This window comes from Nicotiana tomentosiformis, chromosome 5 (assembly GCF_000390325.3).
Source record: "Nicotiana tomentosiformis chromosome 5, ASM39032v3, whole genome shotgun sequence".
NCBI lineage: Eukaryota > Viridiplantae > Streptophyta > Magnoliopsida > Solanales > Solanaceae > Nicotiana > Nicotiana tomentosiformis.
Window position 1 is genome coordinate 927,718 of NC_090816.1, and position 72,089 is coordinate 999,806.

The 72,089-nt window shown below is 37.5% G+C and overlaps 5 protein-coding genes and 1 pseudogene across 10 annotated transcripts; 5 read left to right on the forward strand and 1 right to left on the reverse strand.

The window, feature by feature from the left end:
* The first annotated feature begins 13,774 nt into the window (after positions 1–13,774).
* LOC104098388 (tRNA-specific adenosine deaminase TAD1) lies at positions 13,775–20,385 on the forward strand. Its single transcript, XM_009605107.4, has 10 exons — positions 13,775–14,042; positions 14,142–14,262; positions 15,556–15,728; positions 15,835–15,969; positions 17,899–18,012; positions 18,845–19,014; positions 19,100–19,176; positions 19,265–19,384; positions 19,661–19,748; positions 20,260–20,385. The coding sequence occupies exons 1-10, from the start codon at positions 13,874–13,876 to the stop codon at positions 20,371–20,373; spliced, it is 1,281 nt and encodes a 426-aa protein (XP_009603402.1). The 5' UTR covers positions 13,775–13,873; the 3' UTR covers positions 20,374–20,385.
* A 1,692-nt stretch (positions 20,386–22,077) lies between these two features.
* On the forward strand, positions 22,078–28,312 carry LOC104098389 (uncharacterized). Its single transcript, XM_033656693.2, has 6 exons — positions 22,078–22,593; positions 25,368–25,906; positions 26,504–26,696; positions 26,789–26,853; positions 26,949–27,159; positions 27,834–28,312. Exons 1-6 carry the CDS (start codon positions 22,402–22,404, stop codon positions 28,194–28,196), a joined length of 1,563 nt encoding a protein of 520 aa, XP_033512584.2. The 5' UTR covers positions 22,078–22,401; the 3' UTR covers positions 28,197–28,312.
* Positions 28,313–29,789: 1,477 nt separating this feature from the next.
* LOC104098394 (uncharacterized) lies at positions 29,790–31,899 on the forward strand (annotated as a pseudogene).
* A 2,101-nt stretch (positions 31,900–34,000) lies between these two features.
* Positions 34,001–34,970, forward strand: LOC104098395 (uncharacterized). The gene is made up of 3 exons (XM_070175460.1): positions 34,001–34,310; positions 34,357–34,601; positions 34,671–34,970. Exons 1-3 carry the CDS (start codon positions 34,001–34,003, stop codon positions 34,968–34,970), a joined length of 855 nt encoding a protein of 284 aa, XP_070031561.1.
* Positions 34,971–35,018: 48 nt separating this feature from the next.
* LOC138891707 (uncharacterized) lies at positions 35,019–37,010 on the forward strand. Its single transcript, XM_070175461.1, has 4 exons — positions 35,019–35,397; positions 35,920–36,053; positions 36,144–36,339; positions 36,925–37,010. Exons 1-4 carry the CDS (start codon positions 35,019–35,021, stop codon positions 37,008–37,010), a joined length of 795 nt encoding a protein of 264 aa, XP_070031562.1.
* Positions 37,011–45,166: 8,156 nt separating this feature from the next.
* On the reverse strand, positions 45,167–47,943 carry LOC104086029 (uncharacterized). 6 transcript variants are annotated; one of them, XM_070201900.1, is made up of 6 exons: positions 47,577–47,937; positions 46,685–46,788; positions 46,268–46,394; positions 45,935–46,195; positions 45,742–45,855; positions 45,167–45,647 (listed from the first exon to the last, which is right to left on the reverse strand). In XM_070201900.1, the coding sequence occupies exons 3-6, from the start codon at positions 46,370–46,372 to the stop codon at positions 45,573–45,575; spliced, it is 555 nt and encodes a 184-aa protein (XP_070058001.1). In that variant the 5' UTR covers positions 46,373–46,394; positions 46,685–46,788; positions 47,577–47,937; the 3' UTR covers positions 45,167–45,572. The 6 variants fall into 6 exon arrangements, 5 of the variants coding, with proteins under 5 accessions (XP_070058001.1, XP_070058000.1, XP_070057999.1 ...); XM_070201899.1 differs by having other exon boundaries at positions 46,685–47,161; XM_070201898.1 differs by having other exon boundaries at positions 46,462–47,161.
* Positions 47,944–72,089: the final 24,146 nt, after the last annotated feature.

Genomic DNA, 72,089 nt, shown 5'->3' on the forward strand with positions numbered 1-72,089 from the left:
AAAAAAGATTTTCATTTTTCTTGTCACTTTACGCATATCAAGAGAAGACAACATTTTTTTTCCTGTTATACTCACAATATTTATTACTTATTTCAAATCATTTTCTCAAATCCAATAAACAATACATCAATTAATATGATTATCATGGTAAATAATGCATTTCATTTATTATTTCTTAAGTAGCGTGAAAAGTCAAAACGTGCCAAGTAAAAATGAACGAAGGGAGTATTACCCATGTCGTTAGGAAAAAGTTTTGTTTTTTGCCCTTGACCTCTAATGAAGCTCCAACTAAGGATAATGTTAAACCCTAGTCAAAAGTTCATCGGGGCTAAATTTAATTAGACCTTTTTTCTTGAACAATTTGGACACGTGGAGTCTATCCATTTCACGTTGGAGCTTCGCCAATGAAAAGAGCAAGTACGAGATGATTTGCTAACAGCGAGGGTATTAATCAACCAAAAGTGTAACGGGAAGCAAAATTAAGCAATTTCGGATGGTACATGAAAATCTGGACCTTTACTCCACATATTAAATTTGAATGTTATAATTGCGTGCAAGAATACAGTTTCAATCATGCACGAGTACTTGTGTGAGTTGTATAAAACAATTCTCATTTTTCACATGAGACCATCCATCACCAACTGACCATACTTTGGCCCACGACTTTCGTACGCAGTATATAAGTCAAAAACGCATATTTTAGGTCATCTAACACATTTGAAAGCGGAGAAAAGCCAGAGTTTGGAGTTGAGTTCTTCTTTTTCCCTTCTTTTATTGATTTTTATATATTCTTGGGAATTAATTGAGATTGTTACCATGACTATGCGTGACTAAACTCGTTTATTTTAGGGTTATGGTTTCACATGAATGTTGATATTCAAATATTGATTTGACGAGTTAATTTATCATATTGGGTTGTTTATTCATATCTTGAGTTTAATTACTACCTAGCTAACAGTGAAATACTATATATGAATCTTGAGTTGAACTTGAAAGAGGTAATTCTTGATTGCAATTGGATTGAATAGAGCACGATCTTGAACCTAATCATTGGAGAATTGATTTGCAAATATGGATAGAAATATACCTATTTGACGCAATGAGTTCTTTTTATCTCTAATCTCATAGAAATATAGGGTTTAGAATAACTTAAATAGGCGAGTAGACGTTGGCAAATTTCTACGAGTATTATTGTCCTTGCAGGTTAATAACCTAGATAAATTAATAAGTCGAGTTGAATAAAAATCTCTGTGCTAAGTGTGCTAGTTAATTAATTCTTCTTTTAAATCACAGCTTTAGTTAGCAGAATTAATCAAACAAAAATCCCTTGAAATTGTTCTTCACTCGATAAATTAGAATTTGCTTGATTTAATTGATAATTGATCACAAGTTCTCGTGGAAACGATACTCTACTCACTCTTTATTACTTGATTGACCACGTATACTTGTGTATGCGTGTGAGAGAAACATCAAACGATCTATATTATACCCCTAGGGGTGCGACCTTTCCCCAAACCCAGCATGAATGCGGGGAACTTTATGCACCGTACTGCTCCTTTTTAAGTAGTCTTCAGGATCTTTCTTATAGATGCCACACATTAATGCTTTGACCTACTAAGGTGGAGTGAATCCTCATAGCTTGATTGTCACTTGATGATCACCATAAAGAGTTAGTCAAAGTAACTTAATTGTCCACGATATTCCATGTTGGCAAGTTCTTGAATCATTATCAGTCAAACATATCCTATAACTGTTGAGATTTTAAGTTTGTGTAGCTTAAATGGGGTGAATGAGAAATGGAGGGAAAATAAAATATTTGAGTTTCTCTCCTTGGCAAAGGGACATTGTCCCATATTGGAGAAAGAAAAGGCTTTTGATGGGTATATATATAATTGCTCTTCTTCTAGCTCTTAAAAAGTTAAAAGGAAGGCAAGACCCGCGCAGTCGTCGTTGTCACTCGCTTGGTTCGGATTCGAATTTGGATTTGGTCAAAGATCGATTGATTGATTAGTCTTAAGAAGAAGGCAAGCCTCACGCCGTCGTCGTCGTCGCTCGCTCGGATTTGGATTTGGATTTGGATTTGGTCAAAGATTGATTGATTAATCTTTTTGGTTAAAATTCCTTTCAATTATTTAATTAATTCCAGCACCTCAGGTACTTGAAGAAAATTTTCCTTAAGGACACACTGTATATTCAGTGGGCTCGATTTATTCCTATACTGTTTTTCCAGAATTTATTTCATTAAACAAGTATTACTAACTTTTTGTTTTGTTTATATATTTCAGAAAGTTTAATTGTTTAATTATTTATTACAACAATCCAGATTTATAACAATCTTAAGGATTTTATTATATTCTATATTTTGTTTGTGAAGATTAAAACCTTGATGGTTTTCTACTCCTTCTGAATTTTACTATTATGATTTGAAGAAAAACTTCATCAAAGTATTGAAATTCAGAAAACCATTTGAAGAACATAAAAACTTCATCGTTTTTTGTGAAACAGTATATAAAAACTTCGGTTTTATTTATTATACATACTGTTTGTTGTTAATAACAGTATTGTTTACTGTTTTGGTTTTGCCATTAATTGAACTTTTCTGTTGTTTACAGTGAGAAATAGCAATTGATAACGGAAATTCTTCTACGAATGTTGCGGCAACGACTATAGCCTCGTCAAGCCGGACTGTTTTTCCACCGGCAGAGAAACCGGGGAAATTTTCCGAAGCCAACTTCAAAGAATGGAAGCAAAGGGTGTTCTTCTGGCTTACCACACTTGGTATGCAGAAATTCACTAGTGAAGAACCTCTAGTTCCTAATGCAGACATGTCGGACAACGAGAAATTCATTATTGTTGAGGCGTGGAAGCAGGCAGATTTTTTTTGCAAAGGCTATATCTTAAGCGCTTTAGAGGATGACTTGTACAATGTCTACAGTACGATGAATACTTCGAAATAATTATGGGACGCACTTGAGAAGAAGTACAAGACTGAAGATGCATGTTTGAAGAAGTTCGTGGTTGCCAAATTTCTAGACTATAAAATGATAGACAACAAAACTGTTGGAACCCAAGTTCAAGAGCTTCAACTTATTTTTCACGACCTTATTGCTAAAGGTATGGCCGTGAGTGAAGCATTTCAAGTGGCTGCAATAATTGAAAAAATGCCTCCTTCGTGGAGAGATTTAAAGAACTATCTTAAGCACCATCGCAAAGAAATGAAGTTGGAAGATCTTGTGATTCGTCTCAAGATTGAGGAAGATAACAAAACAGCCGAGAAGAAGTCTCATGGAAATTCAACGATCATGGGAGCTAATATCGTTGAGGAGACTGCTCCAAAAAGTAATAAGAGAAAGAGGTCTTCTAGACAGACTAAGGAACAGAACAAAAAGAAATTCAAGGGCAGCTACTACAATTTTGGAAAAACCGGTCACAAAGCCCCTGATTGTCGTCTCCCGAAAAAGTATAAGAAGAAGGAACAGGCCAACATAGTGGAGAAGAATGATGACATTGATGATCTGTGTGCAATACTTTCGGAATGCAACCTAGTTGGAAATCTGAAGGAGTGGTGGATTGACTCTAGAGCCACTCGACATATTTGTGCTATCAAGGAAGTATTTGCGACTTACTCTACTCCTGGTCCCGAAGAAGAGCTTTCCATGGGAAATACTGCAACAACCAAGATTGAAGGTTATGAGAAGATATTCCTGAAGATGACTTCCGGCAAGGTGTTAGCGCTCAACAACGTTCTTCATGTTCCTACTATTAGGAAGAATTTAGTTTCTACTTCTTTACTTGTTAAGAATAGATTCAAGTGTGTATTTGTTTCTGATAAAGTTGTAGTAAGCAAGAATGAAATATATGTTGGAGAGGGCTACCTCACAGAGGGTCTCTTCAAACTAAATGTAATGGTTGTTGACAGTATGAATAAAATTTCAGCTTCTTCTTATTTATTGGAGTCAAATGATTTATGGCATATTCATTTAGGACATGTCAATTACAAAACCTTGCGGAAGTTAATTAATTTAGAAGTATTACCTAAATTCGAGTGTAATAAATCAAAATGTCAAATATGTGTTGAGTCTAAGTTTGTAAAACATCCTTATAAGTCTATTGAAAGGAATTCAAATCCTTTAGACTTAATTCATACCGACATTTTTGATATGAAGTCGACATTATCCCGAGGTGGGAAAAAATATTTTATTACTTTTATTGACGATTGCACTCGATATTATTATGTTTATTTGCTTAATAGTAAGGATGAAGCAATTGAAGCATTTAAGCAATACAAGACTGAAGTGGAGAATCAATTGAATAAAAAGATCAAAATGATTAGAAGTGATAGGGGTGGAGAATATGAATCTCCATTTGCAGAAATATGTTCGGAATATAGAATTATCCATCAAACTACTGTACCTTACACACCTCAATCCAATAGAATTGCGGAAAGAAAAAATCGGACATTAAAGAAAATAATGAATTCTTTATTAATAAGTTTCGGATTACCGCAGAGTTTGTGGGGCGAATCTATCCTTACAGCTAACCGAATACTCAACAGAGTAACCCACAACAAAACGCAATCTATTCCATATGAAAAATGGAAATGAAGAAAACCCAACTTGAAATATTTTAAAGTGTGGGGGTGTCTAGCAAAGGTACAAGTTCCTTTACCTAAAAGGGTTAAAATCGAACCAAAAACTATTGATTGCGTTTTCATTGGATATGCTACAAACAGTAAAGCATGTCGGTTTTTGGTTCAAAAATCCCATAATCCCGAAATTTGCGTTAATACGGTAATGGAATCAGATAATGCTGAATTCTTTGAAAACATCTATCCGTATAAAACTGAATGTGAGTCGTTAAGTGAAAAACCTAAACGGCCTCGGGAAGAACCAAAGGAAAATACTCCAAGTATAGAAGATCCAAGGCGTAGCAAACGTCAAAGAACATCTACTTCCTTTGGACCATATTTTGTGACATTCTTCCTTGAAAATGAGTCTCAAACTTTTAAAGCATCTATGTCATCTTCTGATTCAGCATTTTGGAAAGAGAGTCAATTGTAAGATTCAATCAATTTTGGATAACCATACATGGGAATTGGTAGATCTTCCTCCGGAAAATAAGCCTTTAGGTTCGAAATGGATCTTTAAACGGAAAGTGAAAGCGGATGGCACTATTGACAAATATAAGGTAAGACTTGTTGTCAAAGGTTATAGACAAAAGGAAAGCCTTGATTACTTTGACACTTACTCGCCAGTAACGAGGATAACATCTATTAGGGTGTTAGTGGCACTGGCGGCCGTGTATGGTCTTGAAATCCATCAAATGGATGTTAAAATAACTTTCTTAAATGGAGAATTAGAGGAAGAGATTTACATGGAACAACTTGAGGGTTTTGTGGTTCCTGGTAAAGAAAAGAAAGTGTGCAAACTTGTTAAGTCACTTTATGGACTTAAACAAGCACACAAACAATGGCATGCCAAATTTGACCAAATAATGTTGGCAAGTGGGTTTAAAATCAACGAGTGCGACAAATGTGTTTATATTAAAAACACTCCAGGTCATGAAGTCATTGTTTATTTATATGTTGATGACATGTTGATAATTAGCAAAAACATGGCAGATATAAATGCTACTAAGCGCATGTTGGCTAGCAAATTCGATATGAAAGACTTAGAAGTTGCTGATGTGATCTTAGGAATCAGAATTCACAAGACTCCACAAGGTCTAGCATTATCACAGTCTCACTACATTGAAAATGTACTTGACAAATTCAAGTATTTGGATTTCAAAATTGCCAAGACTCCAATCGACGTGAGTTATGCACTTCAAAAGAATGAAGGTGAAAGTAACTCACAATTGGACTATGCAAGAGTATTGTGAAGTTTGATGTTTATCATGAATTGTACGCGACCAAATATAGCTCGTTCTATTAGTAAACTGAGTCGGTTTACAAGTAATCCCAATCACATACATTGGATGGCAATGAAATGAGTTTTCAGGTATCTCAAACATACCCAAAATTACGCTTTGCATTATAACAAATATCCCTCAGTGATCGAGGGATATAGTGATACAAATTGGATCACTGGATCATCTGAAGTTAAATCCACGAGTGGATATGTTTTCACAATTGGGGGTGGAGCAGTGTCTTGGAAATCATCCAAACAAACATTCATCGCCCGTTCTATAATGGAATCTGAATTCATAGCTTTAGATTAGGCCGGTGAAGAAGCTGAATAACTCCGGAATATCTTGGAATATATTCCATTTTGGTCCAAACCTTTGGTACCTATTTGTATACATTGTGATAGTCAAGCGGCAATAGACAGGGCAGGGAGCGTTGTCTATAACCGAAAATCTCGTCATACATGACGGAGACACAATACCGTTAGACAACTACTCTCTAGTGTTGTTATCACAATTGACTACGTAAAGTCAAGAGATAATGTGTCGGATCCACTTACAAAAGTCCTATCTAGAGAGGCAGTTGAAAGATCATCAAAGGGAATAGGGTTAAGGTCTAGGACAAGTCATCATGGCGGTAACTCTACCTAGCAGACTAGAGATCCCACGAGATAGATTCAAAGAGATCAAATAAAGTTATGAATGACGATTCAACATTGTCAAATAACTCAACACATTCTCGTGACGAAGACAATGTTCAGAAATCGAGGTAAAGCATTAAGGCTTTTTGATGAGTTAACAAAGCTTAAAGGTTTTTTAATGATTTTCTAAGTCTGGCAGGATATGACCAGATAGTGTGTCTATAGGATTACACGTTTAGAAATCACCTATGTGAGTGTGAAGTGTAAGTCGTTTCAAGGGGAATGAAAGTAAAGGCCCATTCTCTAACCACTCATGAAATTAGGCGGTGTTCATGGCTGAAACGAACACAACCGTGAGAACCATAGATGGTTAAGGAATGATTGTGTGACTTATGTTGTCTAGGTATACAACAAAGCTCGACGATTCAAAAAAGTCAAATCTACCGATTGACCGAGTATATCCGATATAAGTTCACTACGAAAAGTTTAAAAGGAAACCTACTTATCCAGATGCAATTAATTCTTGCATGTAAAACACACACGCATCCGTACATTCCTTTATTTTATAGCCATTCCTCGTTCATGTGGGGGATTGTTGGGATTTTAAGCTTGTGTAGCTTAAAGAGGGTGAATGAGAAATGGAGGGAAAATAAAATATTTGAGTTTCCTTCCTTGGCAAAGGGACATTGTCCCATATTGGAGGAAGAAAAAGTTTTTGATGGGTATATATATATATATAATTTCTCTTCTTCTAACTCTTAAAGAGTTAAGAAGAAGGCAAGTCTTGCGCCGCCGTCATCGCTCGGCTCGGGTTCAGCTTCGGATTTGGATTTGGTCAAAGATTGATTGATTAATCTTTTTGGACAAAATTCCTTTCAATTATTTAATTAATTAATTAACGAAAAATTCGATCCGGAATAACCCATGACCCGCGACCCGGTCCGGTCAGGCCCGTTTTCTTTCCCGAATTGTTTTAAATGCGTTTTCCCACAATATTTCAAACAATCTGTTCCAACAACCATGGCTATTTCTAAAATATTACAAACCTTTTCAGAAACAATGCCAGCAACTCTATAAATATACTTTGAATCCCATAATCTTTCCTTACGAAATTTTCTAATCTTCTTCTTCTTCTGCACAATAATTCCAGTGTGTTTTACAGCCTTCGAGTGGCTCGCTGTTCACCGACGTTTTTGGTACCAACACTCCGGTGAGTTAAATCGTTCTATCCTGTGAGGATATATTCCAGCATCTCGGGTACTTGAGGAGAATAATTTCCTTAAGCATACACTGTGCATTCACTGGGCTCGATTTATTCCTATACTGTGTTTCCATAATTTATTTCGTTAAACAAGTATTACGAACTTTCTGTTTTGTTTATATATTTCAGAAAGTTTAATGGTTTAATTATTTATTACAGCAATCCAGATTTATAACAGTAACAACCTCATGGTTTCCATGGACCAAATCACTATCCCTATCACAGCTGGATGTGCAAGAAGCTAAGCTTCTTGCATATCCAGGCAAAATCAGAGATGTTGGATGATACTTCATACTTTCTTCCAGTTTTTATTGTTGCCAAACCTTGAAATTATATAAGCATTTTTAGAGACTGCTCTTTTCATTCATGCGGGGTAGAAGAGAAGTCCAAGAAGCATGCTAAAATGACACAATATTGTCATGACCTAACAAATCTCAAACAAAATTTTTACAATCGACAACCCAATAAACTAATTTCAAACTCAATATTGAATAAATGAAAAGTTCATAACACATTAAAAAGAACCAAACTCGATTAGTAGACATAACAATAGATATTTAAATAGGATAAGGTGAGCGACTCTAATATCTTACAGATATTTATTTTGTGTGTCAGGTCAAGAAATAAAACAAAAACCTAGGAACTATTTTGCCATATATATATATGTGTGTGCGCATTTACGTTAATCATCAAATTTAGTTCTCATCATTGTTCCCACCAAAATTATGACAATGCAGGATTAACATCATCTAAAGTGTTTTTGAATTTAAGTGCAAACTAAACTACCTATGAACCTGTATACGGTCGAATTGGATTTGGCATGTCCGATATGGTTCGAAGGGTGATATATCGAAGTAAGATCCCAAAGGAGGGGGGGCACGAAATAATCTAGAGCCTGGGAAGGCCGGTCCGTGTTGAGATCGATATCATAATCAAACTCGAACAAGAATCGAACCATGGCGCGGGTAGATCTATCGTGCAGATAATCCAAAAACTAACCTACATCGACCAGGAATCCGCTCGAGGGCTCGAACCGGGATCGAGCTCGAGTCAAGATCACAAGTTCGAGCCGAAATCAAGCTCGAACCAAAATCGAGGGTTCTAAGCAAGATCGGGCTCGCAGACAAAAGCCGTTGTAATGCCACTAGAGGGAATTTTGGCAGAAATTATGGAAAAACTGATTTATCATGGGTTTCCCACTGAATGTCTATTTTATTATGCTTGGAGCCGAACCCCTTCACTATAAAAGGACTTGTTTATCATTTTTGTAAGGGATCTATTTTGGAGGACTTACACTATCACAAATTGTATTATCCCCTCTACAAGCAAGAGTGATCTTTCTAGTTTCTTAGATTGATTCTATTTTTGTTAAATCCTAAGTTTCACTGTTCATAATTGATTGGCTTAGATTATGTTTTTCTCCTATCTATATTCATACTTTTATTTATCCTAGCATTCTGTATTAAGTTGTACCACGTATCTTCGGAACCGCGCATAAATTCAACTCTATCCCTTTTTTCGGGTAAACAGAACCAAACCAGTTTTGATATCATTCTCGAGTTATATTATTCCCTTTTAGAATTTGGCTATCTTGTTGTTTATTGACCTTGCTAAATTGCTGGCCTTGATAATTTTCTGATGAAACTGTTTAATTGAGGTAGGCCAGTCAAGGGAATTGAGTTTAACAACACACATATATCATGATAGTAGTTAGAGTTAGCTCACCAATGAAGAAATGAGCCAAGTAATAAACGATATATATATATTCAAGTGTCATCAACAATAATAATAGCTTGTTTGGCCAAACTTCTCCCCGAGCCAAAAGTATTTTTTTTTCTTCAAAAAAGTGTTTCTTCAATTTGAGGTATTTGGCCAAGCTTTTTTGGAAAAAAAAATGTTGTTGGCTAGAAGTAAAAACAGTTTTTAAGAGCAGTTTTTAAGAAGCAGAAAAAACTAGTTTCTCCCCACAAGCAGAAATAAAAGCAGTTTTGACTTTTCTTCCTACCAAAAATAGCCTTAGCAAAATATTATATATACCAAACTAACCTTACTTAATTTAAACTATTAAGTAATATATAATGACTTTTGGGATGAACTTTCATATTTATTGAATGATTTTTTTATACATTTAAATTATCCTGAAAGAATGAAGTAATTTTCAATTATACTTTTACATTTTACTTAAATAAAATAAAAAAAACTCAATTATTATCTTTAATAATAAATATTTGTGATTATTTATCTAGTTATACAACATTAATTATTAAACAAATCGCTTCATGTCCTTATTCGTATTTTAACACTTAAAAGTACTTTTAAAAAATTTGACAAAATATAAATTATTGTTCAAAAGTGTTTTTTAAATTGATTAGTCAAACATAAATTATTTTCTCCAAAAATACTTTTTTGTAAAACAGTTTTGAAAAAAATATTTTTCAAAATAAGTTAATTATTCTAGCTTGGCCAAACAGTCATTAAATCATCTGTCCTTTTGAATGGCTGCTTATAACTGTGGACGAGCGCGATTGGCAAATCGAAGCATAGCATCAGCTAAATGGTAGCCTACTTTGCCAGGATGGTTCAGTTATGTGCCACTTCAATTCGTTTTCGAAAACAATGAGCTTGAACCTGACATTGTGCCAAGTTATATAGGCTACATGCATTGATCAGAAATTTAAGGTTTTTGGTAAAAATGAAAAAGTACTTTAAGCCGCAGCAGTTTGCTCATGTTAGAACGGGATCCAAATTTCAACTAAAAAATGTTAATGAAATGTCTAACTTTTGTGGACTAATTATATGAATGTGCATAATTGATAGATTACTAGAATAGTTGATGTTTACCCTTAAAATCGGATAAAAATTAAATTTATAAGTGATTTTAAGGATACACGGATTTATTTGATACAAAGCAGTAAATAAAGATAAATTAAATAAATAAGGATGAAGTAATCTCAAACCACACGAGAAAGACGATTTAAGCCTTAGTGAAATATTTGCCCTCGATCCGGGCTCGTAACAACAAGCACTAATAAACGAAAGCAAAAGAACTGATAACGGAAAAAATAATGATATATTGTCTTGGAATGTGTGTTACAATGTGTCAAATAAATTATCAGACCCCCTTTATATAGTAGGAGAGTCCTACTTTCAGACGCGGAGCTATAATTTGAAATGTGTAGGTTCTAAATATATAGTAGGAGAGTCCTACTTTCAGAAGCGGAGCTAGAATTTGAAATGTGTGGGTTCTAAATTTTAAAATGCTTTCAGCGGGAATCGGACCCCCATCTTTCACAGCGAACCCACAGCCCTTACCGCTGAACCAAGACCTCTTTTGTTATTGGGTTCGATAGTATATATTTATATAGATTTAGTAAATATTTCAATACAAATACAGAGTTCCGAAAAAAGTTACTGGGTTTGCCCGAATCCGCACCCACTATTGTAGCTCCGCCCCTGCCTACTTTAGGTACAATTCTATAAAAGGTAAAAGATCTCTTGATTCACTACGTGTCGAGATCTCCGCCGTAATATCCGGCCGGTCACGCATACTTCAGTCTCCTGTTGAGTGTTGACTATGCTGGCAACGCTTCTTCGAAGTCGTTTGAGGCTAGGATCGATTCTGGAACCATGGCTTCGACATTCTCGAAGACATGTGTTCTGCTCCGGGTTCTAGCCCGGTGAGACTTGAGGTCGATCTACAGTCCTTTGTTGCCATGTCTCGAGCCTGGCTCACCATGTCGGAGGTTAGGATGCACCACGAGCTTGATTTCACCCGCATATAGTTGTAATGGGGAAAATTATGTACATATCACAACTTCAAAGGGAAACTTTCACAAATTGACATTTTCAGTCCCAGCATATAAAGACAGTCGCTGTCATAAAAAAATCAAGTTACAAAATTTAGTATTTCAGTGGTTGGGTACAAAGTACAAACTGTTATTTGCTCATATATTAACGACAAACCCGAATAAAGGATTTTTTACCCCATAAATTTGCACTTTTGGCTCAATTTTAATGGTGTATTGCTTTTGTTAGAATATAATAAATGTGCAAAACACATATACAGAATGTGACACAAAGATAAAGCATAACGGAAAGAATAGATAGAATACGATTTGTAAATCACATTTTCCAAATATAATATACAATTATCATATTTGTCGAATATAATTTACAAGTCAAATTTATCGAATGCGATTTATGTTCGCTAATAAACACACCTTATTTTTTCCCATTCTCAATTTTGCTTGGATCCTTTTTCATTACATATAAAAGAAATTCAAAATTTTAGCTTTTAATTTATAATTCTCCAATAGAGAACATATTTTTTTTCTTTTAAAGAAAAAGAGAGGCTCCAATGTAGAGTAATGAGTTATTCTACAATGTAGCATAACATATATTTACGAATGGCCTAAATATATTCAACTAATAAAGCAATATTGAGTATATATATGCATCAGTGAATATTTACTTTAATTTTATCAAAGAAAACATATAAGAGGTTATCATTAGAGAATAAACTCTTTTTCTTTTGTTATAATTAAGTAGTCATTCTCAATTAGAAAATTATAAATGAAAAGTTAAACTTTTTGAAAATAAATTTATATGTAACTAATAAGGAAGTTCTAATCGAGAATCGAAAATGGGGGAATGGAATAATGTTTAGCAGTCCGAAATTGGTCCCACAAATTGGACTCATAATTGCAATTATGAATTATCATATAGCACGCAGTTGAATGTTATTTATAAATCCCTATATTTGAGTGCGATATTATATAGTATTTACTACGTTCCAATTTACGTGAACCTATTTGATTGGGCACGAAGTTTAAAAAAAAAATAAAGATTTTTAGAATTAGTGATCCTAAACAATTTAAAAAGGGGCCAGAGTATTTGTGTGGTTATAAAAGCTTCTCATTAAGGGTAGAATTATAAATTTAAGCAAAATTATTTCCAAATTTAGAAAGTAATCATTCTTTTTTGAATGGTACAAAAAGGAAATAGGTTCACATAAACTGGAACGGAGATAGTAGTTGGTAATGTGTTTAATAAAAATACTACTAATAAATCGTAATCCAAGTTATGCACCTTGTAAATCATAATCACTAAGTGATCGTTTGGTAGGAGGTGATAGAAGAATTAATGCAAGCATTGGTTTTATGAATTACTAATACCTTGTTTGGTACAGTTTTTCAACCTGTGTACATCATACTTGGTATTATCCTATGTATAAGTAATGCATAGAAAACTATGGCATTAGTAAAACCAAGACTATTAATGCATGCATTAGTATGGTTAAAGATAAAATTATCCTTAAAGTCTCTTAAATGTTGAGAATATGGAGGGCATTTTTGTAAATAACTATTTTTCTCAAAGATTATGGAATGCATTAGTATGCCATACCAAACAGTAGATAAGAAATAATATCTGCATAACTAATGCTTGTATAACTAACTCATGCATTACTAAATACCTCTGTTTTAAAAGGCGTTTCTGGGGTGAGCTCCGGGGCGATGGTGTGGGGCGAAAGTTTCAAGAGGCGTACGCCCGGGCGTTCGGGGCGTATTTTTTTAGTAAGAAGTAAGCCCTAGAGACTTTTTCAAATTAAAACAAAATTTATTGAATTAGTCCTTCATATAATACCCAAATTCTCAAAAGTCAGTTTGGTAATTACTCAAAAGGTTTAAAAAGGAACTCAAAAGTATTAAATTTAAAAGTAAGGACCTTTTTATTGATTTAAACACTAATTCATGGTTTTCTCAATTTTTTATCTTGTCCGCTAGTCTGCTAATATCTCCCAAAAATAATGAATATTTAATTATCACGTCTCGGGGCTTATGCCCCACTGAATCATATATAAAACGCCCAACTTACACGCAAGTCTTTTAAAACACTGCTAGCTAAATGCTACTACTTATCAATTGTACTAACAATCGTATTCTTTGAATGAGTTATGAATCATCAAATGAGACATATTCGTGCAACTTTTAAAGCCTTCGTCTATTCCGAATAAGGGCCTAGGGAAAAACTCTCAGTCTACTACTCTACTTCACACTTTACTGAAAATATGGACGCCACCGGAGAAAGGACGGCTGCTCCGGCACCGGAGAAACCGTGGGGGGAGAAAGTATCAGAAGCAGTTCTCTCAATATACCGGCGTTTACCGAAGAAAGGAAAACCTCAGGGCCGTGAAGTCACTGTTTTGGCTTCTTTTCTTCTCTCTTCACCTTCCCAAGGTCTCAGAAAAGTTGGAAACTTCATTTAACAATTGATTTTTTTTCCGAATTTCTATTACTGTTTTTGCTGTAGTAAACATAATTGTTTATTATCTGCAGAACTAAAAGTGATATCAGTGGGAACGGGGACGAAATGCATAGGGCGTTCGCGACGGAGCTCGAAAGGCGATGTTGTGAATGATTCTCATGCTGAAATTATCGCTAGAAGAGCTCTACTTAGGTTTTTGTTTTTGTGCTCATTTTTCCATTTGCTGAATTAGAGGAAATAAATGATACATCTTTGAAGTAGGAAGATCAAAGCATCTTATTGAATTGGACTTTTTGGAATTTCAAAAAAGTCCGTGTACTATCTGAAATTGATCAACTTTAGCCTTTGTTAAACTTTTGGTTTAATATTACCCATGTCGTCAGGAAAAAGAGTTTTTTTTTTGCCCTTGACGCCTAATGAAGGTCCAACTAAGGATAATGTTGAACCATAGTCAAAAGTTCAGGGCTAAATTTGGACCTTTTATTCTTGAACAATTTGGACACTTGGAATCTATCCATTTCGACAAGAGTGGATTGTGTAGTGGTAAGTACCCTCCACTTCCAACGAAGAGGTTGTGAGTTCGAGTCACCCCAAGAGCAAGGTGGGAAGTTCTCGGAGGGAAGAAGCCGAGGGTCTATTGGAAACAGTCTCTCTACCCAGGGTAGGGGTAAGGTCTGCGTACACACTAATCTCCCCAGACGTCACTAGTGGGATTATACTGGGTTGTTGTTGTTGTTGAATCTATCCATTTCATGCTGGAGCTTCGTCAGTGGAAAGAGCAAGTACGAGATGGTTTGCTAACAGCTAGGGTATTAGTCGACCAAATGTGTAACTGGAAGCAAAATTAAGCAATTTCGGATGGTACATGGAAATTTGGACCTTTACTCCACATATTAAATTTGAATGTTATAATTGTGTGCAGGAATACAATTTCAATCATGCACGAGTACTTGTGTGAGTTGTATCAAACAATTCTCATTTTTCACATGAGACCATCCATCACCAACTGACCATACTTTGGCATATCAGCATAATAACTTGACGGACTATATTACTAGGTATTGTATTTAACAACTAAAAGGGAGTGGATTTTATCTTGTTCTTGAAAGGGACTGGAAATAATATGTTTCCCCTCATGTTGTCTGGTAATATTGGAAGGGGCCTTCTGAACAATTTCGAATGAACCTTGGTCCTCCTACCAGTCCATTCTTCACCTTTAGCAGAAGCTGGTCTTTGATTCTATTCACAGGAAGTGATAGACCTATCATTTAAACTCAAAGAAATGATATTTCTGGAGTGAAGACGGAAGCCTTAATTCTAAGATTTCACGACTTTGTGCATGTGCTGCAGTGCTAGTGTCTTTTATGTGAGTGTTATATATTGAGTGATCAAGGATTTGAGTACATGGATGAGATATGTCCTAACTTTTGTTAAAGGAAAAGGACTTTTATCAGTGACCTTAAAGATTTTCTTTGATCACACCAGGTACTTGTATTCAGAGATTCAACATTTTTACAGTACTCATGATAGCAATGGAAGTGTATTATGTGATGATGCGGCAAACTTCATGTTCCATTTGGAGAATGATGGTTTAGGACCAAAGAGATTGAAAATGAAACACGGGTGGCAGTTACATTTGTACATATCACAATTACCTTGTAGGTACTGATAGCCTGTTATCTGTTTTAAAGCACATTCTTCATTTTCATGTAAGACTAGAACTCTCTGTTTTTCGATTTAGTTATTGTGCTAGCTTCTTTGCAGGTGGAGTTGCCCCACCTAATTCAGAACGCTCTTCATTGCGTGATAGTCCTTCAAAGGAAGGGGACATGATGTGCTCATCTATGCAACTTAGTTATTCAAAAGGGGAGTCATTGGGATATACTACAGTGAATGATGGTATGACCATATTGGTAACATTGGGTATAGCCAGTTCCTGTAATGCCTATAGAATCTGTTGAGTCATTTGTTACTCAGATTTGTTGACTAAGTTACTGTTTAAAGTAATCCCAAGTGGGGGTAGAATCTTCACTTATTTAGATCTTTTCTGCTAGAGTGCTTAATGCTAGCTTTGTTCACCGGTCAGGCTGAGTTGGTTCCTGAATGGGCATGCATATTAAGGCAAGATCAGCAAGGTGGATTCTTAGATCAAAACTCCAAGCCTGGTCGCAAGCCTATTGCCCACTTCCACTCTGACCACCTTCAAGCACTTAGTTCATATATTTTGCTCTTTCTTTCTACATTTTTTGTCAGTTCTAGCTCAATCCATTGGCTCAATATCCAGTCCAAACCTATGTTACTCGGACTTTCCGAAAATATCGATGGGTGCGTGTCGGATCCTCCAAAACTAGTGCATTTTTGGAGGATCCAACACGGGTACGGCAACTACTTTGGAGAGTCCGCGCAACATAGGTCCAAACCCGTCTTTTGTGGGCTGTCTTGATGGGTTAGTGGTCCTTTTTACCCGTATGAACTGGTATCACCCACTCTTTGAACTTATTTTCTTCCTTGTAAGGTACTATGTGACAAGAGGGGGTTGCTCTAGTGGTGAGCACCCTCCACTTCCAACCAAGAGGTTGTGAGTTCAAGTCACCCCAAGAGTAAGGTGGAGAGTTCTTGGATGGAGGGAGACGAGGGTCTATCGGAAACAACCTTTCTACCCCAGGGTAGGGGTAAGGTGTGCGTACACACTACCCTCCCCAGACCCCACTAGTGGGATTATACTGGGTTGTTGTTATTGTTGTTGTGAGGTACTATGTAAGAAATTACTTATAAAAAAAAGTACTATGCTAGAAATTCACATAGTAGTCCTGTTCCAGTAGACGTGCTTGTCTTGATTTTTCACGTATATTAATAGACAAAATAAAAATGTATATTGTTCAATATTTATTAAAAAATTAGTTATCAAGCCCACTTTATTGATGCTAGCGGTTGATGCTTTCTTCTTCTTTTGGAAAAGGAAATATCCTGCTTTTATCCGAAGAGCGTGATCTCATATCCTATCTCCTCGTAGAATAATGGAAACTGTTGTATTGAAAAGTTTATAATTTCGACTTAGGATAGTATTTTTGGGAAAACCCCTAAAGGAGGATTGATATTTTTTTGGGACAAACACTAAACCTTGTAGACTAAAGATTTAAAAGCAAAAGGGTCAAGGTGATCTTTTAGTTGTATCTGAAGAGCTGAGGTAGTATCTGGCTTGTGACTGTTTAGTATTCATAACTAATCTTTACTTCTGGTGTAAACTTTAATATATATTAACGGTAAACACGTCACACCAGCAGTTAATTGACTTGAGGAACCAAATTATAGCCCAAAGGGAAGAAAATAAAAAGGACTGATCATGATGTCTATGCTATGTATCCTAAGAAATTGGGCGCGCCAGTCTTTCTGCATTTTCTACATTATCATGTCCTCTGGAGGTGTTCCCTGAGTTATGGTTTTTGAGATTAACCAAACAGCAGTTCACTGTGCAAAAGGCAGATCTAATCATATGGATTTTGGATATTAATGTATAGCAGTCCTTATGAACACATGCTCAGAGGAAAACGATCTAACCATAATTTATTAAAGTACCAAAATTGACAATTGACATTGTCTCACTTTAAGACTTTTCGCCAGGTCCTAAATAATGGTTCATGTGTTGTATGAGAATAGATTTAGGAAACCCAAAGTGCTATCTCCCCCTCATAACTTAAAAGCAAGTAAAAAACTAAAAAAGAGGAGGGAGGGAGAGAGAGAGAGAGAGAATGAATGATAAGTAAATCGCCATGCTCTCATATCTGTTTATTCTTTTCTTAAGAATAATTTCAAATCTTATCCTTTCAGGTTGTTTTCCCGTGGCCTTTGGCACAGTCGTGCGAAAACCTGGTCGTGGAGATACAACTTTGTCAGTCAGCTGCTCTGATAAGATTGCCCGTTGGAACGTGGTCGGTGTACAAGGTTCCTTATATTTCTTTTTGTTAGATATGCTTTCAGTAATTAAACATCCAAAGCGAATAAAGGAAACCTTTAGAAATAACTAATGAGGACTGACGTATATAGAAACTGTTACCTTTCTCAGAATTTTTGAATAGTATAGAAGCTGTTATAGCACAAGTTCTTTATCGTGTTCAAATTTTTTTGTTTTATATTGTACACCGATAATTGTTTCTCTAGATCGACTAAACTGATGCGTTAAATCATCTTTCGTTTCATTTAATTATTTGAGATTAGCAGCTATATGAAAGTATCGGATGTTTTAGTAGATTTTTAAATCTGTAAATCCCCATCTTTCGTGGAGTTTGGATTATTACGATTTCCCATTAAAGACCTGCACGTTACTAACACATACAGTCTTTTCAATAAAACACATGGGTACATCTGACTATTCAATATGCAATGGCATGGATGGTCTGTTGTCTGCTTCATCTTTCATGGGATTGAAAGTAGTTTTTGATGTATAATCATATGCCTTTTGGAAGGGAAAAAAGTCCTGGTGCTTAGACTTTTAAATTTCTGAGGACACTGTCTCATGAAATGGACCTGTGAGCACTGCTCTTGTAGCTGTTGTATTGTCAACTTTGTGATGACTTTCTCTTTAGTGTGCTTTGAATATTTCATGTAACGAAAAGTTTCTATTTTCTGGTGATTGTCAGTGTTTTAACTCTAAGCCAGTCATTATATTATTATTATTACAGGAGCTTTGCTTTCTTACTTATTGGAGTGATTATTTAGTATTTTCCGGAAGTTCTATGTTGTTTCTGCTTTCAGTCAAGTACCACTCTTGTTGCAGGAGCTCTACTTTCTTACTTCTTGGATCCAATTTATATCTCTTCTGTGACCATTGGACAGTCCCATATAGCTTCTAAAACCTCCATTCTTGAAGATGAAATTATGAGAGCTGTATATGAGCGGATCTTACCATTGTCCAACAAGTTAATCGATCCATTCCAAGTGAACAAGGTTTCTGCACAATTTAATTTAGTCGTGTTTCTTCATCTTATCATCACTGTATATATGTTACATTTCTTCCCTTTGCCTTTGGTAGCCACTTGTCTTTGTAGCGCCAATTCCACCCGAGGAGTTTCAACATTCTGAAACTGCTCTCACCACTTTAACTTGTGGGTAGGTTTCACAGTATTCCTTATTCCAGGTGAATAATCTGTTACTGCTTTTCTTTTTTTCTTCTCAAAGAGCGTATTCTGCTTTCAAGGTATTCCATATGCTGGATCAAGTCTGGGTTGCATGAAGTCATACTTGGAACCACTGGCAGGAAGCAGGGTACTTCTGCAAAAGGCGCATTGTCTCCTTCCACTGAGTCTTCTCTATGCAAGTAAGCTCATCAAGGAATAGATTTTAGAAAATTTTGTAGCATTGTTAATGCTATGACCCTTCATTTTCGTGGGGTAAAATTTTAGAAAATTCAGTCTGATGCTTAATAAGGAGTCACACAATTTGTTATTTTTACTAAATTAATGTGATCGTTATGTAAAAAGGTGCTTTTAGTATTTTGTCCTTTCTGACGTTTAAAAGTTTGCATAGGCTTATCCATGGTATGCGGAAGTATCTTGTAAATTGTTGGAAATAACATCTACTATAATCATTTCAGGAAGCGCTTTTTGGAGTCCTTCTTATCACTATCACGTAATTGCTTAAGTGAACATGCTTTTGTTGAGAACTCTTATCGAGAACTAAAGGTGACATGTTATTCTTTCTGTACAAATATCTGCATATATTACCCAAAAAATATTGATATTTACATTCTTATGTGATAACTTTCTTATGTTCACTTTAGGTGAACTAAAGAGACTAATATTTTCATATCCAGAGGCGGAGTCAAGATTTGAAGTTTATGGGTTCGGGATTGTAGTTCGTTTAAGTTACTGGGTTCTTAATTAATTAGTTTGTCATATTTTAATAGATTTTTTAAGACAAATACAAAATTTGAACCTAAGTTATTGGGTTCGGCCGAACCCCCTCCCGCATGCTAGCTCCGCCCTTGTTCTTAGCAATAAAGGTGGCATGCAGTTGTTTGGATACAAATACATGCATATTTTTCCTTCTAAAAAAAAAACAAAAAAGCATATTTTCTTATGTGATAACTTATACTGCTCACTTTATGTGAATTGAAGAGACTAATATTTTCGTAGCAATAGAGCTAAATCTGCGGAAAAAGAGTGTTTCACCGCTTTCTATTATCGTTTGCAGGATAATTCGCAAGAATATAATTTAGCTTCAAAAACCTTTAAAGGCAGTTCAAATTTCAATAACTGGTTTCTGAAGCCTCAAGATTTTGAGATCTTCTCATTCATGGCTACGTGAAGTGAGTTGCTGCCCAAGATACATTGCATGGCTGAAAAATGAGGTATAACATCGTTAATGTGTAAATTGGTTAAGTTTGTTGCAAGTGATTTAGAAGATATAGTGTGAAAAGAAATTGAAAAAAGCAAGATAGTGCCTTGCAGGTACAATGGTGGATCTGTGAACATATTTGACGGTTGAAGAGTTGAACTTGAACATGGGTCGTGGCTCATTTTGGAGCTGAGGCCGATAGTATGACCCCAACTCCGGGTGAACAACTTCATTGAATTGACAGGGGAATAGGCCAAATTACGTGATTTACCTTCTTCTCTGTGAAGTTGTTTGACAGGGGAATTAGTTAAGTTTCTTGCAAGTGATTTCAAGTTTCTTCCTCTGTTATTGAAGGGATCACCGGAAAAAATGAAAATCTGAGCCTTAGTGCATTATGCATGTGAAAGGATTCTGTCACCGCGATTTGCTTTATGACTACTTTGGACAGTGCTTAGTTAAAGCCACTCAAATGCTTTATTTTTTTCTTGGGGTTCAGTCACATGTTACTCTCTAGTTTCATGCTAATTAACACTTTGTTGTATTCTCACTTAAGACACAAAGCTAATGTGATTTTACTCTAATTATCTTCTTAGAGCATTCACAAGATTCTACACCCTACGTTTAGTTGATTAGTCCAGCCCCAAGTCAAGTCACGTTAGTCACCTTTGCAGTGAAGCATGGCTTCATACTTGTTAATCTCACAAGATAATCATGGGCATTTAGAAAAGTAAATGATTCAAACAACTTTATATAGCTAGGTAATATTTCATCTGTTCACCTCCCTTTTTGCCTCACTCTTTTAGAATAGTTTCTGTGTTCGTGAAGTGTAATTTGTGGTAGCTTTGCATGTGGATGAAGGATTAATTAGTCTATAATATCAGCTTATTTAAATGATGTTATTGCTTTGACTCTATGCTTTGCTACCGCATACTCTGGATTTCTCTAAGTTGGGTATTTGAATAAGGTCAGTTTTTCTTTGTCAATAGAAATTTCATCACCAAGCCTTGATTAATAAAATCTGAAGCAAGAAAGTTCGAACAATAGTGTGTCATAAGTTTGATTGTCGGCCAATCAGTTTTTTTACTCCATCTTAATTATGTGAAAGGGGAAAAAAAGCCTTAAACTATAAGGTGATCCTACTTCCTAATCTCATACAACCACCACTGCGCGCAGTATTATGAGTCTAGGCTCTCGTTCTCCGGTCATATAAGTCCAATCAAATTACATTTTCCAAATTATGATATTTGTTTGTTATAAGGAGGTGAATGCAGAATGAATAGTCAATCCTGACAGTATATATTCTACTATCTTACCTTATCTCAAAAAATTAAAAATAAAAATAAAAATAAAAATGAAAATCCTGGCAGTATATATACTTTCGAGTAAATTACTTATGAATATTTAGAAGTAGATTGAATTAGTTTAGCATGGACTTTTATTGGACAAGAATTATTACGTACATAAAGAGCCGAGAGTGCATCAGATTGGAGATCAACTTAGAATTGGAATGTATTGATATTTCCACAAAAAAAAACAAGCATGAATTCTCAATCAGTTTCAACTTCGATTTACTTGACAAAATCTCAGCCTAAACAAGAGAGAGAAAGATACTACTACTATTCACGTTTAAACTATTTAATTCTCTTCAATATTCCAGTTCTTAATACATTAGCGCCATCAATTGGAGTATGTTACTTTTTTACTACAATAAACACAGTACTTCTCGTTAATACAGCTCTTTCCTCCCCTTTCCCAACACACACACACACACACCAAAAAGACTATCTGTTTCCATATTTCATGGGATGTGAAAAGTGAGATTTCCTTTGAAATTTTTTGTGTGAAGAAAATAAATTAGCAGAAAACGGATACTTCTCCAAGTTTGTTAGAAAACGGATACTTCCAAGTTTGTTATTAAACTCAAGTGTGATTTTTCTAGGTTAGTTTATAACATTAAGTATAAATTGGCAATTGGATTTTTGAGGAGGAGGAGGAAACATGAAAGAGATCAGGAAGGAGAAGTTGATGAATGTTTTCTGGCTAAGGACTTATGAGTTGCAGAAGAATTCAGCAAGATGGAAATTTCTGATGAAGAGATCAGCAACAGCAACTACCTTTGTCACAGCGTTCCTAATTTTCTTCCTTCTCGTCATTGCTTCAGCATTGTCGTTTGCAGGTTGGATTGATCTTGTAAGTCAATATTCTTACTCTCATTTACGTTTAAACTCTTTCAGTGTCATCATTAGGGTGGCAAACGGCCGTGTCGGGTCGGGTCGGATATGGACGGGTCGAAAATGTGTAATGCAAAAAACGGATAAATTATCGATCCTACTCATATTTAATACGGATAAAAAACGGGTTAACCAGCGGCAGGGGCGGATGCACATGGGTGGAAGCGGTATCATCCGCTTCGCCGGAAAAAAATATTAAATATTTATATTAATATTCTGCAAAAATAATATAGTAATGACACCGCTTACTAGTAGAGAGTACTTCTTGGTCAGAAGGTTGTATTTGGACTTATAAAGGTTGTAGGTTAGAATCTGGACCTAGACATCCTATTTTTTGAAAATCTTTGAGCGAGCATTTTTGTTAAAAATTTGAGGCAAGGAGAACTAAACTTACACCTCCCTTTCCAGTAATATTCAACTAACTCATTAGGCCAAGGCTTTCAACTTGTGAGAAAATGATATTAAATAATATATTTTTATTTATGTAAATACGGCACCACTTACAAAAAGTTTTTTGCGTATGCCCCTAAAGCTTGAGTAACCCCCAATTTGGGGTTTTATAAATATAAAAGTAAAACTCATTAGTTATCCATTGATTATCCATTTTCTAAGTGAAAAATATGGTCCTTATCCATATTTGACTTGTTTTTAAAAGTTCATTATCCAACCAATTTTTTAATGGATAATACGGATAAATAATTATTTTTTTTTAACCATTTTGCCACCCCTAGTCATCACTTTCCCATGCATTTACGGTTTACCATAAAATTAATACATCGGCTAATTAAAACATAATATCGTACGTAAAAGAGTTTAATAGCGTAAAAATATTATATAGTCATGTCATTTATAAGGTAGCTACAAGTACTAGCTAGCTAGGTGTTGTCACCTGGATAAAATTCACTTCTAAGTAAATGGTTCTTAGGCAAATATTTTATCGCAAAACACGATGGACACAAACACATAGAGTATCGATCTCTTCTAAGATGGTTTTTGGTAAAAAAGAAAATAATGTAGTCCATGAAAATTTTTCAAACACATAATACTCTCTCAACGAGTATTACTTTCCTGGAATTTAATAATTTTAATATTGTAACATCTCTGTCCGAATTTGCTCTAGTTGCAAGTAACTTAAATTGCAGCTTGTTCTTGGGGGATTATCTCAAGTCATTTTAATTTAGTTTTACCATCCATGAATTTTAGAGTCATTTACTAATCTCTTGTAAACTACGAGCATTCTGACACTCGACCATTATTGCTGTCACCTCACCGTTCACTTTTAATTGTCTACTTTTGACTTTGCATCCTCTTTAGGGAAAAAACAAATGAAGTATATATTTTACAATTTTACCCATAATAATGGTATAATTTCCAAAAATCTTGGAAAATGATTTGGGGAATAAGTAGTTAATAATAAGGGTAAAACAGGAAAAAGATTGTCTTTCTCTTGATTTAGTATAGTGGACAAGTAAAAGTAAAAATATATGTTTAGTATAGTAGACAAGTAAAAGTGAAAATATATTTTTAGTATATATAGTGGACAAGTAAAAATGAACGGAGGGAATTGCTCTAGAAAAGAGAATACTCCACTTACATCGCAATAAATGATAAATGTATATTACTCCTACATTTGACTACAAAGTAGTAGAAATTAAGAAGAAAAATTTATAACAGTTTTAATAAGTACTCTTTGTAATATTGGTTGGTAGTTGGTACATTTTTCTGCACAATTTATGTAATAGCTCCATACGTGACTAAATATTTGTGAATTAAATTTTTCTTCTTTTAGTGAACGGCTTGGTTGCAATTGTACACTAGAAAATTTACTTATATATTTTGAGGTTTTTGTTTTTAAGATGAAATAATCTTAAAATGAGGGTGGATGAGAAATGGAGGAAAAATGAAATTTTTGAGTAAAATTTTAAGTTTTTCCCTCTTGACAATGAGACATTGTCCCATATTGGAAGAGGAAAAGATTTTTGGTGGGTATATATATAATTGCTCTTCTTGTAGCTCTTAAAGAGTTAAGAAGAAAGCAAGCCTCGCGCCGTCGTCGTCGCTCGCTCGGCTTCGGATTGATTATCCGCATTTGTAACGGATATTTTCCAATCCGTGTATTGACCACAAGGCAGCCGCCTAATGCTCTTCCAACCATGAATGTGCTTGCTCCACCATGGAGGGTGGACGATTGTTCTTCTTCAACACTGGCTGCTATATATATGTGCTTCAGCTGCATTGCACTCCTTCCTCTCAGCATTTCCATACGATTTTCTGAGTTTCTACTCCTTCGTTCTGCATTGTTTTTTAACTTCAAACAAAGCAACTGTAAGTGTGATTTGCTACCGAACTTTGTGTTCGCTGAAACACTGGGGTTTGAAGTACCGCTACACCAGTGTGTGATTCGTTCTATCCTGGGAGGAAATAATCCATTACCTTGGGTACTAGGAGGGATTAAATTCCTTAAGGAAACACTGTGAATTCAGTGGGCTCGAATTAATTACTGTTTCATTATGATAACTTATATTTTGCAGAATTATTATTTACATATACAGCAATATTGGTGGGACTAACAATATAAACCGAAAGAACTTGCTAACATATGAAGATAACTGCCTTATTTTTCAAATCACTCTTTGATTCTCCTACTTGAATTGGTTGACTTGTTAGTAATTTACCATTTGATTCTCATACTTAGAATAATTAATTGACATTTTCTTCTTTAAATTTTCACAGGCAAAGTACTCAGGTCATTTCCATAGAAAAGTAGCAAACTCAAGTATCAAGCCTCAGATTTTCGAATATCCTCTGGATTGCAATGCATGGAACAAGACCAATACATGTCCAAGAACCTATCCTACGTCCTATAAACCCTTAAATCCTAACAACTTAACATGTCCTGAATATTTTAGATGGATTTATGAAGATTTAAGGCATTGGAAAAACACAGGAATTACTAGGGAAATGTTGGAGAAAGCCAGAAAACATGCTAATTTTAGATTAGTAATATTAGATGGGAAAATTTATATTGAACGATATGAAAAATACTCTATTCAAACTAGACATTTATTCACAATGTATGGTATTGTACAACTTCTAAGGTGGTACCCTGGGAAATTGCCTAATTTGGAGATCATGTTTGACACTAATGATCGGCCGGTCATCGCCGCCAAAGACTTCCGGCAACCTAACTCCGGTCCACCACCGTTGTTCCGGTACTGTTCAGATTGGCGGAGTATGGATATTGTTTTCCCTGATTGGTCATTTTGGGGATGGTAATTAACTTTCTTTCATATCCTTAATGTTTTTTTGGTACTAACATGCATTTCATAACATTTTATTTCTTCCATTTATTCACCGAAAGTTGACGAAATATTGTGTGCGAGCAAATATTTTCTACTATTGCTCTTTAAATGGTCTGAAATTTTAGGAATTATATTATTTTATCTTTGCAAAAGAAAGAAAAAGAGAGTTTACTATGACTTAGGTCAAAAGTTTATTTTTGAGTTCCATCCGGTCGTACTCCCTCCTAACAATAACAAATCCAGTGTAATCTCACAAGTGGAGTCTAGGTAAAATAGTGTGTACGCAACTTTATCCTTACTTTGTGAAGATAGAAAGGCTGTTTCCTATAGACCCTCGGCTCAGACCGTACTCCCTCCGAGGGTCAATAAATTTTGCTCAAACAATGTATTTGTGTTAAGAAATTCATTAAGTACGTACACAGAAAATTTAGAACTAATTATTAGCACTTGAAGTCATCGTTCTAGAATCTAGAACCATAAAGTTAAAATTCTGACTCCGATTCTGCTTCCTCCACCTCCAAATTAACTAGTTATAAAAGATGATTGTGTTTGATTTATTGTTTATAGGGCAGAGACAAATATAAGGCCATGGAGAAGTATGGTGAAGAACATAAAAGAAGGGAATAAGAGAAGCAGTTGGAAGGAGAGGATACCTTTTGCTTATTGGAGGGGAAATCCTAATGTTTCTCCAATTAGGAAAGACCTTATGAAGTGTAATGTTACTCCAAAACAGAATTGGGATACTCTCCTATATATCCAGGTATTTTTTTTCCTACTATTACTGCAATCGTCAACACACATTTACATAATAACATGATCTTTAATGTGTCTTCAAATGCTAATTAATCTCAGGATTGGGTTGATCAATCCAAAAAGGGGTACAAGGAATCAAATATTGAAGACCAATGCACACACAGGTTAATGATATTACAGAGACTTAATCTTTTTGTTTAGCTAATTAAATATGCTTTTGGGGAGGATTGAAATTTGAAAATTGGTGCAAAATTGTCAGATTCAAGATATATGTAGAAGGATGGGCATGGTCTGTGAGTGAGAAGTACATATTTGCCTGTGATTCTCCGACATTATACATAACACCACGTTACTATGATTTCTTCATGAGAGGGATGATCCCACAGCAGCATTACTGGCCCATTAGAGATACTGATAAATGCAAGTCTTTGAAGTTTGCTGTTCAATGGGGAAACAATCACACCGATAAGGTATACCTTCAATTTCCCTCACACTTATTTTCCACGTCCGTCATATATATATACTTATTTTCTCTATCAGAGTCTATTGGAAACAGCCTCTCTACCTTCACTAGGTAGGGTAAGGTCCGCGTACACATTACCCTCCCCAGACCCCAAGTATGAGAATATACTGGGAAAGTTGTTGTTGTTGTATAGTTTTTCTCTATCACATATCAAAAAGTAATTTGTCCTTTCTCCCCTTTCATCACAAGACATGGTCTGATTCTGAGAAATTCAAGTGTTTAGGTAAACGCTAAGCAGAATTCATAAACTATGCAAACGCTATCTGAATATGTTTTACAAAGTTTTTACAAAAATAAAACAAGAGAAAAAGATATTCTATATTTGGAGTATGAAAGTGATAATGAAACCGATTCGGCGACTGAATTTAAAAATACATATTATAACAAACTGATTAGATATAACTCTTGAAGAGATATACAAGGGGTGTATCTGAAACTGAGATAACTTCAAGGCCTATGACTTAATAGAGTAGAATCTGTATTGAATGCGTAAAGTTTTCAAGAAACTACTCGAGCTTTAGCAGAAGAGAGCTGAGTCTAATAGTCAGGCAACATTAGTATGCTTTTCCAATTCAGTTTGTTTATTTACAACTTTTTTGTTTTTTGATTTGAGAATATCAGGCACAAGCCATAGGGAAAGCAGGAAGTGATTTTATTCACGAAGACATGAAGATGGAACGAGTTTTTGATTACATATACCATCTGCTGAATGAATACGCGAAACTGCAGAAGTTTGATCCAATCGTTCCTCCAAATGCAATTGAAATATGTTCAGAATCATTGGCATGTCCTTCCGATGGTATATGGAGGAAGTTTATGGAAGAAGCATTAGAGAAGTCTCCAAGTTATACTGAACCATGTACACTTCCACCACCTTATAACCCTCAACAACTTAAGGCCTTTATTGAACAGAAAGTTAAGGCCACAAAGCAAGTGGAGGCAATGGAGGAAGAGTACTGGTCCCGGCTAAACAAGAAGCACTAGCTAGGGACTTTTCTTAAATTTCCTTATTGCTAATTGTATCCTAATGTATAATACCTTAGTACTCTTCACATAGAACTTCAACCTTATTCCTCATGGAATAATCACTGGCAATCTTGTTTCTTAGTGTACTTGTTTATAAATGCTATATATCTTCAAGAGTTTCTTCTTTTTAAGGCATTCAGTATCCGAAAATCACTGCCCTATTAATCCGGATTTGTGCCCAATATCTCCACTAAAGAAGGTAAAGTACCTCGTACCAAGTAGTTCTTCATTTTCAGGACTCAAATCGAAGGCTTCTGGTTAATGGTGGAGGGATCCTAATTATCCCACGATACAACTTAACCACCGATCATAGGACCACACATAAAAATGTTTATGAAAGATAAAGAAGGCTTAAACGTTCCACCATCATCACTCATCAGTGTTCCATTTATGTGGATATATCTGGCTAGCTTCAGTTTTGACATTATCTCTTCCTTGGTTGGCCTTTTTGTCAAAGCCAGTCTTTAGTTGAAATCTCTGCTTAGGACCATAAGTAGACTTTCTGCTAGTTGAACCAGCAATGATTTACTATGTTTAGTTTAACTATGTTTCTTTGCTTATATTTTGAGGGCCATTTGCTGCATCTCTAGTTTAACAGTTTCTCATTGTCAGTTCCTATACATATAAAAAAGCTCGTTTAGTTCGTTATATTTCTTCGATCAATTACTTGCCTGAAGTTGATGGATGAAACGAATAGGATTACTTGTAAGCTGGAAAGTAATCCTGCTATTTTCTTTTCTTTTCTTAATCTTGGGGAAAAATCAAGTAAGAACTTTGGATTTTGGAGAATGAAAAACCAGAGTACATGGAAAAAAAAAAAATATATATACTTTCATGACCAATAATGACCAGTTTAGCATGGTATTCATTTTGCAAGAAATTAATCACTTACCTAAGGGCATTTGGATATACTTGCAAATTAATTTCTTCTAGCAGTAGTATACTCTAAATAGAAAGATAGTTAACAGAATTTAAACACTTACCTAAAGGTGCAGAAAAAGCATCAGATTGTGGAGATCAACTTGGAATGTCTAAGGACTTGAACAAGATTAATATATATAGTTTCAAAATACTTGCATTGTTTCTGAATCAATTTCAACTTGTACTAAGAAAACCTATGATTGCCAAGCTTACCACTTTCTCTGCTTAGACATAAATTTCTTAGTTGGATTTTATAGGAGGTGGAGGAAACATGAAAGAAAGGAACGAGAAGTTGAAATTGATGATCAATGTTTTGCCGCAAAAGAATGCAGTGAAATATCTGAAGAAGAGAGCCACATCGACAGCCTTCGTTACAGTTTTGCTAATTATCTTGTTTGCCATCGTTATAGTTTCAGCCTTGTCGTTTTCTGGATGGATTGATCTTGTAAGTCAATGCATATATTTGATAGTGTAAAAAGTCTTTACTGTCATTCCAGAATGGTCACTGCTTTAGTGATTCTAATTATTACAGACTGTTACATGTAACTCTACTAGTAATTTACCATTTCATTCTCCTACTCGAGTAATTAATTGACAATTTGTTCTTTAAATTTGCGCAGGCAAAGTACTCAGGTAATTTCTATCGAACAGTAGCAGACTCGAGTGTCAGGCCTCAGGTTCTTGAATACCCTTTGGATTGCAATGCATGGAACAAGACCAATACATGTCCAAGAACCTATCCTACATCCTATAAACCCTTAAATCCTAACAACTCAACATGCCCTGAGTATTTTAGATGGATTCATGAAGATTTAAGGCATTGGGAAAAGACTGGAATCACTAGGGAAATGTTAGAGAAAGCCAAAACACATGCTCACTTCAGATTAATAATATTGGATGGGAAAATTTTCGTTGAACGCTATCCAAAGAAATCTATTGAAACTAGACATTTATTCACCATTTATGGGATTGTACAACTCCTAAGGTGGTACCCTTGAAAACTGCCTAATTTGGAGATCATGTTTAATACCGATGACCGGCCGGTCATCGCCGCCAAGGACTTCCAGCAGCCTAACTCCGGCCCACCCCCATTGTTCCGGTATTGTTCGGATTGGGAGAGTCTGGATATTGTTTTCCCAGATTGGTCGTATTGGGGCTGGTACTTAACCTTCTTTTCACCCTAAATATTTTTGGTATATAGGATTTATATTAGTGAAGGGAAGCCTTGGAGCTACAGTAAAGTTGTCTCCGTGTGACTTATAAGCCACGGGTTCGAGCTGTGGAAGCAACTATTAATGCTTGCATTATGGTAGGCTGTCTACATCACACCCCTAGGGGTGCGTCCCTTCCCCGGACCCTGCGTGAATGGGGGATGTTTTGTGCACCGGACTGCCCTTTTTTAGGATTTACACAAGTATTGATAGATGACTGTATTTTGGTTTTATTGTATATAGGGGAGACAAATATAAGACCATGGAGAAGTATGATGAAGAAGATACAACAAGGGAATAAGAAAAGCAGTTGGAAAGAGAGAATACCCTTTGCTTATTGGAGGGGAAATCCTAATGTTTCTCCAGTCAGGAAAGACCTTATGAAGTGTAATGTCACTCATAATCAGAATTGGGATACTCTCTTATATATCCAGGTTTCTCTTCTACTATTACTGCCATTATCAACACATATTTACATAATAACATGACCTTTAATTTGTCTTCAAATGATAATGTCAGGATTGGAGTGATCAATCCAAAAAGGGGTACAAGGAATCAAATATTGAAGACCAATGCACCCACAGGTTAATGATAATTAAATATGCTTTTGGGGAGGATTGAAATTTGAAAATTGGTGCAAAATTGTTAGATTCAAGATATATGTAGAAGGATGGGCATGGTCTGTGAGTGAGAAATACATATTTGCCTGTGATTCTCCGACATTATACATAACGCCATGTTACTATGATTTCTTCATGAGAGGGATGATCCCACAGCAGCATTACTGGCCTATTAGAGACACTGATAAGTGTAGGTCTCTCAAATTTGCCGTTCAATGGGGAAACAATCACACCGACAAAGTAAACTTAATATAGTATAGTTGTACCATATATGAATAGTTTCCAAAAAATTCCTCGAGATTTAGCAGAAATATCAAAGCTTTTCGAGTCTAATAACCATACAGGCTAATGAACGTTGTAACATGCTAACATCAGGCAACATTAGTATGCTTTTTCAATTCACTTTGTTTATAAATGCTTCTTTAGTCATAATCTCATTTTTTTGAATTTGAAACTTTCAGGCACAAGCCATAGGGAATGCAGGGAGTCATTTCATTCATGAAGACATGAAGATGGAATATGTGTTTGATTACATATACCATCTGCTGAATGAATATGTAAAGCTGCAGAAGTTTGATCCAATTGTTCCTCCAAATGCAATTGAAATATGTTCAGAATCATTGGCATGTTCTTCATATGGTATTTGGAGGAAGTTTATGGAAGAAGCCTTAGAGAAGTCTCCAAGTTATACTGAACCATGTACACTTCCACCACCTTATAACTTTCAACAACTTAAGGCCTTTGTTGAACAAAAAGTTAATGCCACAAAGCAAGTGGAGGAAATGGAGGATGAGTACTGGTCCAGTCTAAACAAGAGCACTAGCTTGGCCTTTTCTTAAATTTCCTTATTGCTAATTGTATTCTCATGTACAATATACCTTAGTGCATGCTCTTTACATACAACTTCAACCACAATTGTCAAACTTTAGTGTTCTTCTTTCATGTTAGAGAACTTTTTGGATATTAGCAGATAGTGTTTATGGAAGATAAAAGGCTTGAGTTCCACCATCATGGTCTCTCTCTTTCTTTCTCTGTATTCTGAATTAGAAAAATACTTTGATTTTTGATAGCCGAGAGCTGGTTAGTCTATAGAATGTTTGGCCATAAAACTCCAAGGTTGTGTTCTAGTACTAACTATGAAATCCGACTCCTTAAATATCAAAAACACCTCTAGATGTAGGAAACAAATATAACATCTCCAAGAGCAATCTGTAAAGTAGAAAATGACGAAAGTTCACCTACCAGTTTGTGTTAAACAACAATTCAACATATTTGAACTCTCTCCTTCTGGTTCATTTCCTTCAATGGGAAAGATAAGTTACAAATAAAGAAATTGACTTTGACACTTTCAAAACATGTGTGAAGATCAAGGAGTATGAAGTTTCCGTTGTTGTGATCATCTTCCTGAGTCGAATTATAATTAGGTGCATCACCAAGACATCATTCAAAATAGCCAAAAATAGGAACCAAAGCCTTATGCCGCACTCTGTAGGTGGAACCTATTTTTGTATGACAAATTGAAAAAATAGGCGGAAAGCGGAGTTATCATATACAGATGCCGCAATGATACAAGAATGGCCGGAAAGCGGTCTAAATGCTGCAAATGTGGTGGGTAAAATGGTCAGAGTTAATCCAGATGCAAACAACAACAGCTCAGGCTTCCTTTCAAACTGCTTGATTGGGACCTTTAACGACCCATTCAGTGCATCGCCAAAATCAGAAGTGATTCAAAGCCGGTTCTCAAAAAGATGGCAAGTGACAGCCGGTCTCAGAGTTACACATCTTTCTCACAACCAATTCCTCTTCCATCTTCCTTCAAAACAAGAGGCCACAAGGGTTAAAGAAGGCGAATGGTTCTGGAGTGGGAGAAGACTTTCACTGGGATGGTGGTCACCGGTGTCCGGCACGCAGATGAACAAGGTGAACTTAGAACATGTATGGATTAGAGCCTTGGGTGTTCCTCTTCATGCATGGTCAGAAGGTACTTTCAAAGCCATCAGAGATCTTTGTGGTGGATTCGTTGGACTGGATATTGAAACAAAAAACAAATCGAATCTGTTTTGGGCTAGAATATGCGTTAAAGTCTCTCTCAGAACCTCCTTCTAGGGTGGAGGTAGAAGCTGGATATTGGAAATATTGGGTCTCAATTGTGCCAGATGATTATTGTCAAATTAGCAGAAATGGGGTCGTCGCAGTTCCAAAGACGGTGGATACAGAGGTGGGTACCTCGATGTCCAAAGAGCCAGTTGTAGTTGATGATAGACACGTGAGAGGTCACGTGGGTGTCACTCAAAACCTAAATTTTGAATTAGGTCAGAGAACCGGTCCTTTAGTTCAATCAACTACGGTCCACTTGCAAATTAAAAATGATAGTTCTGGACCCTCCAAAACAAAGAACTTGGATTGGGCCTATTACTCTAAAAAGCCCAAATGTTTTAAGAGGGAGCAAAGGAATAACAAACAGGCCCAAATTAAACAAGGTACGCAAATCTGGAAGGCAAAGGGCCCCTATATTAATAAACCCATCACTGTTATGCCTTCCCTGAACACTAATACAAGGCCTGACCAGACAACAACCTCCACCCATGATTCTAAAGCGGACGATGAAGGTGAGCACAATACTTTCTCTCTATGCATGCCAAGATCCATCTCTGGTCTTACTCCTTCTTCTCTTACCGATTCAGATTCAAAATTTTCAGTACAATCAACTGGTGATTATCTCTCTCTTCCCTGGTATGATTCTAGTGATCAACTTCAGAACCCCACAATAATTGAGACATCAAAATGGACTAAATTAGTCATGGGAAAAGCATGCAAGGCATTCAGAGTTAATTTCAAAGGGTTTGAACATAAAATCTTAGAGACGGTTCTAAGGATGGAGGAAAAGTGACAACTTCAATTGAAAAACCAGAAGTCCAAAGAAGGAGAAAGAAAGTCAAAAAAGAAAGGGAAAACAGAAGTCAAAAGGTTGGTATCCTTGGTGAATTATGATAGGGGAAAAGAAGAAAAAATGGAGAAAATACCAAACTTTTTCTGGATGAAAACAAAAAACTTAAGTTGGAATGTGAATGGGTTGAAAGGCAACAGGAAATGGGATATCATCAAATCATTAATAAGAGATTGGAAGCCGGATATTCTTTGTTTGCAAGAAACAAAGATTGAAGATTGGAATGGAATTCTAGCAAGGCAATTTTGGGGCAACAGATGGGTTGAATGGGCAGAACTCAAAGCCAGTGACACTAGGGGAGGGATAGTTACGATGTGGGACAAAAGACATTGGAACTGCATTGAAATCCAACATGGAATTCACTCTATTTCAGGTATGCTTGAGAACACACATAAGAGTTTCAGATTTTGTTTCACAAGGGGTGTATGGTCCACACACAAACTTGGAAAGGGAAGAAATATGGCATGAATTGGGAGCTGTTAGAGGATTATCGGATGAACAATGGGTGATTGGAGGTGATTTCAGCGTTTGTAGATTTGAAAGTGAAAGGCACAATTATGTAAGAAGATCACGAGCCATGAGGGGATTCACTGATGTCATCCAGGATCTATGCTTAGTAGATTTACCATTACAGGGAGCTTACTTCACCTGGTCTAGAGGGGAGGTTAATATCCAAGCCTAAAGAATAGACAGGTTCCTTATATCATATGAGTGGAATGATACCTTTCGAAAGATTAAGCAAATTGCTCTTCCTAAAGTTATTTCAGATCACAACCCTATCATGATGGAGAGTGGGGATTGGGACTCTAACCCATCCTACTTTAAATTTGAAAACAGGTGGCTGAATACAGAAGGTTTTCTAGAAAAGATCAAGATATGGTGGCAGAGTTATGATGTCAATGGCACTCCTGACTTTATTTTGGTGCAAAAATTGAAGCTCCTTAAGAAAGACCTTACTATCTGGAATAGAGAAGAATTTGGCAACATTGCAGTGAAAAGGGGAATAACATTAGAGGAGCTTTCTCTTTTGTAACAACAAACGGAAGGAAGAGCTCAATCCCACGAAGAAAAAGCCAATATTATGAAACTCCAAGTGGAAATTCAGCAACTAGCTAAAGCAGAAGAAGTATCTTGGAGACAAAAATCTCGATGCTTGTGGCTCAAAGAAGGGGATAGAAATACCAAATTCTTTCATAAGGTGGCCAATTCCAACAGAAGAACTAATTGTATTGATAGACTCAAAGTTGGGGATGACATCACTGAAGATCAAGATCTAATTAGGGGTGAGATTTTAGAATTTTATCAACAACTCTACACTGAGAATGAAAGCTGGAGACCTACTACAAGACTGGAAGATGTAGCAACATTAAATGGGGAAGAGAAAGTATGGCTGGAAAGGCCATTTGAAGAGGCAGAGGTTTTGGCTGTAATTAAGAATTGTGCACCTGATAAAGCTCCAGGTTCGGACGGATACACTATGGCATTCTATCAGAAAACATGGGAGGTGATCAAGGACGATATCATGGGAGCCCTTCAGTAGTTTCACCAGAATGGCAACCCAGTTAGATCATGTAATGCCACTTTTATAGCACTGATCCCGAAGAAGAAAGGAGCCACTGAGCTGAGAGATTACAGGACAATCAGTTTGATTGGTAGTGTTTACAAAATTGTCTCCAAACTCTTAGCAGAAAGGTTAAAAGGGGTGATAGGAAAATTGGTATCTAGTCATCAAAATGCTTTCATAAAAAATAGGCAGATCACAAATGCAACTCTTATAACTAATGAGATATTGGATTGGAAGATAAAGTCTGGGCAACCTGGTCTACTTTTCAAACTTGTCATAGAAAAGGCATTTGATCAACTTAATTGGACCTATTTGATAAATACACTAAGAAGGATGTGATTTGGTGAATGTTTGATTAGATGGATCAGATTCTGTATTACTACAGTAAAGTAATCAATCCTGATCAATGGTGGATCAGTTGGATTCTTTTCTCCCCAAAAAGGTGTTAGACATGGAGATCCTCTATCTCCTTTTTTATTCATCTTTGCTATGGAAGGGCTTAGCAAAATGTTAGATAAAGCAAATCAGCTTCACTGGCTAGAGGATTTCAAGGTGGGAAGTACAAATGGTACCTCTGTTACAATCTCCCATATGCTCTATGCAGATGATACTTTGATTTTTTGTGGAGCTGCAATATAACAGGTCTTGTACCTCAATCTTACACTCATGATCTTTGAAGCTATCTCGGGCCTACATATGAACATGTTGAAGAGCATCATCTACCCAGTCAATTCATTTCCAAACTTGGAAGAACTTGTGGAAGTAATGTGTTGTAAGGTGAGCTCTTTCCCTACAACATATCTGGGTCTTCCTCTGGGAGCTAGATACAAAGCTCTAGGTATCTGGAATGGGGTAATTGAAAATTTTTAAAAAAAGTTGGCTTCTTGGAAAATGCAGTATCTTTCTTTGGGTGGCAGAATTACACTCATCAATAGTGTGTTGGATAGCATTCCTACCTACTTCTTGTCCCTATTTCCAATCCCAGCTAAGGTCCAGAGGAGACTTGATCAATTAAGGAGAGATTTTCTATGGGAAGGAAATAGTCAAACTCATAAATTTCATTTGGTTAAATGGCCAAGAGTATTCTCCCCAAAAGGCATGGAGGGCTAGGAATAAAAGATCTCACTTTACACAACAAGAGTTTGTTAATAAAATGGCACTGGCGGTACAACATAGAGTACCCTAGGCTGTGGAAAGCTGTAATACAAGCAAAATATGGTGTGGCTAACAACTGGTGTACTAGACAGAGTAGACTACCACATGGTTCTGGGCCATGGAAACACATTTCAAAGTTATGGGGTGACTTTCAACTCAAGTCATCACTCAAGCTTGGGAACGGAACTCATATTTCTTTCTGGAAAGATAGATGGTTAGGGTCATAGATTCTGAAAGACGAACATCTAAGTCTATTTCTATTGGCCAGCAACAAGGATTCCACTATTGGGCACTATTGGCAAGATAACTCATGGGCACTGCAGTTCAGAAGAGATATCCAAGACTGGAAACTAAATGACCTGCTGAGATTGCTTTCAAAATTATCAGATTTTAAGGTCAACCCTCAGGTGAAGGACACGCTGGAATGGGGAGATTCCAAAGATAGAACCTATACTGTCAAAAGAGGATACGACAATCTATGCTCCAATAAAGAGCTGATTGACAAATGGCCATGAAAGCTTATATGGAGAACCAAGCTCCCTATAAAAGTAATTGGTTTTATCTGGACAAGCATGTATGAATCCTGCCTTACTCAAGACAACCTCAGTAGAAGAAGTATTCCTACAGTGAACAGCTATTTTATGTTCCAGGAGGAATCTGAGAGTGTGAGACATTTGTTTCTTCAGTGCACAGTAGCAGCTGACATATGGAACATGTTTTAATCAGTTTTTGGACTTGCCTGGGTCATGCCTTACAGTATCAAGGATGCTTATGAGAGCTGGTGCTCATGGAGAGTTAGGAATTCCATAAAACAAACTTGGCAAATGGTGCCTGCTACTATTTTTTGGTGCATTTGGAATGAGAGAAATCGCAGATGTTTTGATGGGATTTCAACTCCTAATCACTCTCTTAAAGCAACTTGTCTAAGCAATCTATTTACTTAGTTCAACGAGGCCCCTGTAACTTGCTTTGAATCTTTTTTGGATTGTGTATGCTCCTTAGTTATCCAGTAAGTTTTGGTATATGAGCATCCACACTTTTGTTGTATATTTTTGCTATGCATCTTTTTGATGTCATTCAATGAAATTATCTTACTTCATAAAAAATAAAAAAATAAAAAAATCCTGTGGAGGGGGTTTATTAACATACAAGAAACTGCTAATTTAGAGCTGTAATTGGATCACTAATTATTATCATAAGCATTACAAATATTCAACAAAATAACCCACCCACCCACCCACCCCGCTTTCTACAGAAAACATAATCATTAAGAATAGTTCTCTGTACTTTCAACAAAAATTATAATCCAGATTCCACAACTGTAACATAATATTGCAATAAAGGCAGTAATTATATATGCATGATGCCTTATCACATCCACATATGTATATTCTAAATAAATTTGACATACCGTCTAAATATTTTTGGGATTCATTTTTAGCCTCACCACGTGGTCTGACCCTTCCCCGAAAAAGAAAAAGAAGCAGGCCTAATTGAAAAGCCATATTCAGGCAAAGCTGCTGGAGGCTGAAATGGCCGGGAATCTTGGGAAACAACTGTTGAGTAAAAAGTGTAAGACAGTTATTTCCATCATGGTATCTCGCGACAAGAGAGCAGATGCACACATTGATCCTACCATTTTTTGGAACTTTTCTGGATAGGGATGAGCTGTTTTTCTCTTAGGCCGTGGGGTAGGTACATGTGCACTTGTTCCACTCTTCTGGACTTTTAAAAAGTGCTTCTGTTCATGGCTACTATCTGAAAAGGTTACTCCCTAATATCTTCATCCATATTATTAGGATCGGGAACCCGAGTAGTGCGGAATTTAGCTAAACAACGGTATAATGACAATAACAAAGACAATGGAAGTTGATAATAACGGAAATTAAAGAATATAAAGAAGACACAAATTTAATGTGGTTTGGTCAAGGTGACCTACGTCCACAAGCGGAGAGGAGCAATTTCACTATACCAACAAGAGTACAAAATTAGAGTAAATACTCTAATTAATCCCAAATACCCCAAGAGAATAACCTCACAAGATCACTTCAAAGAAAGGGTTCACACAAGTATTTCCCAACACTCACTCTCTTACAAAATACTCTATAATGAAATAAAGGAGGAGAAAGAAAGACAAGAGTGAAAAGCTCTTGAATTGGTGTGTTTTCAAATGAGGAGAAACTCCTCTATTTATAGCAAGAAATCCTTGGCCTAATTATGGATATTATGTCATGGCAAATGTCATGATTCACAAATTTGTTATAATGGATATTATGTCATGGAAAATGTTATGAACCACAAATTTGTTATAATGGATATTATGTCATGGCAAATGTCATAAAAATTTGGCCATATTACAAATCTCCACCTTGGCCTAATTTCGGCTTATATATAGTAAATTTGCTCCACCTTCTCCGCAAAAACCCCAATGGGAAAAATCATTCTTCATAAATGTCAATCAAGTTCAGGCAAAGCTTGAACTTGGACACTGGAAGAGGTTTTGTGAACATGTCGGCGGGATTGTCTCTAGTGTTAATCTTCTTAACAAAGACTTTTCTTTCAACAATGGTTTCTCGGATGAAATGATACTTTATATCAATGTGCTTCGTCCTCTCATGATACATTTGATCTTTAGTCAAGTGAATGGCACTTTGACTATCACAGAAAATGATAATACCACTTTGGTGCAAACTGAATTCCACAAATAGACCCTTCAACCATAAAGCTTCTTTGATCGCCTCGGTCACTACCATATATTCTGCTTCGGTAGTAGATAAAGCTACTACATGTTATAATGTAGCTTTCCAACTAATAGCGCAACCACCGATGCAAAATACATAGCCTGTCAGTGATCTTCTTTTGTCAGGATCACCTGCATAATCTGAGTCTACAAAACCAACCAAAGTGTTAGTATTTCTCCCAAACTCCAAACATGTATTTGAAGTACCTCGCAAGTATCTGAGAATCCATTTCACAGCATGCTAATGTACTTTACCAGGGCAAGCCATATACCGGCTTACCACGCTCACTACTTGTGAAATGTCTGGACGTGTACAAACCATTGCATACATAATACTGCCGACTGCACTGGAATAAGGAACCTGTGCCATGTACCTCTCTTCTTCCTCTGACTGCGGGGACTGAGCAGCTGATAACTTAAAATGAGCAGCAAGAGGGGTACTAATTGGTTTAGCATCTTTCATGCCAAACCTCTCCAAGACTTTCTCCAAGTACTTCTTCTAGCTCAGAAATAACCTGTTGGCTTTTCGATCTCTTTTGATCTCCATGCCAAGGATTTTCTTAGCTGCTCCTAAATCTTTCATCTCGAATTCACTTTTCAGTTGACTTTTCAAATTGTGAATTTCTGTTAAATCCTTAGCAGCAATGAGCATGTCATCAACATATAATAATAGGTACACAAATGAACCATCATTTAACTTCCGGAAGTAAACACAACTATTATACATGCTCCTCGAATTACTATGACCCAACATAAAGGAATCAAACTTTTTATACCATTGTCTTGGAGACTGCTTTAATCCGTACAAGGATTTCTTCAACAAGTAAACATGATCTTCTTTTCCATCAATTTCAAATCCTTCGGGTTGATGTATGTATATTTGTTCCTCAAGTTCGCCATGTAAGAAAGCTGTCTTAACATCAAGTTGTTCTAATTCCAAATCATACATGGAAACGAAGACAAGCAAGACACTAATAGAGCTATGTTTAACAACAGGTGAGAAAATATCATTAAAATCAACTCCTTGTACCTGACTATAGCCCTTTGCAACTAATCGTTCCTTATACCTCGCATCTTCAACCCCTGGAATGCCATCTTTTTTCTTGAAGACCCATTTGCAACCAACAATTCTTTTCCTGATGGTGGCTTCACAAGAGACCAAGTACCATTATTGTGGAGAGACTCAATTTCTTCATTCATTGCAATCAGCCACTTGGCTGAGTCAGCACCAGAAACTGCTTCTGAATATTTTTATGGTTCTCCAATTTCTTTAGTTTTCTGTACAACTGAAAAAGCAAATGCATCATAATTTCCAAACCTTAATGGTTGTTTACCTTCTCTTCTTGGTCTATGTTTGGCTATAGAATACTCCTCTTCTTTTGGTTCAACTTCAGGAGTCTCAACTTCAGGAATTTCAGCTTTTGTCTCAACTTCAGGAGTTTCAATTGTATTTTACTCCAAAGTTGATGAGCTTGGCTCAGAAGGAATGCCAACCTCAATCTTCACCTGGTTCTGTGTACACTTTCCTTTATCTGTATCACAAGAACTAGAAGACTCTTTTCTAGAATATAACATAGAGGATTCATCAAAGGTTACATCTCTGCTAATTATAAATTTTGGTGCCATGGGATCAGGATACCATAGTCGGTATCCTTTCACCCCAGATGCATACCCAAGGAAAATGCACTTTTTAGCCCTTGGCTCTAATTTTTCATCATTTACATGCATGTATGCAGGGCAACCAAATATCTTTAAATCAGAATAATTAGCAGGAGTACCTGACCACATTTCCTCTGGAGTCTTAAAGTTCAAAGGTGCAGAAGGAGCTCGGTTGACAATATAGCAAGCTGTAGAGATAGCTTCTGCCCAAAAGACATTTGTCAACCCAGCATTTGAAATCATGCAACGAACCCTTTCCAAAAGAGTTCTATTCATCCTTTTTGCCACACTATTTTGCGGAGGTGTCATTCTCATAATACGATGTCGAGCAATTCCTTCATTCTTTAAAAATTCGTTGAATTCATTATTACAAAATTCTAAGCCATTATCTGTTCTAAGCCGCTTAACCTGTTTTCCTGTTTGCTTCTCAATCAAAATTTTTGATTGTTTGAAATTTAAGAAAACATCACTTTTATTTTTCAGGAAATAAACCTAAACTTTCCTTGAATAATTATCAATGAACGTTAACATATACCTGGCACCACCTTTTGATGGGGAACGTGAAGAACCCCAAAGATTTGAATGAATGTAATCCAAAGTACCTTTTGTTCTATGAATTGCTTGAGATTTGAAGCTAACTCTTTTCTGTTTTCCGAACACACAATGTTCACATAACTCCATATTTTCGGTACTTTGGCCACATAAGAGACCTCTTTTGCTGAGGATGGAAAGACCGTTTTCGCTCATATGCCCTAATCGCATATGCCACAATTTGGTGATGTCAGAATCTGATTTATCTGATATTAAAACTGCTGCAGCACCTGTAATAGTAGATCCCAAAAGAGTATACAACGTACCAGATTTGTGTGCTTTCATGATCACAAGAGCACTATGAGAAATTTTCAGAACTCCACCTTCACCTGTGTACTTGCACCCAAGAGATTCTAGAGTGCCCAAAGAGATGAGATTTTTCTTCAAGTCAGGAACATGTCTAACATCAGTGAGAGTTCTCACCACACCATCGTGCATTTTGATTCGGACTGTACCTTTTCCAATAACTTTGCAGGCAGCATTATTGCCCATCAAGACAACTCCACCTCCAATAGATTCATATGTGGTAAATAAATCCCGACTGAGACACATATGATAAGAACAACCCGAATCTAAAATTCACTCATTGTTAGATTTGAAACTATTATTAGTTGCTAAAAAAATAGTTCCCTCAGTCTCATCAGCAGCTACACTTGCTTCGGCAGTGTCAGTATTTTTGTGCTCATTTTTCTTTTCTGTATGTTTTTCTTTATTTTTCAATTTAAAGCATTCAGAAATAATGTGACCTTTCTTATGACAATATTTGCATATGACATTTCTGTATCTGGATTTTGACCTTGATTTAGGTTTCTCACTACTTGAATCTTTCTTATTGGATCTACCTCTTATGAATAAGCTTTCCCCTTGGTTCCCACTAGTTTTCCCAGTAATATCTCTATCTATTTGGTCTTTTGATATCAAAATTGATTTGATATCTTTATAAGAGATATGATCCTTTTCATAAAGCATAGTATCTCTTATATGTTTAAACGACTGGGGTAAGGAAACAAGCAATAATACAGCTTGATCCTCATCTTTGATTTCAATATCTATATTACTTAAATCCAAAAGAACATAATCAAAAGTATCAAGATGAGTAAGTATAGAGGTACCTTCAGCCATACGAAAAGTGTAGAGTTTTTGCTTTAGGTAAAATCTGTTTTCTACTGTTTTTTTCATATATAAGATTTTAAGCTTTTTTCATATGCCTTTGACTGTGCTTTCTGTTGCAATTTCACGCAAAACCTCATTTGAAAGATTTAAAATAATACATACTTTTGCCTTTTTGTCTATGACGGCAAACTCCTCGTCCGTCATTTTATCCGGCATCTTCTCCTTTCCTTGCAGTGCCAAATCTAAGCCATCCTGAATTAGGATAGCTTCCATCTTTAATTGCCACATTCCGAAGTTTGCACTTCGGTCAAATTTCTCAACGACTTTGTTAAAGTCATTTTGGCTATTTAAACTAACCCGGTTAGATATGGCTCTAATACCAATTTGTTAGGATCGAAAACCCGGGTAGTGCGGAATTTAGCCAAACAACGGTATAATGACAATAACAAAGACAATGGAAGTTGATAATAACGGCAATTAAAGAATATAAAGAAGACACAAATTTAACATGGTTCGGTCAAGGTGACCTACGTCCACAAGCGGAGAGGAGCAATTTCAGTATACCAACAAGAGTACAAAATTAGAGTAAATACTCTAATTAATCCCAAATACCCCAAGAGAATAACCTCACAAGATCACTCCAAAGAAAGGGTTCACACAAGTGTTTCCCAACACTCACTCTCTTACAAAATACTCTATAATGAAATAAAGGAAAAGAAAGAAAGACAAGAGTGAAAAGCTCTTGAATTGGTATGTTTTCAAATGAGGAGAAACTCCTCTATTTATAGCAAGTAATCCTTGGCCTAATAATGGATATTATGTCATGGCAAATGTCATGATCCATAAATTTGTTATAATGGATATTATGTCATGGCAAATGTCATGAACTACAAATTTGTTATAATAGATATTATATCATGGCAAATGTCATAAAAATTTGGCCATATTACACATATAAATCATAAACCATATGTATGAAGGTGTGACTTGTCACTTGCTGCACAACTCTTGCCTAAAACTAAGGGCCAGACAAATTCTATTACTTACACCCTAGCAAAGTAAAAACTACGCAGAAAAGTATAACAATGGAGGAAATTATAAGAATCATATAATGCATCGGACAGAGAACTGTGAAGTTGAATACATTGTTCTTAACATCGGCAGATGTTTCTTGTATATTTGGGCTATAAAAGACAAACACTGGGCGCAGGCTATGATCAAGAAAACAGTGGTATTATCTTTCCTCCTCAACTTCAAATTTGCATGCATTTATAACTTCAACGGGAAGTACTTAAAACTTACAACATTTACCAACATTGGACGCGAAGCCCCAACTAAGCACAATTCTATGCAACTCATCTCAGGCAAGAGCAAGTCGATTCATTCCAAGTGACGGATTCACACATGAGGACACTGACACAAGCAAAAAACATGCAGTGTTGTAAATTGAAGCGACATAACACAAATGGACGCAACATTATATACACAATGCATGGTGTCCCCGTTTTTAACACTGCAAACAATAGATCCACTTTATTTTTATTCTTGGACTTCTGGATGTTCTTTATGAACTTGAATTAAAAGTCCTCCTTGAATTATGAGTTGAGAATAAAATCTAAGAACTTGAGAACACAATGTCCTACATGCCAACTTGAGGGATGTTCTACAAGTCTGACGTCTACGGAGTTAATAAGATGAGGTAGCAGCAAAAAATGATTCTCTGTTCCCTTAAGAGACATTTATGTCTCATTCGAGACAGTGAATTCGATTCTAAGGACAAAAACAAAGAAAAGAAACTGAAAACGAGACAACATTAAACCACCAGAACCCCAGTTGGTATTCAACAACAAAAAAAAGAGATCCCAAGACAATATTCATACCTAAAATCTACACCTAGTTTTGCATTGAAGGATAGTTTATTACAAACTATTGGTCAATCACCTACCAGTTGATAGTATCTCCCCCTCCTTCTGCTTCTCTTTTACAATCAACAATTTCTATCATGCATCAACATGATTAATGTATATACAAAGCATGAAAAGGAAAAAAGGAATAAAAGAATAAATCCCTCTGTATAACAAAAAGGTCCAAAGTTATCGAAAAGCCAGAACACACAAGGATGTAAGCTTCCGTGAATATTACACAACTTCCAAATCGTTGACCATATTATTATTAATGAATCGGCAAAAATCTTATGACTGCACCAACTACAAGAAAAGACCAAATGGAAGTTTTCTTGCCTACAGAAAATTCTAATGTCAGATGATCTCTTCAAACTAAATGACACCATCTTCGTTATGAAAATTACCTGGATAACAGTCTTCATTCGACAAATGCTTCAATCTTTTTCCAATCTCGGTCAAAGCTGCAAGAAAATCAACAAAATGCATCCTCCACTATTTAAAAATATGGCAAAACAAATATCTATAACTTGCGATTGAGTCTTACAGCTACTAATTTATAGATCCAAATACAACCCTAAACATTCAAACACCATTCAAGTAACATCCTAACCAAATCAAACAAAATGTTCCAAACATCACAACTACAACAACTAATTTTCATCATCAGAGTTAGACTGTGGATCAGATTGACAATAGTCCATGAAGTTATGCGCTAGCTTCTCCAGTCCTTAAAGTTTTAAATGGTCTGCTTTGTGCTTTCCCAACATAATGCATCTATATATTCCTGATTGCGCGAACTAGAAGAAGCACCAGACTATTTTGACACCGAACGGCCTAAGCAATGGTGTGATCCAAGGTTGTAGGCTCTACTTTTCTCTATGCCATCAACCATATCCCTCAATATTGAAGCTACATCATCCGGTGACGGTTGGATTGAGCTACCATCCTCGGAAGCCGATTCACTTTCACACCATTCAGCCAAGCCTTTTTTATACCAATCGTGAAATGAAAAGTATTAGCATTATATAAACGAACTCATGTTAAAGAAAACGAAATAGTCCTAAAATTAGGATCTTACGTATGTCCCCTCAGCATGCGGCTTGCCCCGAATTCTTGTACCATCTTTTTTCTTTTTCGCAGGTGGCTCCTCAAAGACCTCACCATAAGTTATAGTTCTTCCTTTTAACTTTTCCTGCAAAAGAAACAAATATGAGTGGATAAAAGGCAATTGTGTTTAGCAAAAATCAAGGAAAATTTAATAAACAAGTTACCAATCTCCTTCGATTGGTCCCTATACCAACTGAGCCACCCTTGTCGGAGGCTCGGACTGCCTTTGCTTGGGTGCTCTTCTTCTGAAATTTCGCACTGTCCCACTTCTCATTAAGTCTAGCACATACATCTTCGAACATCCAGCTGGGCTTCTGAACCTTTCTCTGAGCAGTCCACAAGGTATCTTTAAGCAGATCAGCAGCTTTCTTCTTGAAATTACTACTTATTTGATGATCATGTTGGGTATGCCATGCACACCTGCACTGCAAATAATTTATAACATTAGATGAAAAAAATTAATTTTATAAATAGTATAAAAATTAATTTATTCGTACCCTAAAGCAATTCCACATCTGGTCTCTGACAATGTACGGTATCTCTCTCCAGGTATTCCAAACGTCACGATAAGATGCTATAATAGAATCCCTAACAGCTATCATAGATAGAGTGGAGGGAAAAAATCTGCAATCAAATTCAACATATGTAAAAATATATTCAATAATTAACAACTAACAAAAGGATTGCTTACCTAGTAGTCCCATCGGGAGCGATAATCAACCTTTGAAAATGATCCAACCCTCCAACCTCTCCACGATTGGGAAACCTTTCTTAGTTGTGCAATAATCATTAGGTAAGTCAATTTTATATCAGATTAAGTTCATTCATGAGCCCAACGAAAGAGTCCATGGCCGCTCGCGGAATATTCCAATGCGATTTAATACTTAGTAATCTATGTGCAAGAGAATACTTACAATGCATTGAGCCTTCAGAGTGGCTGACTAGCTTCCTCTAAATGTAAAGAAGCGATTAGCCTCATAATTAGGAGAATGTTGAACATTTGATTGGGACTGAACCCCTGCGTACATCCCAAAATCACCCTTAACCATTTTATTGAATCGAGAATTTTCAAAATTCTTCTCCACTAATCGACTACTCTCACCACTAGAAAGTTTTTGAAAATCGACATCAATTTCTCCATGAATAGTCCACACATAGTAATTTTTCATAAACCCTTTCCTATAAAGATGTCTTTTAACATCCTCTATTTTCAACAGCTTTCTACATTTGTATTTCATACAAGGGCACCTAATCATCCCTTCAGTGAGAAAATCATAAAGTGTTTTCGCCTTAGCAATAAATCATGCAACTCCTTCTATAAATTCCTCTCTCAATTTCTACCGATTAGGATAATTTCTATCATACATCCATCTGCGATGTTCAAGTTCCATCTACACAAAGAGCAAAAATACAAATTGAGATACTTAAAAATAATTTATTTTTTCAAATTAATTTACACTCTTCTGCCTAACATTCAAAGGTTCAAAATAATTACTAAATAAAATTAACAAGGTCCAAATATTTATTGGGGAAAACAAACTACTTTTGCAACACAAGATTATAAAAAACGTTCAATCTATGCAATTTATGAACACTATGGTTGATAACCCTAAACCCTACACTAATTCAAGTTCGCATAAGGATTCAAGTTATCTGTAAACCACAATAGTCATTCCATATCAGTGCTTCAAATTGCACATATTTGGGGGGGGGGGGGGGGGGGAATAAGCAAGCATGCACAGCAGTTAAACTTGGATACACAACAAATTTAAAAGAACAAAATTTGCTTTAAGCATAGCGTCAAACCTTAGCTCAAAGAGAGAAAAAAGCCCTAAAAAAGAGGTGCCGCCGCTGGAGTGAAGAGGAATAGAGAGTCACGAAATGAGATATGGTCCACAAAATAATCTCATATAACATAAGTTTTTCGACGGCTTTCGGTCGAAAAAAACCGACGAACACTAGTTATAGATATTTGCCTCGATCTTTGGTATATTTTCCGATATTGAATATTTTTTTTAGCCTTAATTTCCAGCTGTAAGGCATTGTCTCTTGTTCCGACTGCCTCCGTCGGAAGTTCGGTCTGTCATCACTGAAGAAATCCATATTCGAATCCAAATTTCCCGCTCCGTTTAGCAGACCCATTTTACTGTGTTTTTATAGGGAGTCAAAAGAGAATATTCAATTTGGCAGTTATTAATTTTTTAAGATTTTGAGGTTCGATTTTTTAATAATCAAGTTACTTAACATTGAATAGTTTGATCAGTTAATTACATTAATCTAGTTTTCTTATGATATTAGTACTAAATACTAGACTCTATAGGAATATATCTTGACCATAGATATTTCTAACTCTGATATTTCTTCAGAAATAACTTTAATTCTATGAGCTTAATTAGAATAATTTTGTTATCTCATATACATTAAAGGGAAAAGACTCAAAATTGCCTTCGTGGTTTTCGAAATGACTTATTTGTACCCTCCGTTTGAAGAGGTCACGTGTAATCTTGTCGTTAAACAAGTGATCCACTGATACCCTTCTCGACTAACGGCTCCGTTTTAGGCCCTTTGTTTTTCCTCAAAAAATCCACATCACGACACGTGTCCTCCAAAACCACCCTTTTGTTTTTTTTTTACATGCCCCCTCACTTATTTTACCCACTTTTCCCACCCCTTTAGCCTATCCGTATCAGACTCCAAACAATATTTCACCACAAAAATTACCATTCATTAGTAATACGTAGATGATGATTGTGTTGTTAAAATTTATTACCATGTCTAAATTTATTAGTAATCGAAGAATTTAGAAAGTAAAAAAGTAATACGTAGTATAAAATTTAATCCAATAAAAAAATATATGATCGACATGTAAATGATGATTGCGTTGTTCTCAATCTTACGTTCTTCGAGATGGCGAGGAATGGTGTGATAGTACGCTTTGATTATAAAAGCTAAATCCAACATCGCCAACGGTCACCCTCTCTGCCCAAACCCCCCATTTACGTCCATTATGCCCCGTTGAATTATATTACATACAATTTCACTTGCAAATATTTAGGTCTCATTAATTATCAAGATAAAGTAACCAGTGCTCGAGCCCGAGCCCCAATTTTTATCAAGAAGTGTCAAAATATAAATAATTAGATATATCGAAAAATCAAAGGGAGTCAACGTATAGTAAATATACATAAAATAAAAAAAATTATCTAGCAATATAGTGTAATTTTTCGGCGAAGGGGTATCGCTTGACACCCCTTGATTCAATGTGGCTCCGCCATTGAAAGTAACTCTGCTTCGACAAAAATGAAATACTAATGAATGATAATTTTTGTGGTAAAGTATTGTTGGGGGTCTGATGCGGATGGGGTAAAGAGGGTGGGAAAGGTGGGTAAAATAAGTGAGGGGACATGTAAAAAAAAATGAGGGTGATTTTGGAGGACACGTGTCATGATGTGGATTTTTTGAAGAAAAACAAAGGGCCCAAAACGGAGCCGTTAGTCGAGAAGGATATCCGTGGACCACTTATTTAATGGCAAGGTTACACGTGACCTCATTTTCAAATGGATACATTAAATTGTCTCCTTTAATATGCTTATTTGTCCCCTTTTTATAAAAATAAATTCTATTATATTAATTGGATTAGGGAAAAAGGACAAAATATAAATTGAACTTGTACCTATTGTTTAAGATACTCCCCGAGGTGCCACCTATTAGTTTGTCACTTATAGGTTTTTTATTAATTTGGACAACGTTTTTCATATTATATACTTCCTCCGTTTCAATTTATTTTGAACTTTTTAGAGTACGAAAGTCAAATTAACTAATTTTCGATATAAATAAGGATATAGATTCTTTAAGTTTTTAAAATATTTAGAAACTAAAAAAAGTACTATAAGTTAGTAGTTAACAACTAAAAACAATTAAAAATTATTTGCTAAAAATATGATCAAATAAAACCTTATTTGTCTCTCCAAATAGTAAAAGATTGATTCTTGTTTAAATCGAGAGAGCAATAGCATTAGAAATGTGATGACCCAAAATGTCATCTTTAAATTTGATAATTAATTTTATATTTTAAGACCTCGAAAAGCACTATTTATCACTTTCCGACTTGCGTGTGCAGTCCGTATAATTTTCCGAAAAATTTTTATATGAAAAATAGATTAAAATGTGAAATAGAGCTTTAAAACTCAACTGAGTTGACTTTGGTCAACATTTTTAGCAAACGGACTCGGATCAATGTTTGGGACTTGGGCGTCCCGGAATCGAATTCCGAGGTCCCTAGCCCGAGATATGAAATTTTGATGAAAAGTTTAAAAGTTTGGAAGCTTAATGATTTTTAAGAATTTACGGATATTGAATTTATTGATATTGAGTCCATATTTTGGTTTCGGAACCCGGTATAGGTCCACTATAATATTTATGACTTGTCTGCCGAATTTGGTGGGAAACGGAGTTGATTTGACGTGATTTGGACGTCCGGTTGTGAAAATATAAGTTTTAAAGTTTTCTTGAAAATTTCATTCGATTTGGGGTTCGATTCGTAGTTCTAGGTGTTATTTTGGCAATTTGATCGCGCGAGCAAGTTCTTATGAGGTTTTTGGACTTGTGTGCATGTTTGGTTTGAAATTCCGAGGGCTCGGGTGAGTTTCAAAGGGTTAACGGATCATTTTTGGACTTGGAAAAAACTGCAGAAATCTACTTCTGGTATCTTTCTTCGCGTTCGCAAGAGATGTCTTGCGTTCGCGAAGAGGAGACAGACGGAATTGTGCTTCGTGTTCGCGAAAGAGAGAACGCGTTCACGAAGGGGTCGAGGTGCAAAGCTTCGCGTTCGCGATCGAAGCCTCACGTTCGCGAAGGGGTCGAGGTGCACAGCTTCGCGTTCGCGATCGAAGCCTCACGTTCGCGAAGGGAAAGAGGCTGGCCAGGAAAATTGCCTTCGCAAAGCCAGGCAAGCATCGCGTTCGCGAGGTAGCCCTCACGTTCGCGAAGAGTAAAATTGGACAGCACAAATTTGTACTTCGCAAACGCGAGGCACTAAGCGCGTTCGCGAAGGGTAAAAATTCCAGAAGGAGAACTTAAGTTCTCGAAAATGGGATTCGTCCCATTTTCAACCCTTTTCCATTTTTGAGCTCAGGTAAGGTGATTCTTGGGCGATTTTCACAGAAAAATATTGCGGTAAGTGTTCCTTATCCTATATTGATTATATTTCATGATTCCATACTCATTTACACCATGAATCCGTGAATTTATGGAAGAAAAATCAGATTTTTATAAAATTTTCCAAAACCGAAAATTTAAGATTTGAAGGTCCATTTGACATCGGAATTGGATAACTTTTATTTGGTTGAACTCGTAGCGGAACGGGTGTTCGAATTTCGTAAGTTTTTCGGGATTTGAGATGTGGGTCCCACTGTCGAATATTTAAATGAATTTCGGATTTTTATCCGAAAAATTAGTAAATTCATATGGAATTAATTTTTATGATTCGTATTGAGTATATCGAATTGTTTGTGAATAGATTTGATGCTTTTGGAGACAAATTCAAAAGGAAAAGATGTGGTCGAATAATTTATTAGAATTTACAAAGCGAGGTTAGTGTCGTGGTTAACCTTGACTTGCGGGAATAGAACCCTTAAATTATTTGTTATGTGAAAAGCATGTGAATGACGTATAGGCGAGGTGACGAGTGTTTATACGTCATCAAATTAATTGTTTGCATAATTATTTGAAAATCCTAAATGGTTTTAATACACGAGATAATTGTTATAAAAATTATTTCTCTCATATTCTTTGTCAAATATTAGTTCTTGAATTCGTGCAATAATTTCTACATGCTTATTTGATTTATGTACATTAATTGCTACTTGACATTTAACATATTAAATTTTAAGCTGCCTATTTTCTCCCTGATTTTCATAATAAATTGCTATTTGTCATTGTTTGTTTCATAATTAAATCATAATTATTGTTTGCTTGTTGTCTTATAAGTTTATATTAATTGCTGTATTTATTGGGGCAATTTCTTCTATAAGAATTGGTAAATGAATATATTGGGGGATCGGGTTGCACGCCGCAACAGACTTATTAAAAGTCCATATTGGGGGATCGGGTTGCACGCCGCAACAGACTTGCTTAAAAGTCGATATATATATATATATATATATATATATTGGTAGATTGGGTTGCACGCCGCAACAGACTTGATTAAAATAAATATTTTGGAGGAGCAGGTTGCACGCCGCAACAGAAATTGATTGAAATAATATTTGGATATGATTGCTGAGTTGACTTCAACTATAAGAATGAGTTACCAAATTTATTTCTATTATTGTGGTTATTACTATTGTTGTGTACAGGTTAATGTAAGTGATCTGCCTTAGCCTCGTCACTACTTCGTCAAGGTTAGGCTCGGCACTAACCAGTACATGGGGTCGGTTGTACTGATACTACACTATGCCCTTCTTGTGCACATTTCGGAGTTGGTCCTAGCGGCAAACCATAGACTTGCTCGGATTTCAGCTACCAGAGGAAACTTGAGATATAACTGCACGGCGTCCGCAGTTTTGAAGTCCCCGTCTACTTTACTTCAGTTGTGTATTTTTTTCTAGACAGCTTTATATTATTCAGACCTTTATTTGTATTATTCTAGAAGCTCGTGCACTTGTGACACCAAAATCTGGGAATTAATAAATTTAAAAATTGTTCTAAAATAGGTAATATTATTCTAATATTGGCTTGCCTAGCAAGTGAAATGTTAGGAGCCATCACGGTCCGAAGGTGGAAATTTCGGATCATGACAGTTGGTATCAGAGCACTAGGTTACATAGGTCTCACGAGTCACGAGCGAGCTTAGTAGAGTCTGAAGGATCGGTACGGAGACGTCTGTACTTATCTCTCAGAGGCTACCCGACTCATTCATAATCCAAAAAGGGAACGCATCACCATTTGTAAAACAGGGGAGAGATCAGTTATATAAATATATAAATGTTGCTAGTTCATTTTTCCTTATGTACATTATGCCTTAGTTGAGTTTCCAAAATACAACTCGATCCAACGACCACCCCAACATACATACATGACCCACACAAACGTTTACGGAGCCTCTAAGGGTACAAAAGAGCAACATGACAATACCGGCAACAAGGCCCCGGCTATACCTCAAAATATGAAAACTTATACAAAAGAAGGACTACATGACCCCTAGGAGAAATGGCGCTCACCAAGACTGCCGTGAGGAGAGAAAGAGAGCACCACTATCTGCAATCGGCACTATCTGCGATGGAACCACCTACATCCATTCAAAGATGTAACACCCCCAGCAAAAAGGACGTTAGTACTATCGAATAGTACTAGTATGTAAGGCAAACACAAATCTTAGTAGAATGAACAGTGAAACCAAGAGAAGGCAGTCATAATAATCAATAAGTACTTCACAGAAATACAAAGAAACACCAAGTAAGGATCACATAGTTTCCAATTCAATTCTCCATCTTTTTAGGTTAATAATCTTTAGTGCCAAAGCTACAATTCACAATGCCACCGTGTTTTTACATAGAGTACGGTCTCAACCCGGCCGGCTAAGCCATCCCAAGTGAGACATATCCATATCCACAATGCAAATCAATAATTCCAACACAAATGCCACCATGTGTACAACATGGCGTCCGATCTCGCCCCGTTCGGCTAATCCATCTCACTTGAGACATAACCTCTTTCAATTGTTCACTCTATTCATATTTTTTCCCATCTTTCGTTACATGGAACAAATAACCTCATTTATTAGGTAGTTCTTGGCACTTGGGAACATTTTACAATTCGAGTCTTCCCCTTTTTATCCATTCAAATAACATCATCATTCATGTCGATAAGTATCATCACATAAGGCATTATACATATAAGGGAAGGAACTTGGAAAAATCATAATAACGTTCTCAAGTAGCATGATGAGATGGTAAACATCTAAAACAATTAGGGAACGTGAATCTTCCAACCCAACACACTAAGGCCAACAGTTCTAGTATGATCAAGTCGGAACTTACACCAATTATTCGGACACCAGGAGTTCGATTCTAGGAAGAAGAGAGTTAGCCATACATACGTCAATTTCGCTTCTTTAGACTCTACAATTATCCGGAACCCTTAGCAACCTCAATCTATTTTAGCAATATACAAATTGAACCCAGAATTAGAAAAACGTTCATGGTTCTAACTCACTTTTTCCCCACGCTCATTATCATACATGCATGCAAGATAAACCACCCTCATACCCATGAAGTATCACCCTAGTACCCCATTATAGCTATGTTTGAAATTAAAAGCTGGGGTGATGAAGCCTTACCTTTTAGGGTGAAGAATTTTGGTGCTCTACTTGAATATTTCCAAGGCTTTGGATGATGAGTGAAGATCAATTTGATGAAAAATTAGGCCCTCCCTCTAGAACCCTCTCTCTCACTCTAGAAATATCAGAAATGAGCTTCAAAATAGACTAAAGGGGTGTTTTAACAAAATGGGGGTCGGGTTTTAAATTAAAAAAATAGGTGCCCCGACACAGGTCTACGGTCGCATATGCGACCGCATAATGGTTATGTGGTCCGCAAAGTGACCGCAGAAATGGCCCTCAGGGGCTTGAATTTTCGGCCCAGGTATGCGACCAGTATGCGGTCCGCATACTTGTTTTGCGGTCGCATAATGCACCGCAGAACTCCCTCCGCAAAAACCCAAGAGGGATTATGCAACCGATATGCAGTCGCATAATGGACTGCAAAACTGACCTCAAATTGGCCAAACTTTCTGCACCACGAAACCCCGAGTTTTTTGGTTAAAATTTTTACGGGTCCTTACATCCCCCCCACTCGGGATCATTCGTCCTCGAATGAGGAACAAGGTTCACTTAACACAGTTTCAGTTATGCCACATACCATCAGCCCCAAATTTGCCTAACTTCTTAATTTTCTGAAAATTTTGCCAGAGTTTCCTTTGTATTTAGGCCTATCCACCTGTCAGAGAGCCCCCGAAGCACACCTTAGCAACACATATAGAATTAAATGACACAACAGAATGCAAAATAACACCAACCGAAGCCTCATGGGGGACATATAGCTAGAAATGAGTGTCTTTATATTAGCCGAACAAGTGATACAAACTTTTAGATGGGGGGCAAATTTATAGAGATATTATATGGCTATCCAAATAAATGAGGGTACTTCTCTTTCATTTCATTCTCGGTTTCTCAAGTAGCTTCTTCGACTTGCTGGTTTCGCCATAATACCTTTACAGATGCAATTTGTTTGTTCCTCAACTTTCGGACCTGTCTGTCAAGGATAGCAACCGGAATCTCTTCATATGACAGTTCCTCACTAACCTCTATGGTCTCAACCGGCACAATAGCGGAAGGATCTCCAACTACCTTCATCAACATGGACACATGGAATATCGGGTGCAATAATGACATCTCAGGTGGTAGCTCAAGCTTGTATGCCACCCGAGCTATCCTTTGAATGATTCTATACGGACCGACATACCTCGGACTTAATTTCCCTTTTTTCCAAACCACATGTTCCCCTTCATGGGAGATACCTTCAAGAATACTCAATCATCTTCCTTGAACTCTAAGTCTCTGCGACGAACATCCGAATAGGATTTTTGACGACTATAAGCAGTTCTCAATTGCTCTTTTATAATCTTAACCTTTTCCATAGCCTGATGCACAAGGTCTGGTCCTATTAGTTCAGCTTCTCCAACCTCGAACCACCCAATCAACGATCTACATCTTCTACCATACAAGGCCTCAAACAGCGCCATCTGAATACTGGCATGGAAGTTGTTGTTATAAAAAAATTCTATGAGCGGCAAATGATCATCCTAGCTACCCTTGAAGTCAAGACCTTACCCCTACCCTTGGGTAGAGAGGCTGTTTCCGATAGACCCCCGGCTCCCTCCCTCCAAGAACTACCCACCTTGCTCTTGGGGTGACTCGAACTCACAACCTCTTGGTTGGAAGTGGAGGGTGCTTACCACTAGAGCAACCCACTCTTGTCAAAAATTTAATTATCTCAATATACTAAATCTTTCTTCTTAGTTCTTACATGTTCAAACACGCTCCAATTTAGCTCTTTTAATTCTGCCGGTGCCATTCTATAAGGTGGAATTGATATAGGCTGCGTGGCTGGCATCACATCAATCCTAAAATCAATCTCCCTGTCTGGAGGAATTCCAGGGAGCTCATCCGTAAAGACATCAGGGAATTCATTCATAATTGGTACAGATTCAAGGGTAGGCACCTCAGCAGTGGTGTCCGTAACTCGGACCAAATGATAAATATACCCCTTCCTGGTCATCTTTGTGGCCTTAAGGTAAGAAATAAACCTACCTTTTTGCATAACATTATTCCCCTCCCACTCCACAGCGGGTTCGTTAGGAAACTCAAGCCTCATAATTCTGGTTCGGCAATCGAGTTTGGCAAAACATGAATAAAGCCAGTCAATTCCCATTATTACATCAAAATCAATCATCCCTAGTTCAATAAGATCGGCCATGGTATCCCAACCACACACTATGACAACACAATCCCTATAAACCCGTGCGGCCATAATAGACTCGCCAACAGGAGTAGATACAGAGAACGACTCATGAAGTTGTTCCGGTTCTATCCTGAAGCTCGTAGCAACATAAGGAGTAACATAGGACAAAGAAGATCCAGGATCAATAAGGGCATACACATCATGAGATTGAACGGTCAATATACCTGTGATGACATCTGGGGAAGCATCTTCACTCTATCAACCACTCATAGCATAGAATCGGCAGGGTCCTCCCGAACTCTGTGCAGCACCCCTAGCTGCACCACGCCCTGTGGGTGCTGGAGAGCCTCGAGCTGGAGGGGGTGCTGAAGATGTAGTAGTTATGGGACTGGATGACTGAGTTGTACCCCTGCCTGCACCCTGACGGGATGCATGACACTCTCTCTGAATATGACCTCTCATTCCGCATCCGTAACATACTAGCATGTCCAGGTAGCAGACTCCCGAATGTATCCTCCCACACTTAGGGCATGAGGCCCTTTGCTGTTGCTGGAATCTCCCTCCTGATCGGCCCTGATGGTAGGACCCCCTACTACCCTGACCAGGCCTAAAGCGACTCCCCTACTACTGACCGTGCCCTGATGGCGGGGCACTAGCTGAAGAATGAGCATAAGACTGGGATGACCCTGATGGTCCTCCCTAAATAGCTGATCTCCCACCTCCGAATGAATCCCCAAGGTTGCCCACTGATCGGGCCCTACTACTACTTTCCCGTTCCATCCCGACCTTTAACTTTCAAGCCTCCGTAGCTTGGGCAAATGCCACATCTTTCCATAGTTCATGTCAGAAGTTAGAGCAGTTGTGACAGCCTCATTAATAACTAAAGGGCTAAGGCCCTGCACAAATTGACGCACCCTAGCCTCCAAAGTTGGCATCATATAAACAACCTACTTTGACAGGCACATGAACTCTATGTGATACTCCCACACATTCTTACTACCCTGTTTAAGCATTTCAAACTCCACGACACGAGCTGCCTTAGTCTCGGAAGGCAAGAAATGGTCTATGAAGGCATCCGCGAACTCACTCCATCCCGCCGGAGGGCTCCCCTCCTCACGGGAATCTTCCCACATCTCAAACCAGGAATATGCCACCCCTTTTAGACGATAGGAGGCCAACTCTACTCCCTCTACCTCAGTAGCACGCATAACTCGGAGAGTCTTATGCATCTCATCAATATAATCCTGAGGGTCTGCCCAGGGATCAGTACCTGTGAACACTGGAGGGTCTAACTGAAGGAACTTGTTTACCCTGAAACTGGAAGAATCCCCTTGCAAGCTAAAAAAGGTGGGTGCAACATTTGACCTCTGAGCCTGAGAAGCTACTAACTGAGTTTGCATCTGAATATCTCCCCTAAGATCCCCATCGAAAATACCGGGACCAAGAGCTGGGGATGGAGGTGGAACAAGTGTATCGGCGGGAAGGATGGTGGCACCCTCCGCGGGTTTAGGAACTAGGGTAGTCTGTTCTGGAGTAGACGAATCAGGCAGTGTGATAGTAGGGGGATTATCCTCACCCGCATTATCAAGTAAGGGATCAACAGCCATTGCTGGGGTGGTATTGGCTTCTTGGCCAATTCTCATTCTCTTCTTAGGTGCCATTTACTGAATGTTAGAACAATGCACGAGTTATGGGAAAACAACCTCACGTTCCACTCCATCGCATGATATAGAATAACAATGAAGGGTATTATTCCTAAATGTCCAAGTAGCCCCCTAATTATAGATGTGGTTGACAACACACCGATAAGAAGGGCTCTACTAGACACGACTCCAAGACATCCTAGGACACTTTAAAACCTTAGGATTTGATACCAAGTTTGTCACGCCCCAACCTCGGGGAGCGTGACCTGCGCTCAACTGAGTGAACCCAGTCGAGCAAGCCTATTAAACCTTTCCTACCCGACTCATTCATAATCCAAAAAGGGAACGCATCACCATTTGTAAAACAGGGGAGAGATTAGTTATATAAATATATAAATGTTGCTAGTTTATTTTTCCTTATGTACATTATACCATAGTTGAGTTTCCAAAATAAAACTCGATCCAACGATCACCCCAACATACATACATGACCCACATAAATGTATACGGAGCCTCTAAGGGTACAAAAGAGCAACATGACAATGCCGGCAACAAGGCCCCGGTTATACCTCAAAATATGAAAACTTATGCAAAAGAAGGACTACATGACCCCTGGGAGAAATGGGGCTCACCAAGACTGCTGTGAGGAGAGAAAGAGAGCACCACTATCTGCGATCGGCACTATCTGCGATGGAACCACCTGCATCCATTCAAAGATGTAGTGCCCCCGGCAAAAGGGACGTTAGTACTATCGAATAGTACTAGTATGTAAGGCAAACACCAATCTTAGTAGAATGAACAGTGCAACCAAGAGAAGGCACTCATAATAATCACACTTCACAGAAATACAAAGAAACACCAAGTAAGGATCACATAGTTTCCAATTCAATTCTCCATCTTTTTAGGTTAATAATCTTTAGTGCCAAAGCTACAATTCACAATGCCACCGTGTTTTTACATAGAGTACGGTCTCAACCCGGCCGGCTAAGCCATCCCAAGTGAGACATATCCATATCCACAATGCAAATCAATAATTCCAACACAAATGCCACCATGTGTACAACATGGCGTCCGATCTCGCCCCGTTCGGCTAATCCATCTCACTTGAGACATAACCTCTTTCAATTGTTCACTCTATTCATATTTTTTCCCATCTTTCGTTACATGGAACAAATAACCTCATTTATTAGGTAGTTCTTGGCACTTGGGAACATTTTACAATTCGAGTCTTCCCCTTTTTATCCATTCAAATAACATCATCATTCATGTCGATAAGTATCATCACATAAGGCATTATACATATAAGGGAAGGAACTTGGAAAAATCATAATAACGTTCTCAAGTAGCATGATGAGATGGTAAACATCTAAAACAATTAGGGAACGTGAATCTTCCAACCCAACACACTAAGGCCAACAGTTCTAGTATGATCAAGTCGGAACTTACACCAATTATTCGGACACCAGGAGTTCGATTCTAGGAAGAAGAGAGTTAGCCATACATACGTCAATTTCGCTTCTTTAGACTCTACAATTATCCGGAACCCTTAGCAACCTCAATCTATTTTAGCAATATACAAATTGAACCCAGAATTAGAAAAACGTTCATGGTTCTAACTCACTTTTTCCCCACGCTCATTATCATACATGCATGCAAGATAAACCACCCTCATACCCATGAAGTATCACCCTAGTACCCCATTATAGCTATGTTTGAAATTAAAAGCTGGGGTGATGAAGCCTTACCTTTTAGGGTGAAGAATTTTGGTGCTCTACTTGAATATTTCCAAGGCTTTGGATGATGAGTGAAGATCAATTTGATGAAAAATTAGGCCCTCCCTCTAGAACCCTCTCTCTCACTCTAGAAATATCAGAAATGAGCTTCAAAATAGACTAAAGGGGTGTTTTAACAAAATGGGGGTCGGGTTTTAAATTAAAAAAATAGGTGCCCCGACACAGGTCTACGGTCGCATATGCGACCGCATAATGGTTATGTGGTCCGCAAAGTGACCGCAGAAATGGCCCTCAGGGGCTTGAATTTTCGGCCCAGGTATGCGACCAGTATGCGGTCCGCATACTTGTTTTGCGGTCGCATAATGCACCGCAGAACTCCCTCCGCAAAAACCCAAGAGGGATTATGCAACCGATATGCAGTCGCATAATGGACTGCAAAACTGACCTCAAATTGGCCAAACTTTCTGCACCACGAAACCCCGAGTTTTTTGGTTAAAATTTTTACGGGTCCTTACATCCCCCCCACTCGGGATCATTCGTCCTCGAATGAGGAACAAGGTTCACTTAACACAGTTTCAGTTATGCCACATACCATCAGCCCCAAATTTGCCTAACTTCTTAATTTTCTGAAAATTTTGCCAGAGTTTCCTTTGTATTTAGGCCTATCCACCTGTCAGAGAGCCCCCGAAGCACACCTTAGCAACACATATAGAATTAAATGACACAACAGAATGCAAAATAACACCAACCGAAGCCTCATGGGGGACATATAGCTAGAAATGAGTGTCTTTATATTAGCCGAACAAGTGATACAAACTTTTAGATGGGGGGCAAATTTATAGAGATATTATATGGCTATCCAAATAAATGAGGGTACTTCTCTTTCATTTCATTCTCGGTTTCTCAAGTAGCTTCTTCGACTTGCTGGTTTCGCCATAATACCTTTACAGATGCAATTTGTTTGTTCCTCAACTTTCGGACCTGTCTGTCAAGGATAGCAACCGGAATCTCTTCATATGACAGTTCCTCACTAACCTCTATGGTCTCAACCGGCACAATAGCGGAAGGATCTCCAACTACCTTCATCAACATGGACACATGGAATATCGGGTGCAATAATGACATCTCAGGTGGTAGCTCAAGCTTGTATGCCACCCGAGCTATCCTTTGAATGATTCTATACGGACCGACATACCTCGGACTTAATTTCCCTTTTTTCCAAACCACATGTTCCCCTTCATGGGAGATACCTTCAAGAATACTCAATCATCTTCCTTGAACTCTAAGTCTCTGCGACGAACATCCGAATAGGATTTTTGACGACTATAAGCAGTTCTCAATTGCTCTTTTATAATCTTAACCTTTTCCATAGCCTGATGCACAAGGTCTGGTCCTATTAGTTCAGCTTCTCCAACCTCGAACCACCCAATCAACGATCTACATCTTCTACCATACAAGGCCTCAAACAGCGCCATCTGAATACTGGCATGGAAGTTGTTGTTATAAAAAAATTCTATGAGCGGCAAATGATCATCCTAGCTACCCTTGAAGTCAAGACCTTACCCCTACCCTTGGGTAGAGAGGCTGTTTCCGATAGACCCCCGGCTCCCTCCCTCCAAGAACTACCCACCTTGCTCTTGGGGTGACTCGAACTCACAACCTCTTGGTTGGAAGTGGAGGGTGCTTACCACTAGAGCAACCCACTCTTGTCAAAAATTTAATTATCTCAATATACTAAATCTTTCTTCTTAGTTCTTACATGTTCAAACACGCTCCAATTTAGCTCTTTTAATTCTGCCGGTGTCATTCTATAAGGTGGAATTGATATAGGCTGCGTGGCTGGCATCACATCAATCCTAAAATCAATCTCCCTGTCTGGAGGAATTCCAGGGAGCTCATCCGTAAAGACATCAGGGAATTCATTCATAATTGGTACAGATTCAAGGGTAGGCACCTCAGCAGTGGTGTCCGTAACTCGGACCAAATGATAAATATACCCCTTCCTGGTCATCTTTGTGGCCTTAAGGTAAGAAATAAACCTACCTTTTTGCATAACATTATTCCCCTCCCACTCCACAGCGGGTTCGTTAGGAAACTCAAGCCTCATAATTCTGGTTCGGCAATCGAGTTTGGCAAAACATGAATAAAGCCAGTCAATTCCCATTATTACATCAAAATCAATCATCCCTAGTTCAATAAGATCGGCCATGGTATCCCAACCACACACTATGACAACACAATCCCTATAAACCCGTGCGGCCATAATAGACTCGCCAACAGGAGTAGATACAGAGAACGACTCATGAAGTTGTTCCGGTTCTATCCTGAAGCTCGTAGCAACATAAGGAGTAACATAGGACAAAGAAGATCCAGGATCAATAAGGGCATACACATCATGAGATTGAACGGTCAATATACCTGTGATGACATCTGGGGAAGCATCTTCACTCTATCAACCACTCATAGCATAGAATCGGCAGGGTCCTCCCGAACTCTGTGCAGCACCCCTAGCTGCACCACATCATTTCCAATTCAATTCTCCATCTTTTTAGGTTAATAATCTTTAGTGCCAAAGCCACAACTCACAATGCCACCGTGATTTTACACGGAGTACGGTCTCGGCCCGACCGACTAAGCCATTCCAAGTGAGACATATCCATATCCACAATGTAAATAAATAATTCCAACACAAATGCCACCATGTATACAACATGACATCCGATCTCGTCCCGATCGGCTAAGCCATCTCACTTGAGACATAACCTCTTTCAATTGTTCACTTTATTCACATTCCTTTCCCATCTTTCGTTACATGGAACAAATAACCTCATTTATTAGGTAGTTCTTGGCACTTGGGAACATTTTACAATTCGAGTCTTCCCCTTTTTATCCATTCAAATAACATCATCATTCATGTCGATAAGTATCATCACATAAGGCATTATACATATAAGGGAAGGAACTTGGAAAAATCATAATAACGTTCTCAAGTAGCATGATGAGATGATAAACATCTAAAACAATTAGGGAACGTGAATCTTCCAACCCAACACACTAAGGCCAACAGTTCTAGTATGATCAAGTCGGAACTTACACCAATTATTCGGACACCAGGAGTTCGATTCTAGGAAGAAGAGAGTTAGCCATACATACATCAATTTCGCTTCTTTAGACTCTACAATTATCCGGAACCCTTAGCAACCTCAATCTATTTTAGCAATATACAAATTGAACCCAGAATTAGAAAAACGTTCATGGTTCTAACTCACTTTTTCCCCACACTCATTATCACACATGCATGCAAGATAAACCACCCTCATACCCATGAAGTATCACCCTAGTACCCCATTATAGCTATGTTTGAAATTAAAAGCTGGGGTGATGAAGCCTTACCTTTTAGGGTGAAGAATTTTGGTGCTCTACTTGAATATTTCCAAGGCTTTGGATGATGGGTGAAGATCAATTTGATGAAAAATTAGGCCCTCCCTCTAGAACCCTCTCTCTCACTCTAGAAATATCAGAAATGAGCTTCAAAATAGACTAAAGGGGTGTTTTAACAAAATGGGGGTCGGGTTTTAAATTAAGAAAATAGGTGCCCCGACACAGGTCTACGGTCGCATATGCGACCGCATAATGGTTATGTGGTCCGCAAAGTGACCGCAGAAATGGCCCTCAGGGGCTTGAATTTTCGGCCCAGGTATGCGACCAGTATGCGGTCCGCATACTTATTTTGCGGTCGCATAATGCACCGCAGAACTCCCTCCGCAAAACCCCAAGAGGGTTTATGCGACCGATATGCGGTCGCATAATCGACCGCAAAACTGACCTCAAATTGTCCAAACTTTCTACTTCACTCTGCGGCCATTATGCGGTCCGTAGAATGATTATGCAGTCGCATAATGGGCCGCAAAAATGCTTTCTTCTGCGAAACATTTTCCTCTAAGTCTGTAGGGTACTGTTCAGTCCAAAAAAGTCCAAACCGTGGCGAGCACGCTCGCCGCGAAGAATTTCTACTATAGTAACGCATGAATCTATCTTGGCACCATGAAACCCCGAGTTTTTTTGGTTAAAATTTTTACGGGTCCTTACACTATGAAGTTTAGGAACAATATCACTTTTTTTTTCTGTCGTGCGAATGTAGTCTATCATCAATGATTGAACCATTATACTCTTATTTTCTCACAGATGGTGAGAACACATAATACATCTGTCGCGCACATTGTTCTCGTGAAATCGGGGTTCGACGTCGTGACAACTCTTTTAAAGGAAGGGTACTAAAAGAGAGAGTCGCCACCTAACGGATTAAGGTGCGTTAGGGCATCTATTTTGCAAATAACTCCGGATTAACTAGTTCGCGTCAACAAAGATCGGGTAAGGGCTAAAATTACCTTGAGAAGATGGTGTTAGGCATTCCTCGAGATCCACAACGGTGGGTCCTGTCCGAACTCGAATTATATGAATTAGTCTAAAAGAAGGGAAGCAATTTGGGCAAATAAAATGATTGACTTTAAACAAAGGTGGGGGGTCCTAAATTTTTTAGCCTAGGGGTGTTACTCATATTATTCAGCGGGCACAAACTATCATCTCCTGCTACCCGATTGCTATCTTTAAGTTGTTTACCTAAAGCGCACTAGTTAATTCTAAGTCGTACTCTATGCGTGCACTACCCGTCCCATGCCTATGGTCCAGGAGGCATTTGGACCTCTATTTCAGGGTGGTTCTAGACTTTAACTTAGGTTTCTCCAAAGGAAAAATACTAGGCGAAAAGCAAAACATTTAGGTCTTTCACATATAAGCAAATAATGGCTTAAGTTAGCCTCCGCATTTAGATAACAAATGCACGCCAAATTGATTAATATTGATAGATTTTAATGAGTTAAGGTTGCAGAATCCTATAGGCAGGATCTCTATGTGATACCAAATTAATGAACAGACAACTACACGCAAAAGCCATTTCCTAAATATGATTTCCAGAAACCTATATAATTTGCCTACTGATTTTAAGCATAAGGGGATTAAACCTATAAGCATGATGTCTAGGTGTTCTACTCAATAATAAATAATGATAATCACATAAGGATATTCAGAATTACTTATTTAGTCCTATAGGCATATTTTTTAGTGATAATAATGACACAGTATCGAGAACTCCCGAATAAACGAGCAAGATGATAATTAAACTGATTCAGATCTATAGGCATGCTTTCTACAATTTAATCCGATTTTAGATCCTATAGACATGATCTCTACAATTTGTGAATATGGTAGCATGTAAACGCATATTGAATCATACAATTCCCTATAGGCATGGTTTCTAATATGCAGAAATAGAACACAATTGAACCAAGTATTGAAACCATAGGCAGGATTGCTAAGTTATAATGACTGAACATAATAGGATACCTATAGGCATGATTTCTAACACACGATAACTAAAAATACATTATTGAACCTATAGGCAGGATTTCTACCCCATTTATTACAAATATAAGATAAAAATCCCTTTCCCAATTTCACTAATACCCCAAATGTTATTACAAAAATTATTAGAAATCCAGAATGAATAGCATGAATTACATAGGAGAATAACTATAGGGAGCCTACAGCAGGCCCAAAATACACCTGGACAGGCCTGACCTTTATTCTCACAAATCATAACAGTCTCCAAGTTACACACTCATAGACATACAACAACCAGGAATTGAATGATTCCCCCAGTGAGCACAAGATAGAGTTGAGCATATAGAACCAAGGTCCTAGTGTGTCAGAGTTCCCAAGGGCTTCAAGAACCCAAGTCAGTGCTCACACAAGGGTGGTTAACAAAAATAGTTCAAAGGAGGGATTAGAGATCAAATCCCAGTGTGTCAGAGTTCACAAGGGTCTCTAATGAACCCTTAGCAGTGCTCACACTAGGGAGGCCAAAGGACAGAACTTGGGCAGCATTGGCTAAGAATAGGATTTAAAAGAGCTTACGTGACAGAGAAAGAAAGACCAAAAATGAGAAGACATGAATTGAAGATTTAAACAGACATGACCAAATTGAGTCAACAAGTAGACACTTAAATAGAACTTAAAAAAAGAATTGGTTTAATAAAACTAATAAACAGGTTTCAAACTCAGCACAGTAGCAGTCACATGCTAAAAGTTGGCAAAGAACATGTTTGCAAGTTTGGCAAAGTCGTAGGTGTAGAATGAGTTATAGCATGATGAATCATGTTAAGTACATAGCCTAGCGTTATTATTAAGAAAACCAGAATAACATCATAGAAGGGGGGAGGGCATCATGCTTACAGACATAAGTCAAGGCACACACACTCAGTAAAATCATGTTAAGTAGCAGGTAACTTTGTTATAATGATCTAACCAAAGATGATCCAGTTTATATCAAAGGATATAACAACAATTCGAACATGATGAGACATCTATTCCAAATTACAAACAAACACTAGGGGGGGTGTGGGATCGAGTGATCATGGTAACACAATAGCAAAGAAGCAGATTATAACTAGTAATAAGAGTCACAGATGTGAGGCATTCACTGCAGGGATTCAGGGTAAGGGGATAAACATGTTCATAAGCATTCAAGGAATGATACACTAGATAGATAGACCTTAAATAAGTTCAAATAACTTCAGCACAAGTAACATTACGAGCAATTAAGTGTTAAAGGGACTAAGACATACAGATTTGATAAAGTTATACTTAAACACCCTTCCAAAGCATATTGAATAACAAATTCATTAGTAATCACATATACAAATCAGGGACATGTAAGAATGAAAGTGCAGAAGTTAGGTGACTCACCAGTTAAGTGAGAAAAATGCACAAAGTATGGAAGTCCACAGTATATAGCAAGATTTCAGAGCTGACTGGCCTTGGCTTCTAGCCGGCCAAAGTTAGAGTATAGAATGCAAAATCAGAATAACCTTAGGTCTAGTAAGTCTATAGTGAGTTCAGAAAGTAGTCAAAGGTCCTTTTAAAAGGGAATAGGGGAAGAGTATATATAGTGATAGAAATCAGCACATAAACATGGAAACAAATCAGTCATATGTAAGAAAATATTTCAGAATCAGTTATAGGTAATTTAGGGCACAAATCAAGGGATTCAACAAATCAGGGAAACACCCGAGATTATTCAGAATATTTAAGGTAAATACACAGACATACCAAAACAAAAATCATTAAAACTTATTAAGGCAGACTTTAAAGGACACACAAATAATATTGAAACAAAAATTATTCAGAATATTTAAGCAAATATTAAAGGAAACACAAATAATACCAAAACAAAAATTATTCAGAATATTTAAACAAATATTAAAGTAAATATCAGGGAAAACATAAGGAAAGAAAGTAATCAAACACAGAAAGGAAAGATTCACCAGAATCGGTAAGAAAAGGAGAAAGTTTCAAACCCTAGTTTTAGGAAAAGTGTGAAAGCAGTGGAAAATAAAGTAAAAATCGCACAAAATAAGATGAATAGAAGCGGAATAACATTAAAAATCAGAAAATCGAACCTAGTTTGGTCCGATTGAAAGGGTTTGAAAACTCTAATTTGGGGTAGGTAAGATTCATCAACAGATATGAAGAATATTCGTTACTCACAAAGAATCAATGATGAACATAGACGGAATAGCCATAAAAATTAGAGGTGTGAACCGATTTGGTTCGATTTTGGCAAGATTTGCTTGCCATGTTAGGCAAGCAACTAAGTAAGATCATAGACGAGTGGCCAGTGGTGAGGAGAGGTAAATAAGGTAAGGGAATCCATGGTGGATTCCGGTTTGGGGCCAGATTTTTTTGGGGGGGGGGGTGACAGGAACGACGATTAGGGTTCATGAGAGATGAGATACGAGGGAATTCCAGGGCAGCTAGGTGGTATAAAATGATTAGGGTTAGGGGTTTAGGTTGGTTTAAAAGAGAGGGTGTAACGTGGACCGTTGATTTTAGAGATCAACGGTCACGATGTAAAGGGGTCCTAGGTCGAGTGTTTAAATGAGTATGGGGATTGGGCTAATGGGTCTTGGGCCAAGGGTATTGGGCTGGTGTAAGGGAGTTGGGTTAAATCCGAAAATAGGGGATTTTAGGGCTAGATTTTAAATACCCACTATTTAACAAATAAATAATTTAACAAATAATTAATAAATAAAAAAAATATAATTTATGCATAAAAATGATTAAAAATAGTTACTTAACATTATAAAAATATAAAAAGTCATTTTATGTATGAATAATGTTATTATATATGCATATGGGCTTTTATTACAAAATATGTAATTTGGCCCAAAATAATGCAAATGTAATTATGATAAATGCACTGAAAATATTTAAAACCTCATATTGGTATAAATGATAATTTTAGATGATTAAATCATCATAAGAATAATTTGTAGGGTAATTATTGGATATTTATATAATAAAAATGCAGAAATAAATTGATTTAAAGTCTTTAAAAATTATGAAAAATTTTGAAAAATACTTGTGTATGCTTGTAAATCAAATGATGATGCATATGCGCTATTTTGAAGGTATATATATATATATATATATATATATATATATATATATATATATATATATATATATGAGGGAAAAATTGGGTATCAACAACATCTACCGATGGACAGGGACCAGAGCCCCCGGTGGCAACTATGGCCAGGGGTAGAGGTCGAGGCCGAGGTCGTGCTAGAGCCCGAGGCAGAGGTCGAGGTAGAGCTCAATCCAGAGCTCGAGCAGCTGCACCTGTTGTAGAACCTCAGGTGGACCTTCAGGAGGAGGTTCCAGTTCAGAATATACCAGTTGGACCAGTTCAGGTCCCGGAAGGATTCATAGCTACTCCAGTGCTTTAGGATGCTCTAGTCCGTTTGGTGACTCTTTTGAGGGAAGTGGCCCAGAATGGTATATTTCCAATGGCACCAGCCGTTTCACAGGCCGCGGGGGGAGCACAAACTCCCACTACTCCCACTCTGGAGCAGATGGCTCCCCAGAATTAGGCTCCAACAGCCCCGCCAGTTGGGGTAGTTCAGCTAGTTGTTGCGGCACAGACCGGTGATAGGCCCGCCATGTCTTTTGAGGCTTTATTGAGATTGGATAAGTTTACTAAGCTCTTTCCAGTTCACTTCAGTGGCACACCTTCTGAGGACCCACATGATTATCTTGAACGCTGTCAGGAGGTGTTGCGGAACATGGGTATAGTTGAGACCAATGGGGTTGATTTCACTGTATTTCAGATGACGGGTTCCAACAAGAGGTGGTGGAGAGATTATACATTAACCAGACTAGTTGGATCACCTGCACTTACTTGGGAACAGTTCTCTCAGCTATTTCTGGAGAAGTTCTTTCCTATCACACTGAGAGAGGAATTCCGCAAGCAATTTGAGCGTCTACAACAGGGTAGTATGACTGTTACTCAGTATGAGTCCCGTTTTGTGGATTTGTCCCGTCATGCTCTCCTTTTATTACCTACTGAGGGAGAGAGAGTAAGGAGGTTTATTGAGGGACTCACTTACCTTATCAGGCTTTAGATGGCCAAGAAGACCGGAAGCGAGATTTCTTTTCAAGCGGCTGCTAATATCGCGAGGAGGATCGAGATGATTCTCTTAAAGGAGAGAGGGCAGAGGTATGATAAGAGGCCTCGTCAGTTCGGTGGTTTCAGTGGAGCCTCGTCTGGAGGCAGGGGTAATTTTGGTAGGGGTCATCCTCCCAGACTATTTCATTCAGCACGTCATGCATCTCACGGTGCTTCATGGAGTCACAGTCCTATTATGCCTTACTATGGGCAGCCAGCATTCGGTGCACATTCAGCTCATATCAGTGCACCACCACTCCAGAGTTACTGCAGCGGTTATCCGACCCATTTGGGTCAGCTTCAGCTTCAACAGCCACGACATTAGGATGGATGTTATGAGTGTGGAAACATTGGTCACATCAGGAGGTATTGCACCTAGGTTGGCGAGTAACAGATCTCGGCAGGATTCTCGTGCCATCATACCGACACCGGTTGCTTCACTGCCTGCTCAGCCAGCTAGAGGTAGGGGTCAGGCAGCTAGAGGTGGAGGTCAAGCCATTAGAGGTGGAGGTCAGGCCATTAGAGGTGGAGGTTAGACCATTAGAGGTGGAGGCCATCCAGTTAGAGGCCATCTTAGAGACACAGTTCAGAGTGGTGGGACCCAGCCCCGATTTCATGCTTTTCCAGCTAGGCTTGAGGCTGAGTCATTTGATGCTGTGATCACAGGTATTATTCCAGTTTGCCATAGAGATGCTTCAGTTCTATTTGATGCAGGATCTACGTATTCATATGTGTTCTCCTATTTTGCTTCATATTTGGTTGTGCCTTGTGATTCTCTGAGTGCTTCTGTATGTGTATCTACACCGTTGGGAGACTCTGTTGTAGTAGATCATGTCTATCATTTGTGTGTGGTTACTATTGGTAGTCTTGAGACTAGTTTGGATCTTCTACTTCTTGATATGGTAGATTTTGATGTCATCTTGGGTATGGATTGGTTGTCACCTTATCATGCTATATTGGATTGGCATGCCAAGACAGTGACCCTAGCCAAGTCGGGGTTACCTCGGTTAGAGTGGAAAGGAACTCCTGGTCTTTCTGATAGTAGGGTTATTTCTTATATGAAAGCTCGGCGTATTGTAGAGAAAGGGTGTCTAGCCTATTTGGCTTATATTCGCGATCCCAGTGCGGATGTTCCTTCTATGGACTCAGTACCAGTTGTTCGTGAATATTTAGAAGTATTTCCTGCAGAGTTGCAGGGAATGCCACCCGACAGGGATATTGACTTCTATATTGATTCGGCTCAGGGCACTCAATCCATTTCTATTCCACCATACCGTATGGCCCTGCCGGAGTTAAAAAAATTGAAGGAGTAGTTACAGGACTTGCTTGATCAGGGATTCATTAGACCAGTGTCTCGCCCTAGGGTGCACCAGTATTATTTGTAAAGAAGAAAGATGGCTTTATGCAGATATGTATAGATTATCGGCAGTTGAACAAGGCCACTATAAAAAACAAATATCTGTTGCCAAGAATTGATGACATATTTGATCAGTTTCAGGGTGCCAAGGTATTTTCGAAGATTGATTTGAGGTATGGTTACCATCAGTTTAAGATTAGGGAATCTGATATCCCTTAAGACAGCTTTTCGGACTCGGTATGGGCATTACGAATTCCTAGTGATGTCATTTGGGTTGACAAATGCCCCAGCAACATTTATGGATTTGATGAATCGGGTGTTCAAGCCTTATTTGGATTCTTTTGTGGTTGTATTCATTAATGATATCTTGATTTACTCCAGCAGTCAAGAGGAGCATGAGCAGCAACTTCGGAGTGTGCTTCAGACCTATACGAATAATCAGTTATATGCCAAATTTTCAAAATATGAGTTTTGGGTAGACATAGTTGCCTTTTTGGGGCATGTTGTATCGGCATAAGGCATAAAAGTGGATCCTAAGAAGATAGAGGTTGTTCAGAATTGGCCTAGACCTACTTCAGTTACAGAGATCCAGAGTTTCCTGGGTTTGGCAGGTTATTATCGTCGGTTCGTGGAAGGGTTTTCATCTATAGCAAGCATGATGATCCAGAGAGAGGCAGTATGATGATCCTCATTTACTTGTCCTTAAGGACACAGTGCATCACGGTGATGCCAAACAAGTTGTTGTGGGGGAAGATGGATTTCTGCGAATGCAGGGTCATATTTGTGTGCCTAATGTGGATGGGCTTCGTGAATTAATTCTGGAAGAGGCCCATAGTTCCAGGTATTCTATTCATCCAGGTACCACCAAAATGTATCAAGATTTACGGCAACATTATTGGTGGAGAAGAATGAAAAAGGATATAGTTGCATATGTAGCTCAATATCTGAATTGTCAGCAAGTTAAGTACGAGCATCAGAGACCTGGTGGTTTGCTTCAGAAGTTAGAAATTCCTGAGTGGAAATGGGAGCGTATCACTATGGATTTTGTTGTTAGACTCCCACTGACTCAGAGAAAATTTGACGCAGTTTGGGTCATTGTGTACAAGTTGACCAAGTCAGCACATTTAATTCCAGTGACAGTTACCTATTCTTCAGAAAGGTTAGCTGAAATTACATTCGTGAGATTTTCCGCCTTCACGGTGTGCCCGTGTCTATTATTTCAAATCGAGGTACGCAATTTACCTCACACTTCTGGAGGGCTGTACAGAGTGAGTTAGGCACGCAGATTGAGTTGAGTACATTATTTCATCCACAGACAGACAAACAGTCAGAGAGAAACATTCAGATATTGGAAGATATGCTTCACGCTTGTGTTATAGACTTTGGAAGTTCTTGGGATCGGTTCTTGCCACTTGTGGAGTTTGCTTATAATAATAGCTACCAGCAGAGCATTCAGATGACTCCATATGATGCATTATACGGAAGGCGATGCCAATCG

Coding starts and splice junctions, on each gene's coding strand:
- LOC104098389 (XM_033656693.2), top strand. CDS start 22,402: ATGAAAGAGATCAGGAAGGAGAAGTTGATGAATGTTTTCTGGCTAAGG. Junction 26,697..26,788: donor ATACTCTCCTATATATCCAG/GTATTTTTTTTC, acceptor AATTAATCTCAG/GATTGGGTTGATCAATCCAA. Junction 27,160..27,833: donor GAAACAATCACACCGATAAG/GTATACCTTCAA, acceptor TGAGAATATCAG/GCACAAGCCATAGGGAAAGC.
- LOC104086029 (XM_070201901.1), bottom strand. CDS start 46,372: ATGATAGCTGTTAGGGATTCTATTATAGCATCTTATCGTGACGTTTGG. Junction 46,196..46,267: donor AGATGTGGAATTGCTTTAGG/GTACGAATAAAT, acceptor AATTATTTGCAG/TGCAGGTGTGCATGGCATAC. Junction 45,648..45,741: donor CGCATGCTGAGGGGACATAC/GTAAGATCCTAA, acceptor GGTATAAAAAAG/GCTTGGCTGAATGGTGTGAA.
- LOC104098388 (XM_009605107.4), top strand. CDS start 13,874: ATGGACGCCACCGGAGAAAGGACGGCTGCTCCGGCACCGGAGAAACCG. Junction 15,729..15,834: donor GTACATATCACAATTACCTT/GTAGGTACTGAT, acceptor GCTTCTTTGCAG/GTGGAGTTGCCCCACCTAAT. Junction 19,385..19,660: donor ACTGAGTCTTCTCTATGCAA/GTAAGCTCATCA, acceptor TAATCATTTCAG/GAAGCGCTTTTTGGAGTCCT.
- LOC138891707 (XM_070175461.1), top strand. CDS start 35,019: ATGAAACTCCAAGTGGAAATTCAGCAACTAGCTAAAGCAGAAGAAGTA. Junction 35,398..35,919: donor TGCACCTGATAAAGCTCCAG/GTTCGGACGGAT, acceptor ATGGTGGATCAG/TTGGATTCTTTTCTCCCCAA. Junction 36,054..36,143: donor ACTGGCTAGAGGATTTCAAG/GTGGGAAGTACA, acceptor GCAATATAACAG/GTCTTGTACCTCAATCTTAC.
- LOC104098395 (XM_070175460.1), top strand. CDS start 34,001: ATGGAGAAAATACCAAACTTTTTCTGGATGAAAACAAAAAACTTAAGT. Junction 34,311..34,356: donor TGGAATTCACTCTATTTCAG/GTATGCTTGAGA, acceptor TTGTTTCACAAG/GGGTGTATGGTCCACACACA. Junction 34,602..34,670: donor TCACCTGGTCTAGAGGGGAG/GTTAATATCCAA, acceptor ACCTTTCGAAAG/ATTAAGCAAATTGCTCTTCC.